At 44.8% G+C, this 72,089-nt stretch overlaps 1 protein-coding gene across 2 annotated transcripts; it reads left to right on the forward strand.

The window, feature by feature from the left end:
- The first annotated feature begins 5,150 nt into the window (after positions 1-5,150).
- On the forward strand, positions 5,151-53,343 carry BACH1 (BTB domain and CNC homolog 1). 2 transcript variants are annotated; one of them, XM_077293953.1, is made up of 5 exons: positions 5,151-5,240; positions 40,178-40,462; positions 42,792-44,129; positions 50,772-50,978; positions 52,895-53,343. In XM_077293953.1, exons 2-5 carry the CDS (start codon positions 40,223-40,225, stop codon positions 53,288-53,290), a joined length of 2,181 nt encoding a protein of 726 aa, XP_077150068.1. In that variant the 5' UTR covers positions 5,151-5,240; positions 40,178-40,222; the 3' UTR covers positions 53,291-53,343. The 2 variants fall into 2 exon arrangements, with proteins under 2 accessions (XP_077150068.1, XP_077150067.1); XM_077293952.1 differs by lacking the exon at positions 5,151-5,240 and adding an exon at positions 27,554-27,682.
- Positions 53,344-72,089: the final 18,746 nt, after the last annotated feature.

A 72,089-nucleotide genomic window follows, 5' to 3' on the forward strand; every position in this document is an offset into this window, starting at 1 on the left:
TCATAGAATATAATGTAGCCCTCTCATAGAATATAATGTAGCCCTCCTCATAGAATATAATGTAGCCCCCCCATAAAATATAATGCAGTCCCTTCATAGGTTATAATACAGCCCCCCATAGAATATAATGTAGCCCCCTCTTAGGGTAAAATGCAGCCCCCCACAGAATATAATGTAGCCCCCTCATAGAATTTAGTGCAGCCCCCATTTAATATAATGTATCCCCCCTCATAGAGTATAATGTAGCCTCCCTACAGAATATAATGCAGCCCCCTCACAGAATATAATGTAGCCCCCCACAGAATATAATGCAGCCCACCTCATGGAGTATAATGCAGCCCCCCTCATAGGGTATAATGCAGCCCCCTCCCACAAAATACAATGCACCCCCCTCATAGGGTATAATGCAGCCCCCTCATAGGTTATAATGCGGTCCACCTCATAAGGTATAAAGCAGCTTCCCACCACAGAATATAATGCAGACCCCCGCAGAACATAATGTAGACCCTCAGAGTATAATGCAGCACCACATGGAATATAATGTAGCCCCCCCCATAGAATATAATCCAGCCCTGCAGTCCTACAGTCTTATGGCCACCAGGACGCCCTCCCTCACATATATATATGGTTTGGACACACCTTCTCATTTAAAGATTTTTCTGTATTTTCATGACTATGAAATACAACTTTTTACAACAATTCACACTGAAGGCATCAAAACTATAAATTAACACATGTGGAATTATATACTTAACAAAAAAGTGTGAAACAACTGAAATTATGTCTTATATTCTAGGTTCTTCAAAGTAGCCACCTTTTGCTTTGATGACTGCTTTGCACACGCTTGGCATTCTCTTGATGGGCTTCAAGAGGTAGTCACCAGGAATGGTTTTCTCTTCACAGGTGTGCCCTGTCAGGTTTAGTCAGTGGGATTTCTTGCCTTATAAATGGGGTTGGGACCATCAGTTGTGATGAGAAGAAGTCTTGTGGATACACAGCTGATAGTCCTACTGAATAGACTGTTAGAATTTGTATTATGGCAAGAAAAAAGCAGCTAAGTAAAGAAAAACGAGTGGCCATCATTACTTTAAGAAATGAAGGTCAGTCAGACCGAAAAATTGGGAAATCTTCAAAAGTGTCCCCAAGTGCAGTTGCATAAACCATCAAGCGCTACAAAGAAACTGGCTCACATGAGGACCGCCCCAGGAAAGGAAGACCAAGAGTCACCTCTGCTTCTGAAGATAAGTTTATCCGAGTCACCAGCCTCAGAAATCGCAGGTTAACAGCAGCTCAGATTAGAGACCAGGTCAATGCCACACAGAGTTCTAGCAGCAGACACATCTCTACAACAACTGTTAAGAGGATACTTTGTGCAGCAGGCCTTCATGGTAAAATAGCTGCTAGGAAACCAATGCTAAGGACAGGCTACAAGCAGAAGAGACTTGTTTGGGCTAAAGAACACAAGGAATGGACATTAGACCAGTGTAAATCTGTGCTTTGGTCTGATGAGTCCAAATTTGAGATCTTTGGTTCCAACCACCGTGTCTTTGTGCAATGCAGAAAAGGTGAACGGATGGACTCTACATGCCTGGTTCCCACCGTGAAGCATGGAGGAGGAGGTGTGATGGTGTGGGGGTGCTTTGCTGGTGACACTGTTGGGAATTTATTCAAAATTGAAGGCATACTGAACCAGCATGGCTACCACAGCATCTTGCAGCGGCATGCTATTCCATCCGGTTTGCGTTTAGTTGGACCATCATTTATTTTTCAACAGGACAATGACCCCAAACACACCTCCAGGCTGTGTAAGGGCTATTTGACCAAGAAGGAGAGTGATGGGTGCTACACCAGATGACCTGGCCTCAAGTCACCAGACCTGAACCCAATCGAGATGGTTTGGGGTGAGCTGGACCGCAGAGTGAAGGCAAAAGGGCCAACAAGTGCTAAGCATCTCTGGGAACTCCTTCAAGATTGTTGGAAGACCATTCCCGGTGACTACCTCTTGAAGCTCATCAAGAGAATGCCAAGAGTGTGCCAAGCAGTCATCAAAGCAAAAGGTGGCTACTTTGAAGAACCTAGAATATAAGACACATTTTCAGTTTTTTCACACTTTTTTGTTAAGTATATAATTCCACATGTGTTAATTCATAGTTTTGATGCCTTCAGTGTGAATTTACAATTTTCATAGTCATGAAAATACAGAAAAATCTTTAAATGAGAATGTGTGTCCAAACTTTTGGTCTGTAGTGTATACAGTTAGGTCCAAATATATTTGGACAGAGACAACATTTTTCTAATTTTGGTTATAGACATTACCACAATGAATTTTAAGCAAAACAATTCAGATGCAGTTGAAGTTCAGACTTTCAGCTTTCATTTGAGGGTATCCACATTAAAATTGGATTAAGGGTTTAGGCGTTTCAGCTCTTTAACATGTGCCTCCCTGTTTTTAAAGGGACCAAAAGTAATTGGACAATTGACTCCAAGGCTATTTCATGGACAGGTGTGGGCAATCCCTTTGTTATGTAATTCTCAATTAAGCAGATAAAAGGTCTGGAGTTGATTTGAGGTGTGGTGTTTGCATTTGGAAGGTTTTGCTGTGAAGTAAACATGCGGTCAAAGGGGCTCTCCATGCAGGTGAAGCAAACCATCCTTAAGCTGCGAAAACAGAAAAAACCCATCCGAGAAATTGCTACAATATTAGGAGTGGCAAAATCTACAGTTTGGTACATCCTGATAAAGAAAGCAAGCACTGGTGAACTCATCAATGCAAAAAGACCTGGGCGCCCACGGAAGACAACAGCGGTGGATGATCGCAGAATAATCTCCATGCTGAAGAGAAACCCCTTCACAACAGCCAACCAAGTGACCAACACTCTCCAGGAGGTCGGCGTATCAATATCCAAATCTACCATAAAGAGAAGACTGCATGAAAGTAAATACAGAGGGTTCACTGCACGGTGCAAGCCACTCATAAGCATCAAGAATAAAAAGGCTAAAAAACATCTAAAAAAGCCAGCACAGTTCTGGAAGAACATTCTTTGGACAGATGAAACCAAGATCAACCTCTACCAGAATGATGGAAAGAGAAAAGTAAGGCGAAGGCGTGGTACAGCTCATGATCCAAAGCATACCACCTCATCTGTAAAACACGGCGGAGGCAGTGTGATGGCTTGGGCATGCATGGCTGCCAGTGGCACTGGGTCACTAGTGTTTATTGATGATGTGACACAGGACAGAAGCAGCCGAATGAATTCTGAGGTATTCAGAGCCGCCATACTGTGTGCTCAGATCCAGCCAAATGCAGCCAAACTGATTGGTCGTCGTTTCATACTACAGATGGACAATGACCCAAAACATAAAGCCAAAGCAACCCTGGAGTTTATTAAAGCAAAGAAGTGGAATATTCCTGAATGGCCAAGTCAGTCACCTGATCTCAACCCAATTGAGCAGCATTTCACTTGTTAAAGACTAAACTTCAGACAGAAAGGCCCACAAACAAACAGCAACTGAAAACCACCGCAGTGAAGGCCTGGCAGAGCATCAAAAAGGAGGAAACACAGCGTCTGGTGATGTCCATGAGTTCAAGACATCAGGCAGTCATTGCCAACAAAGGGTTTTCAACCAAGTACTAAAAATGAACATTTTATTTTTAATTATTGAATCTGTCCAATTACTTTTGGTCCCTTTAAAAACAGGGTGGCACATGTTAAGGAGTTGAAACTCCTAAACCCTTCATCCAGTTTTAATGTGGATACCCTCAAATGAAAGCTGAAAGTCTGAACTTCAACTGCATCTGAATTGTTTTGTTTAAAATTCATTGTGGTAATGGCTATAACCAAAATTAGAAAAATGTTGTCTCTGTCCAAATATATATGGACCTAACTGTATATATAACAATACTCACCTCTCCTCTTCGTTCCCCTGCTGCTCCCGGCTCTGCCCCGGTATTCGCAGCTGCACTTCCGTCTGCCTGGCACACAGCGGATACGCGATGAAGTGACGTCGTCACGCACCCGCTGTGTCAGAGGCAGAGGGGAATGATGGGAGAGGGAGTGTCATCTGACGCTCTCTCCTCCATTATTGCTTTCAACTGTATCGGCATCTATGATAGCAGACAGTGTTAGCCGCAGCCTGCAACTGCTAAGTAAAATGAATATTCACTCCTCTCCACACCAATTTATTTTTAGCAGCCGGGACAGGCTTTATCCACAGCAGCCGGCTTCTGCCTCCTGTCACCCGGAGCTGCTCCATTGGCACCGGGCGGGCCTCCTGACTCACGGGACCCAAAGCAGCTGCATGTTGTGCCGCTATTAGCGACACGCCACTGGCTGGGGGCTCCTGGAGCAGCAGGGGCCCTGTATGCCAGCAGGTGCCAGTGCCTGGGCCCACCGGTTCTCCGGTAGGCCAGATAGACCCTGAGCTGTACCCTCCAGCATCTGTCTGTATACCAGCTGTGTCTGCCAGTACATCAGCTGTACCCGCCTGCACCTGTCTGTATACCAGCCGTGTCTGCCAGTACTTGCCTGCCTGTGAATCAGCCATGTCAGGCAGTATACCTGCCGTTCCTGCCAGCACCTATCATTGCGGCTTCCTGTCCCTTTGGTGGTCAGCTGCTGTGTGTTCAAGGTCTGTCCAAGAGTAGCACCTGGCGTCTATCCAGAGCCGAGTCTAATGCCACCATCAGGGGCTCTAGGGAAGGGTGTTCGCGTAACCATGCCCCTCCAGGCTCTCCTCGGTCCACGGCACAGTGAGTCTACGATACAAATGTGTGTTTAATAGTTCTCACGGGTGCGTAACAAAGTGCAACTCATCAGGATATAGATCAATAAAGATCACTGAGACTTTCTGGATTGTAAATTGCCAGGTTAAAGGAATGTCTCTATATTTCATGGACTTTGGGATTTGGGTATAAACGCTCTTTGCTGTTCGTAGCGGAGTACAGTAATACTATGGGAAGAGTCTTTCTACAGAAGAGGGTTGGGGTGAATTCCTAGTATGATGCATCACTCATCATCAGCTGACTTCCACACGGCTGGGCCCGAGCAGATTAGCCGGCTGGTCTCTCGCTTTCAACTTTTTCATACTTCTTATCTCTCCTTCAAAATTTCACTAGAACATTTTTTCCTTCCCCATCGCTATATATTTGTGAGCGTTCGCAGGAGAGATAAGTCATAGTGCGCACAGCACCTCATCTACTGCAAGGAGAAGCTGCAGAAAAATGAAGGATATGTTCTAAGGTAAGCGCATCTATTACTAGCTGGCGATAAAAAGGATTAAAGGTCTGTACCATGGGAGAAAAATCCATTGTAAAATATGTAAAAAAATACTGTGGAAATTCTGAGGATTTGCTGAACATTTCATTGTTTGCATTGCAAATGTGCAGCTGATTTTCTTTTTTCAGCGCCCTGGACCCATTTTTGGATCCGTGTGTCAGTTTTTCACATACGAAAAAAAATATGATAGAGGTTTTTCAAAACTTCTCTCAATGGCTCAGTGAAGCACAGACAGATCCAGATGAAGCACGGATCGTATCCCAGAGATATCCGTTTTTTTTATAAGAACCTCATACAAATATCAAAATCAGACATGTCTCCATTTTTTTTTCAGTCTTCAAACAAAAAAAAAAGGGACATGTGAACAGACCCGTAGACTAAAATGTTTTCAATCCAGGAAAAACACGGATAATAATTACGGATGTCTGAATGAAGCCTGATACATTGTAGGGGTTTTTTTGCACCCAGAACACCTGCAGTTTATGCACCCCATGAAAATGTACTCTAAAGATCTATATGGTACCCCCATTCTCATGCTTTGTGATGAAGGTAGACCACAGTGCAATATTGCGCATTATCACTGCTAGTAAGAACAGATAAAAAGTGTGCCTGCTGATATTGTTGGATTTTTCTGAACCCCAAATCGCACTACCGTGAAGTCTGATAATCTTGACATGTTAAATCTGTAAGGACTCCGGGCTTTAAAAAAGCATTCCATGACTTGCTTAAAAATAAATGTTTTTTTAAGAGATCCTGAGCTTCCCTGATTCTGCCGCACTTATCTGTTTTGCGCTGCGTCACTCCATTCCTGAGATATTCACATTTGTTGCTTCTGGAGTGCTCTATGGGAAATCTCTGCTTGCAGACCAACTGGGCATTTCGTCAGAGTCTTCTCTGGCGACGTGTGCTTTTACTCCTCCTTTCTAGATGCTTACAGTCACAGCTCTACTACATCTGGATTGGCAGCATCTGCAAGGGAGGGGTGAAAGTCAACTCTGCTGAGAAGACTCTGAAAAAATGCCCAGTTGATCTGCAAGCAGAGATTTCACATATCATTTACCACATAGTTATGACTGTTTTAACCAAGCTAAGACACTCGTTGCACCCTTGTTGTGGACAAACAGGTTAGTTTACTGTCCAACCTAATTGTTTTTCATCTATCTCATCAAATATGTCAATCTAGGAAAAGAAGGGCAGAGATAGAAGCACTGAACTATTTGCGCTACGCCAATGTAGCATCGAGTGCCAGTGCCTAGTTTGAACAGTCACTTGGTTCTGACAAACTCCCTTTAAGGGCCCAGTCAGATGGCCGTATAAATTGGACCAAGATCGAAATGCAGGATATGGACTGGACAGGGGGTTCTCCTGACCCAAGTGTGACATCTACATAGAGATATATGCAGCTGTCACCCCCCATTTTGGGAGAGCCACCAGCCAGTCCATGCCCTGCCTTATGATCTTGGTCTTGTTTTTACCGTTTCTGACTACACCCTTGCAATGGCATCACTTTCCTGTTTGTTGCATTTATTGGAAGAAGTGCTCCTTCTGTGCTGAATCATGCCACTTGGATGATCTACAGAGGGTGGTGCCACAACTAACGCGCACACAAAGAAAATGGTTCACGAGATGGTTTCCACACTTCTAAAAGTCAGACAGCAGGAGCTGTCTTAATAGAGGGTATAACAATGTAATTCCTATTTTTTCAACAATTTGCACTTATTCTGATAAAATTCCGAGATTTAGATAAGGTTTAGCCATTGAATATGATACCTTATAACTAATATATAATTTATAAAACTTTTATCTGAACATAGTGCATTGTAATATAACCCCTTCTAAGCTAATAACTCTCTGTTATTTTAACTGAATCCTAAGTCCTGAAAGGAAATTAATCTGGTTTCTTCTTTGAATGACATCACCTTGAAATCCCCATACACCAAATTAAAGGTGATGATTGGCCGGCCCATCTGTCAATCTTGATGGAATGTATAAATATCCTGCGGATGGGGCTGACCGTGCCCTTAGAAAAAGCCTGTATACTGGTGAAACGCGCGTCAGGGACTTAGTCCTGATATTGATGTGATCTCAGAATAGTACTGGCACATTGTATCCTACTCATACTGATCACTCTTGACTCCTGCATGTTCTCTAACTGTAAGAGATGCAGGTGGGCACCTCAAGGGAGACTGTGTGCATGAGTGATCAGCACGCTGTCTCCCCCTCTGACCATGTGGTGGATTGTGTGGCAGGTGTCACACATTCAACTGCCCGCACAGTCTCTAAGCATATGTGAACATGATAAGTAACAGCTGCGGGTTGGATGCTGTGTACTTGCGCAGTGTCCAACCTGCAGGGTATTGATGTTACAGCATAGTGGATGGGATTGCAAGAAATCCCATGCCCACTATGCAGCTCACCCACGGAGACGAACATGCAGCGCGTGTTTCCAGACAGCAGCATGTCTATTTTTCTTGTGGAGACGCAATCCTCCGCAAGATAAATTTTACCCATACAATTTACTGGACTCAGTGAATCCGCACGGTTCAATGAACACATGGGGATTCACCAATATGCATTAGACGGCAGCGCTTTGGACGCAGCAGACATGTGCTGCGTCCAAAGTGCTGCCAATTCCTGAACGTGTGCACATACCCTTACTATATGAGACAAACGCAGGCTGTGACTCTCAGGGAAGACTGCGTGCTTGATCTGTCAGCACACTGTTTCTCCCTATGACCGCATGTGCAACCGAGCGGCAAGTGTATATTTAACCTAGCTGCTCCTGCTACAAGCCGCACGTAATATATAGCGGCGGAGGCTCAGTACTGAAACCCTCCCAGTGAATACCATAAGTGACAGCCTTGGAGATCACTGGCAATGCTGTCAGGTTTCCCAAATTTCAGATCAATAGTTTTATAATATATTGGAACATACATCGCAAGCTAACAGCAGCGCTGAAGAAAACCCTGCAGAGCACTCTAATATACCATCAGGGTATCTACTTTGTAATATACTACCGTGATTATCTACAATTTAATACACCAATGGTGTGTCCTTAATTATGCAATCTAATTTATAATGATGAACAATTCTCATATACCAACAGGGTGTCTATTTCTTTAGTACAAATAGTCTTAGTTACTTACCGGTAACAGTATTTTTAGGAGCACATGACAGCTCCACGAGAGAGGGGATCCGCCCTTCAAGGACAGGAAACCTACAGACATAAAAGAGCGGCACCTCTCGCACGCATCAGTTGGATTACAGAATTCGAGAGGACCTCCCATGGTTAATGGCAGAAAACATACAATACACCAAACACCAGATAATTTCACAACCATGAATACTTACAAGTGGAAGAAGTGCTCACCCACACGTGAAGGCAGGGAATATAAGGGTGCTGTCATGGGCTCTGAAAAATACAGTTACCGGTAAGTAACTAAGACTTTATTCGGTCTCCCATGACAGTACCACAAAAGAATTACAGGAAGGTAATAAATTTAGGGAGGGACTACAGCTTGGAGTACCCTTATTATTATTATTATTTATAATTATAGCGCCATTTATTCCATGGCGCTTTACATGTGAGGAGGAGTATACATAATAAAAACAGGTACAATAATCTTGAACAATACAAGTCATAACTGGTACAGGAGGAGAGAGGACCCTGCCCACGAGGGTTCACAATCTACAAGGGTTGGGTGAGGATACAGTAGTTGAGGATAGAGCTGGTCGTGCAGTGGTTTGGTCGATCGGTGGTTACTGCAGGTTGTAGGCTTGCCGGAAGAGGTGGGTCTTCAGGTTCTTTTTGAAGGTTTCGATGGTAGGTGAGAGTCTGATATGTTGTGGTAGAGAGTTCCAGAGTAGGGGTGATGCGCAAGAGAAATCTTGTATTCCAAATGTAAGATCGGAAAAAGCACCCATATCCAGCCTATAATGTTTATAAAAGGTGGAAGGAGAAAACCATGTAGCTGCCTTACATATCTGCTTGATCGAGACCTCTAATCTTTCCGCCCAGGAGGCTGCCATGACCCATGTGGAGTGAGCCCTCAGACCTTCTGACGTTGTCTTGCCACTTGACGTATAAGCTAATGAAATGGCCTCCCTGATCCATCTACCTAAAGTGCTTCTTGACACCCTAAGGCCCCTTGTAGCTCCCTGGAAGGACACAAATAAGGAATTATCCTTTTTCCAAGGATCAGTGACTGACAAATACTCTAACAGGCACCTCATGACATCAAGTGTATGAAGCTTCATTTCTTTCTGGTTCTTAGGATTGGGAAGTAAGGAAGGAAGGTAGAACCATTTCCTGCAACCTATTGAATTTGGAGGTTACCTTTGGTAAATAAGATGGATCTGGCTTTAGGATAATCCTATCCTCCAGGAACTGGGTATATGGTGGAAAGAGCTTGAATATCACTCACCCTTCGGGCAGATGTTAATGCTACCAGGATGGCTACTTTAAGGGAAAGCACCTTTATTGGGGCTGACTCACTGGGTTCAAACAGGGCACCTGTCATAGCTGTAAGGACCAGGTTTAGGTCCCACGGCATTATTCTCTCCTTAAGGATGGGTCTAGATCTAGTTAACGCCTTAATAAATCTAGGTGCTCCGGTAGCACCCTAGGCTCGGTGACCGACATGGTCCTCAGCCACAAAACCATGCCCTTCTGGGCCAAAAGGGGGCAATGGCAATAATTCTTGCCCTGTCTTCTCTGACCTTCCTCACTACTAGCTGCAACAGAGCTAATGGGGGGAAAGTATAAGCTAGCTTGAAGTTCCACCTGATCAGGAAGGCATCCACCGCCAGTGGCTTTTCCCTGGTGTTGAGATAACAGAACTGCTTCACCTTTCTGTTTATTTTGGTGGTGAAGAGGTCTATGTCCGGATGACCCCACATCCGCACAATCTGCTCGAAGATGGAATCATTCAGTATCCCTGCCTGAATAGGTTGTGGCTTAAAAAGTCTGCTCTGATGTTTTCTTTTTCTCATATGTTAAGAGCACACAGTAATAGAAAATGGTTTGACGCTACTTCAAACAATTGATCCGCCACTCCATTAAGGGTTTGAACCGGGTTCCCCCTTGGTGGTTGATGTAGCACACCGTCACTTGATTGTGAGAGGATCGTGAGGCAATGAGGGGGATCATATGCGAGGGTCGATATGTGTTCCTCAGGATGAGGACGGAGTCCTATTAAACCTGCTGGAGTCTATTCTGTTCACAGCAGGACGCCTGAGTCTCAAGGCAAAATGAAAGAAAGAATGGATTGGGTCCAAGTAGTGACTCAGTCAGATTTTTAGGAAAACCCATTAAGGCTTTTATTTTTAGAGGGATTTGCAGGTTTGGTAGTGGGGAGAATCCCTCTCTCCACTCCGGGTTTTGGAAGTGGCTCTATGGCCACGATTCCATATAAATCTGTCAGTTTTGCCTTCGGTGTGTCAGTGTTGGAGTTTGGAGGCTGCAGAGCAGGATGCTCTGTGCAACCCAGGTCTATGTGGAGCTAACACAGAACTGGGACTTTCAGGTGGCTGACGCACCCAAAAGACATGGCTGAGCCATTGTCCACGGCAACGGGTTCTGAGTTCTGGACTGTGTTTTGGAAACCCGGCTGCGATCTGGAGGACAACACTCCTATGTGTGAGTTATAAAAATAAAGACACCATTTATGATGAACTTTCTGTGGTCCCTGCCTATCTGTCACCCCGCTGCACTACAGGATCCTGACATTATGACCCTGTAGGGATATAAGGAGCCTTCTTATAGGTAGCTCCACCGCCATCAGTTCCTTCAGGTTAGGTGAGCTACCTAACTGCTCTTTTCTCCAAATTTCCTGGACCATTGCCTCACCCAGATGAGCCCCCCAGCCTGTCGGGCTAGCAGCTCTGTGACTACCCGAGATATCTGATTTACCCAGGGAACCTCTGTGGATAGATTAGCCAAGTCTAACCACCACATAAGAGTTTGCAAAGAAGATGGGGATAAAGTAATTAACCCATCCAGTTACCCCCTGAGGAATCTGTCATTAAGCAAGATGTCCCACTGTAAGGCTTTCGTATGAAATTGAGTCCACCGGACTGCTGGGATGCAGGAGGTTGGTGACCCCAAAAAAGACATTGCCTTTCTAAGGGACAGAGAGGGACTGTTTAACGCTCTCATCACCTGATGTTGAATGTTATCTAATTTTCCAGCTGGTAGTCGACATTCCTCATTCTCTGAGTCTAGAATTAGCCCTAGGAACTCCTGCACCTTTAGAGGTTCTAGGCGTGAATTCTTAATGTTCAATAGCCACCTCAAGTGTCCCAAGGTGGCCATTATTCCTTTTACTTATGTCGAGTAATAATCAGCTAACCTGCCCACAATAAAAAAAATCATCCAGATAGGGAATAATCAAGGAGTTGGTTTCACGTAGATGTGCCATGACTTCTGCCACCACCTTCGTGAAGACCTGAAGGGCAATGGTGAGACCAAAAGGGGAGAGCTTTAAATTAAAAATGTCTAATTGTGCCCTCTATGACCACCGCCACCCTGAGGAACCGCTGGTGCTCCGCAGGTACAGACACCTGACAGTATGCATCCTTAAGATCCAACACTGCCATGAAACCATTTTTAAAGATTAGTTTTATTGCAGATGTAATTGATTTCATTTTGATGGGCACACTTTCAAGAACTGATTTAGACCTTTTAGGTTTATTATAGTTCTAAAGCAGCCGTCTGGCTTCCGAGTCAGAAATAGGGGGAATAAAACTTCTTACCCCTTTCTGACAAGGGAACCTCCACCAGGACAGCCTTACGCAACTGCTCCAGGACCTCTGCTTCCAGGGGTTTGTTGTTCTGCGGAGGAATACCGGGAAGGGGTTACCATGAACCTGTCCAGTGGGATCGAAAGAATCTCAGTCTACGAACCCAGTCACTATTGGATTTTAATCCAGGCAGGGTAAAAGGCTGACAGCCTACTCCCCACCTGGGCGGGCAGTCATTGAGGTGGTTTCTTATGCTCCGGATGGGAGCTCCCAAACATGAGCCCCCTACCTTTCCTCCTTCTGTCATCCCACTTGGTTCGGTCCCTGAAAGGCTAGGCCCAAACAGGTACATCCCCTCGCATGGAATATCACAAAGATTAGACCTGGCCTGAATTTCCCCGAGCCAGCATTTCAGCCACAACACTCTCCGGGCTGCACTCGAGGGCCAACCTGATCGAGTCCGCTGAGGCATCTGATAAGAATGCTGCGGCACCCTGTATCATTGATAATGACTCCAGAATAGTCTCTCTAGAAGATCTCTCCTTCAGGTGAGTCTCTAGTCAGTCCAACCAGATCATAATAGACCTGGCCACACATGTAGACACTACCGCTGGCCTTAGAGTTCCTGCCGACATCTCCCAGGTTCTCTTAAGGAAGGTATCCGCCTTCTTATCCTTTGGGTCCTTTAAAGTCCACATGTCCTCAAAGGGCAAAGAGGATTTTTTTGACGCCTTGGCTACTGCCCCATCAAGTTTCGGGGCCTTATCCCAAGAACTCGGCATTGGATCATAAAAAGGATACCTCCTTTTAAACGCTGGGGAAGGGAACCTTTCCTCTTTGGTCTTTTCCACTCTCAGTATACGAGATAGTGGATCTCATCATTCAAGGGGAAGGACCTACGTTTCCTCTGGTCCAGTCATCCAAACAGGACATCCTGATCTGACTGCTCAGGCTCTGTCTCTACTATCCCCATAGTTTTCCTGACTGCCTTCACCAATTTATCCACCCAGTCTATGGGGAAACAGAACCGAAGAAGAAGATGCTGATGAAGATGACCCAGAAGAATCCTCGCCCCTGAGAAAGTCACTAGAAGTGTCCCATTTCGGGGACCTAGTCTTCCTCCTTTTTTCTTTCCCGTTATGGGCCTCTCCTTGGGACAGGGACATCATGGACTCTTTTACTTCAGTCCTAATAATTTCCCTTAGACTCGTAGCGAAATTAGGCAGCAAGGGGAACCTGCAAACTGCACACACCTTATGTCTTGATTTCCCTGCACACTTCTTTCCCTGGCAGGAATCAGGAGGAAAATAAGGTGAAGACTACATCACAGAGTAAAATTTCACGTAAATCACTTACAAGTTTGAATCAAATGAATAGGTACCAGATTACAAGGGTGATGCATCTCAGCCGAAGGATCTTCCCTCGAGACTGCTGAATCGTTCACTCTGCTGGAGCTCCCCTGACTGGAGCTCCCTGCAGAATCCAGACTGTCACTTACACGGCCACTTCCCGCACTGTCACTGTATCGTCGAGGCTTCTGACCAAGCTGCTGCTGTACAAGATGTACCTGCTCCTGCTGCTCACACAACTCCATCCTTTCAGAAAAGGATCAGGGCACACCCCCATCCTGTATCCGGGTCAGCAGGTCACCTGGTCTTCGGCGCCATTGCAGAGATCTCCTCCCCAGAGCCCATCAGCCGCGCCCCCTGTGATGCGGTCCCCAGTGTGTCCAGCCCCCCGCTGGCACGGAACACGTGACCACTGGCAAAGCACACCACACCGACATGACCCCTAAGCCTCGATGCTACTGCCTGCTCCGACGCCCCACTGGAGCACCCAGCTGTGTCAACAAGGCCCACCCCAGACACGTTACCAGGGCGCCCCCTGGCCATGTCATCAGGGCCTGCCCCAGAAGCGTCAAGCGTCACCAGGGCCGGAATGCATCACGCGGTCCCTCCTCGGACGTGCCCCTGGGTGGCCCGGACACGTTACCGGGAGTCCCTGACGCAGAACAAGGACCCGCCAGCACATCATCAGGGCCGGACACATGAAACTCCTAAACCCTTCATCCAATTTTAATGTGGATACCCTCAAATGAAAGCTGAAAGTCTGAACTTCAACTGCATCTGAATTGTTTTGTTTAAAATTCATTGCGGTAATGTCTATAACCAAAATTAGAAAAATGTTGACTCTGTCCAAATATATATGGAGGTAACTGTACCTCTCCTGGTATTTACCATTTTGATGGCGTTCACTCTCTTATTTACTCCGTTGAGACCCGATTTTCGCTAATTTATTACTCATCCCGTTCCAATTCTTCACCCCTTTTCCCTATATTCTTTGATTTAATGGTGGTGTACACCGATATGTTTTTTTTTCCATTGAGATTTGACAATAATAACCTATACTAACCAATGAGAAGCAAACTGCAAAAATGCTTGATACTTGTCGTGTCAAAGGTACCTTGCGGGTCACAATGCAACCCCATTCACATGAATTAGGCTGTGATGCAGCGGCATAGAGCGGTGTCGCGGTGCAAGTCCCGTTGTAGTCCCAGTCTAAAAGGTACGTTGACATGTAGTTGTAGTTGTTCATCTAAAGCAGGCTTGGACTGGCCCACTGGGAAACCGATGAATTCCCCGGTGGGCCCCTGTGAAGGAGTGTTAATGAGCAGTGCTAAAACACTTGATTCAATATTTACAGAGAAAGGTATCCTCTAATCATTCCTTACACAAACTACCCCTTTTAATATTATATTGAAGCAAATATAGAGATTATGTAGAAGTAAATTTGTGTCGTAGGATCAGGTTATTTTTGCCCCTAGATTCAATGCTACTGGCAAGCCCTTAACACCCTTGCCCAGAAATCAGAGGAAGGTGGCATATATTGCCACACACCAGCAACATGGCCACTAACTGCCAGCCAGTGCTGCAATATGTACCGATAAGTATGTGCAGTTTACTAAAGGATGAGTTGCAAGATACTCCGGTCACATGGGAGCGCACAGGACACAGATGAAAGGATTAAAAGTTTCTTTGTTTATTGAAATCCACAACGCGTTTCGACGGAACAGCTCCGTCTTCATCAGGTGGCAGTATACAGAGAGTGGGCCAGAGTGAGTATATAAAGGAGCACCAACCAATTCACAGCCAACTTATCTAGTAAAGCAAACCAATCTCTAGATTTATTGGTACATGTTGCCCCGCATGGTCACTTTTCAACATCCACGCATTTCAAAAGGGTAGACGTAAATAGCTATCTAAGTTTTAGCAGTGGCCACCTCCCTAATTGGATTTCAAATATCCCTTATGGGCAGTACTGGAGGATCAGGAAGAACTGCACTAAAGACAGTGATTTCTTCAAAGATGCCGATATCCTGAAACATCGTTTTAAGAGTAAAGGGTACCCTAAAAAATTGGTTTTTGATGCATTCACAAGAGCCAGAGCCTTCACACAAACAGAATGCATTGAGCAGATTAAAAATAAGAATAATAGGTCTGTTAAACCCTCTGATTTCACTAAATGGAGTTTTATAACGACCTTTAACCAATCACATGGGGTCGTACGAATCCTTTTGAAAAAATATTGGTTCATTTTGAAATGGGATCCAGTTTTATCAGCACATATTCCTGCGCAACCTAGAACCATCTTCAGAAAAAATCGCACCCTTTGTAACATCGTTGCTCCCAGCAACGTAACTTGTGAGTGTTCATCCACATCCAGTTGCCGGACACACCATAATCCGGGTTGCTTTGCTTGCAGGGCAGCTAAGTGTTTATGTTGTGGCTCCATCAGTAATGGAGCAAAATAATTTCGGTCATACACTACGGGCATCAGTTTTAATATTAACTGCCATGTAAATTGCCACTCTAGCTATGTAGTTTATCTGATCGAATGTGGTTGTGGGCTGCAATATGTCGGGCGGACGATACAAGCTATGCATGCAAGGATGAATAAACACCGTCAGAACATCCGGAATGGGTATTTAATGCATAGTCTGTCAAAACACTTTCTCGCAGTACATAATAGGAACCTAAGTTCACTAAATCTTACCATCATAGATCAGATACCAAATGATATGCCAGATCGCTCTACCAATTTAGTAAGAAGAGAAAGTTATTGGATTTTTAAACTCGGCACACTGGCACCTGAGGGGTTAAGTCTCAACATTGAAAAGGTCACATAATGGCTGCACTTTTGCCCCGTTTTCTTATTATTTGTATGCATTTTATTGTTTTTATTCTATTTGATTTTATATTATTATGCTATATCCTGTCTTTTTTACCTTTTTTGATATATATGTTTTTAAACTGCGTTTGCGACTTGTATCTTAATTAATCATGTGATCCCATCGGCAGTGAGACCACCATCAATCCTGGTCAAGTATCCAATGCCTTTTACTGTGAAACAGCCTCATATCATCAAGATTCCTCCACTGCACCTGACAGTGCCTTTGATTTCTCAATCCGTTAGCCCCCTTTTCCCATGTGTCTTCCAGACCCATTTGTACCCATCAGAGCTTAGTCTATTGACTTTCTTCTCATCGCTTCAAATCATCAGTTTCCAATCTTCTACTGTCCACTTTTCGTAATTTTTGCACACATGAGCCGATTCTTCTAATGATGATATAGAATTCAAGGCTCCTTCACCATTTTTCAGGCCACCATTCAAGACTTGTGTAAGGTGCATCACACGGTGCCTTCATGGACTTCTGTGATCTCACTATTACGAAGCATATGAGCCTCCTCCAAAGCCATGTTTGCCACACCAGAACTGATAGACCTTGTGATAAGCTGACTTATTGACTTCTATATTTTACCTGGACGTCCACCTCTTGGCTTTTGAATTAATCAATTGACTTCATTTCCTATTCTTCCAGCTGTGATGGCCTCACATGATGTAGTTTGGCAATTTTCTTGGCAGAGAGACTGCTATCGATGAGCTGGATGATGCTGTTTCTCCTTTCTTGGGAAATCGTCTTCATGGTGGCTCTTCAATTCGAACCAATGACCTTTCATTTGGAAATCAACCTAATAACACACTGAGCTCTTAGGGAATGTGAGAACAGGTTGTAATTTGTAGTATCCAGGAAGAAAAATATTTTCCATCACCAGGAGCAAAACAGTAACAATGCAGTGATGTGATAAGAATCTGCATAACTAACCATACGCTATATCGTTGCAAGTCAAATTTATATATGAGATATCCAAGATGATTGTCTATGAGATGATGGCAGTCTCACGATCAAAGCCATAGTGGAAGGTGAGATATGGAGCCCGAAAGTCAAAAGTTCAAAACATTGTCACCCTTTTGCTCGTCAGTGTAAAACTAGTTGCATTGTTAACCTGCCTAGGTGATTAATACAACCCAAAACTTCAGATCTTCACTTCAATGGAGAAAGCTGCGATCAACTGCAGTCATCTCTCCAGTCAAGTGTTTGTAGAATTGGGTCAGAAGTTTGACACCAGGTATTTCAATGTGCCAAATATGGCTAAAAAGAGAACTACCGTATATTTTCTGAGAAACCAAGGTCGGGGTAGGGCACCCAGCTAAATGTCTCCATACCTATTGTCCTATTGCACCTTTTTACTATTTTTGATAACCCGTCTAGTCTCCAGTTGGCTTTTCTTGGCTCTTCTCCTATATTTGCTGCATATGGGCCATGTACATGGCATTAAAAGAGTCGTCGGGAGGCCGATGTGCATAGATCTCAGCAGAGCACCACAGCCTCTTTGTTCTAGTGGTCAGTGGGGGCTTTCAGTGCCGGGACCCCATGGGCTTTACTTCTAAAATTTGTACATGACATGTCACTTCTTTATATTGACATTGGCTCCTCAATCAGACAATGACTAAGGAGGAACTGAGAATACTGCAAACATCCCTATAGTACTACAGCTAGGGAGGACTATGCCACGCTTACATTTTTCCTACTGACTTGACAAGATAGGAAATACACAATATGGGACACCACCACATCACCTACAGGAGCTTTCATGACCTCCCACTGTCAATCCATAGACATTAATATGGAGTCGGTTCCTCTGCAGATATATCGGCTCCTGCTCTTCTGGGAAGGATTTCTACAAGATTTTTGGAGGTGTCTGTGGGATTTCTTGCCTTTTTTTATTCAGAAGAGCACTTGTGAGGAGAGACCCTGATGTTGGGGAGAGGCCGGGCTTACATTCTTCAGTTTTGTTGTTGGATGGGGCTGAGGTCTGACCTCTGTGCGTCCACCAGTCATGATCTTCCCACCAAATTCCCCCAACCATCTCTTTATAGATCTTGTACACTAGGCGCAGTCATTAAGAGCAGAAAAGGGTCTTCCCCAAAATGTTCCCATAGAGTTGGAAGCTAAAATTGTCCTAGATGTCTGGTGGTGAAGCATTAAGCATTCATTTTCTGTCACTGAAACTAAGGGTCAGAGGTGCCAAACTGTACAGGGGGCACAATGCAGGCAGGTAACGTTTTCCTGGAATTCATCAAAGCACAGCAATAGCACTGTATGATAGTATGATAACACTGTATGGTGGTATTGCGGTTTTATATCACTGTATGATGGTATGGTGGTATTATAGCACTGTATGGTAGTATGGCAGTATTATATCACTGTATGATGGTTGTGGATGAACGGGGTCAGTGAGTGCTCTAGTCCGCCTTTAACAAGTCTGCCTTTAACAAGACTGCATGGACCAGGGCTCATACCACTGAACACCCGCTCTATCTCCCCGTGGGCAATACACTACACAGACAACACAGGGTGAGGGTAAAACAGTGTGACAATACTTTATTGAACCACAACACTCAATAGCAAACAGAACAATCTCAGCAATTACCCCAAGATGGTGCACATTACAGGGCCTCACCCTTCCGCTGACTCACTGGGATAATGGTAGATGTTATGTCCGAGCTCCCAGGGTCGCTATCCCACCTGTGATACACCCACAGAGAAGAGATATCGACAAGCATAGGAAGATGACAGAGAACAGTCCACAGAGTCCGTACAAGGTCCAAAGCCAGTTGACACGAGAATCACCACCTAGCTTATCCGACTGTCTCCATGGAACCAGGCGACCAGCGGGTCCCAACCCTGGCTTTCTCCAAACATATCCATGGTTCAGAGATGGTCACTGGATCAGATCTGTGTCCTTCCAACCGGAGCCGAAAACCCCTAGGTTGTTTCCTATAGAATCCTAGATCAGTGTCCCGCGTGATGGTGCCATGATGAATTGGCTGCAGTCCTGTCTCTCCTCCATTGCGTATCTTGCAGAATTTCCGTCTGGTAGCTCTGTGTTTTTCAGATCTGTTCTCTGAGCATTTTTATACCCGAGGCCTGTAAGCTACTTTTAGGGTACTGTCACACAGTGGCACTTTGATCGCTACGACTGTACGATCCGTGACGTTCCAGCGATATCCATACGATATCGCTGTGTCTGACACGCAGCAGCGATCAGGGACCCTGTTGAGAATCGTACGTCGTAGCAGATCGTTTGGAACTTTATTTCGTCGCTGGATCTCCTGCTGTCATCGCTGGATCGGTGTGTGTGACACCGATCCAACGATGCGTTCGATTGTAACCAGGGTAAACATCGGGTTACTAAGCGCAGGGCCGTTCTTAGTAACCCGATGTTTACCCTGGTTACCATCGTAAATGTAAAAAAAACAAACCGTACATACTCACCTTTCGGTGTCCGTCAGGTCCCTTGCCGTCTGCTTCCCGCTCTGACTGAGTGCCGCCGTAAAGTGAAAGCAGAGCACAGCAGTGACGTCACCGCTGTGCTGTGTGTTTACTTTCCGGCCGGCAGTCACAGTCAGAGCGGGAAGGAGACGGCAAGGGACCTGACGGACACCGAAAGGTGAGCATGTACGGTTTGTTTTTTTTACATTTACGACGGTAACCAGGGTAAACATCGGGTTACTAAGCGCGGCCCTGCGATTAGTAACCCGATGTTTACCCTGGTTACCCGGGGCCTTCGGCATCGTTGGTCGCTGGAGAGCTGTCTGTGTGACAGCTCCCCAGCGACCACACAACAACTTACCAACGATCACGGCCAGGTCGTATCGCTGGTCGTGATCGTTGGAAAGTTGCAGAGTGTGACAGTACCCTTAGAATTACCCAGTGTCCTTCAGTCCCCCTCACAGCCTTTTCCTATCTACCTTCAAAGTCAACAAACTGGTTGCAGAATACAATACGCAATTAGCATATCAGCACACAATAAACAAAGATAAACACACACTATGTACAAGTCACTATTACAGACTTAAGGTACCTTCACACGAAACGACTTTGTAACGATATCGCTAGCGATCTGTGACGTTGCAGCGTCCTCGCTAGCGATATCGTTTAGTTTGACACGCAGCAGCAATCAGGATCCTGCTGTGATGTCGCTGGTTGCTGAATAAAGTTCAGAACTTTATTTGGTCGTCCGATCGCCGTGTATCGTTGTGTTTGACAGCAAAAGCAACGATACCAGCGATATTTTACACTGGTAACCAGGGTAAACATCGGGTTACTAAGCGCAGGGCCGCGCTTAGTAACCCGATGTTTACCCTGGTTACCAGCGTAAAATGTAAAAAAAACAAACAGTACATACTTACATGCGTCCCCCCGGCGTCCGCTTCCCACACTGACTGAGCGCCGCAAAGTGAAAGTGAAAGCACAGCACAGCGGTGACGTCACCGCTGTGCCCTGCTACTGCCGGCGCTCACACAGTGCAGGAAGCGGACGCCGGGGGACGCATGTAAGTATGTACTGTTTGGTTTTTTTACATTTTACGCTGGTAACCAGGGTAAACATCGGGTTACTAAGCGCGGCCCTGTGCTTAGCAACCCGATGTTTACCCTGGTTACCCGGGGACCACGGCATCGTTGGTCGCTGGAGAGCGGTCTGTGTGACAGCTCTCCAGCGACCAAACAGCGATGCTGCAGCGATCGGCATCGTTGTCGCTAGCTGCAGCGTCGCTTCGTGTGAAGGTACCTTCACACTGAACAACTTAACAACGATATCGCTAGCGATCCGTGACGTTGCAGCGTCCTGGATAGCGATATCGTTGTGTTTGACATGCAGCAGCGATCAGGATCCTGCTGTGACATCGTTGGTCGGAGCTAGAAGGCCAGCACCTTATTTCGTCGCTGGATCTCCTGCAGACATCGCTGAGTCGGCGTGTGTGACGCTGATTCAGCGATGTCTTCACTGGTAACCAGGGTAAACATCGGGTTACTAAGCGCGGCCCTGCACTTAGTAACCCGATGTTTACCCTGGTTACCCGGGGACTTCGGCATCGTTGGTCACTGGAGAGCTGTCTGTGTGACAGCTCTCCAGCGACCACACAGCGATGCGGCAGCGATCGGCATCGTTGTCTAGATCGCTGCAGCGTCGCTAAATGTGATGGTACCTTTACACAGTATGTTAAATAGTATATCAGTTTGCAAGTCTGCCTTCTTGACCCACCAGACATAAACACTTAAATTCACAAGCTAATATACAGATAAAAAGTCAATTCTTCTTGGTTTGCAAAAACATATTAGTCTGGGTAATTAAGATATACTCTGGTTTCTTCACAATGGTATGGTGATATTATAGCACTGTATGATGGTATGGTGGTATCATAGCACTGTATTATGGTATTATAGCACTGTTTGGTGGTATGGTGGTATAGCACTTTATGGTGGTATATCACTGTATAATGGTATGGGGGTATTATAGCAGTGTATGGTGGTATTATAACATTGTATGATGGTATAATAGCACTGTATAGTGGTATACTGGTATTCTAGCACTGTATCGTGGTATTCTAGCACTGTACGGTGGCATGGTGGTATTATTGCACTGTATGGTGGTATGGCGGTATTATAGCACTGCATGGTGGTATGGCGGTATTATAGCACTGTATGATGGTATGGTGGTATTATAGCTCTGTGTGGCAGTATTATAGCACTGTATGGTGGTATTCTAGTACTGTATGGTGGCATTATAGCACTGTATGGTTGTATTCTAGCACTGTATGATGGTATGGCGGTATTATAGCACTGTGTGGTGGTATGGCGGTATTATAACACTGTATGATATTATGGTGATATTATAGTACTGTGTGGCGGTATGGCGGTATTATTTAACAACCATATGCCAATATTTGAGCATGATTGCTCTTTTCAGCTAAGACCAAGTTTATTTTGCTGTTAGGGTATGTGCAGACGATCAGGAAATGCTGCGGGTTGGACGCTGTCCACTATGCGTCCAGAGAAGCCCGCGGCTCACCCACAGAGACAGACATGTATCACGTCTCTCCAGACTGCAGCATGTCAATTTCACTAATAGAATGTATTGGACGCGGTGATTCCGCACGGTTCTGTGAACACATGTGGACTCATCTGCGTTCTATAGACGGCAGCGAACATGCGCTGCATCCAAAGTGCTGCCAGTTCCAGATGGTGGGCACATACCCTTACTGTATCACCCACCTTCCTAGGTTTTTATACTCTGTGTACGGGAATATGGCCCGTTAATATGAGGAGTCATATAAATATGGAATCACATGGTTCCTAGGGAATAAAACAGAACATTTGATCCGGTGTACTTCAGCAGAATCTCTTGTTTCGGTTGCATTTCTGGTAATTGTTGTGCTGTGATGAAATATTCAGTTACACAACAGCTTCAGTCGTGGAGTGAGGAAACGCTGATTCATCCCCTGTCAGCACGCCACAGTGAGTCAGCAGCCCGAGACCTCACACTAGTGTGCAAACTGGTGTCCACTGGGAATCCCGCCTCATCCCAGGAAACCCGCATTGAGGTTAATGTGATGCAATCCGACCCTCAGGCCCGACAAAGTGAAGAGAATAGACAGTTATGAGATTATAATGCACCATTATGTTATATTATGATGCTCCTTCTTCCTTATAATGTTTGGTCCAAGAACCTCACTGAATCAAATAAGAATTGCAGGGTTATTCTCTAACCATAAGAAGTTATTCTCAATCCATAGTATATGGGATTTCTTACTAATCACTGGTTATCCGACTGCTGGGACCCCCACTGATCCTGAAAAAGGCAGATACCGGTCTTGAATTGAATGGATTGAGCAAGCGCTGCCTCCACTCCATTCATTGTCTACTAGACTGATGCAAATTGCTGAGCGCTGCATTCCACAGTCTCATAGACAATGAATGGAGCATTGTATTTTTTGCTACATTAACATAGGTTTTGCATAGTCCAGTTCCAAGGATCCAGAGCCCCAATTTTGATGATGTGGTGGGCCAAGCGGTAGGACCCCCATTCATCAGTTACTGATTTTCTATTCTATGGAATGGGGATGATGTACTTTTTTTTAGGACTAACCCTTTCTGCTGCGGAAATACACATCAACTTGTCAGTATGCCCAGCCATTCAGTAGAATGGTGGTGGCCAATGACCCCTAAAAATGTCAGCCAAGGGTCAACCATAACAAACTCACTGCGGGCTCGGCAACTCCCGTAATTATCAAACATGTAATGGAAAATGCAGCACCAAGGGCAAATATGGCTTCCTCTCCATGGGGAACGCTGACTCCGTGAATCAGTAACGGGGGTCACAGGACCCCCGTATCCTGGTAGGACAGCACCTCATTAGGCATAGTTCCCAGCAGTGCCGAATTATCAGGAACTATTGGGCACAATTACCCCAATCTCAGCAAGTCTCAGTCCAAAACGAGGCAAGGTTTGTGTAAACCCTGCACAAATACAGAGAGTTTCTGCACATTGTTCGACATTCTGGGGTGCCTTTAATGTTCATTTTAAAGGGGTTATCTAAGTATATATCATAATGTGTAGAGTTCTGTGGGGTCCATCATACTGTGTGTGTGTGTGTGGGGGGGGGCTGTGGGTACATCATACTGGGTGAGAAGTACTGTGGGGGCATCATATTTTGTGTGGGGGCATCATACTATATGGAGGCTGTGGAGACATCATACTGTATATAAAGGGGCTTTGGAGACATCATACTGTGTGGGGGTATCAAGTTGTGTGGGAGGTAGTCTGTGTGGGTATTATACTGTGGGAGGAGCTGTGGGGACATTATACTGTGTGGGGTGTACTCTGCTGACTCATATGGTGTGCAATGGCATGGGGTATACTGTGGGGGCATCATATTGTGCATGGAGACATCATACTGTGTGTTGAGCAGGGCCGGACTGGGACTAAAATTCAGCCCTGGCATTTGAAGTCACACAGGCCCACTTGTCGCATGGTGACTGTATAATATCTTTGTACACTTGTAGGCTACAAGAAGTGAGGGGAGTGTAACACGACTATATAACATATAATTACAGCTGTATCCAGCATAACAGCTCAGTCCCCATAGAATGTAATACAGCACAGCCCCCATAGACTATAATACAGCACAGCCCCCATAGACTATAGTACAGCACAGCCCCCATAGAATGTAATACAGCACAGCCCCCATAGAATGTAATACAGCACAGCCCCCATATAATGTAATACAGCACAGCCCCCATAGAATGTAATGCAGAACAGCCCCATAGAATTTAATGCAGCACAGTCCCCATAGAATGTAATGCAGCACAGCCCCCATAGAATGTAATGCAGCCAGCCCCATAGAATGTAATGCAGCACAGCCTCCATAGAATGTAATGCAGCCAGCCCCATAGAATTAAATGCAGCACAGCCCCATAGAATGTAATACAGCACAGCCCCATAGAATATAATGCAGCACAGCCCCATAGAATATAATGCAGCACAGCCCCATACAATATAATGCAGCACAGCCACCATACAATGTAATGCAGCCAGCCCCATAGAATATAATGCAGCACAGGTCCATAGAATGGAATGCAGCCAGCCCCATAGAATATAATGCAGCACAGGCCCATGGAATGGAATGCAGCCAGCCCCATAGAATATAGTGCAGCACAGGCCGATGTAATGGAATGCAGCCAGCCCCATAGAATATAATGCAGCACAGGCCCATGGAATGGAATGCAGCCAGCCCCCATAGAATGTAATGCAGGCAGACACCATACAATATAATGCAGCACAGCCCCCATAGAATGTAATGCAGGCAGGCAGCCCCCATAGAATGTAATGCAGGCAGGCAGCCCCCATAGAATGTAATGCAGGCAGGCAGCCCCCATAGAATGTAATGCAGGCAGGCAGCCCCCATAGAATGTAATGCAGGCAGGCAGCCCCCCATAGAATGTAATGCAGGCAGGCAGCCCCCATAGAAAGTAATGCAGGCAGCCCCCATAGAAAGTAATGCAGGCAGGCAGCCCCCATAGAAAGTAATGCAGGCAGGCAGCCCCCATAGAATGTAATGCAGGCAGGCAGCCCCCATAGAAAGTAATGCAGGCAGGCAGCCCCCATAGAAAGTAATGCAGGCAGGCAGCCCCCATAGAAAGTAATGCAGGCAGGCAGCCCCCATAGAAAGTAATGCAGGCAGGCAGCCCCCATAGAGTGTAATGCAGGCAGGCAGCCCCCATAGAAAGTAATGCAGGCAGGCAGCCCCCATAGAAAGTAATGCAGGCAGGCAGCCCCCATAGAAAGTAATGCAGGCAGGCAGCCCCCATAGAAAGTAATGCAGGCAGGCAGTCCCCATAGAAAGTAATGCAGGCAGGCAGCCCCCATAGAATGTAATGCAGGCAGGCAGCCCCCATAGAAAGTAATGCAGGCAGGCAGCCCCCATAGAATGTAATGCAGGCAGGCAGCCCCCATAGAAAGTAATGCAGGCAGGCAGCCCCCATAGAAAGTAATGCAGGCAGGCAGCCCCCATAGAAAGTAATGCAGGCAGGCAGCCCCCATAGAATGTAATGCAGGCAGGCAGCCCCCATAGAAAGTAATGAGGCAGGCAGCCCCCATAGAAAGTAATGCAGGCAGGCAGCCCCCATAGAAAGTAATGCAGGCAGGCAGCCCCCATAGAATGTAATGCAGGCAGGCAGCCCCCATAGAATGTAATGCAGGCAGGCAGCCCCCATAGAAAGTAATGCAGGCAGGCCGCCCCCATAGAATGTAATGCAGGCAGGCAGCCCCCATAGAAAGTAATGCAGGCAGGCAGCCCCCATAGAAAGTAATGCAGGCAGGCAGCCCCCATAGAAAGTAATGCAGGCAGGCAGCCCCCATAGAAAGTAATGCAGGCAGGCAGCCCCCATAGAAAGTAATGCAGGCAGGCAGCCCCCATAGAATGTAATGCAGGCAGGCAGCCCCCATAGAAAGTAATGCAGGCAGGCAGCCCCCATAGAATGTAATGCAGGCAGGCAGCCCCCATAGAAAGTAATGCAGGCAGGCAGCCCCCATAGAATGTAATGCAGGCAGGCAGCCCCCATAGAATGTAATGCAGGCAGGCAGTCCCCATAGAATGTAATGCAGGCAGGCAGCCCCCATAGAAAGTAATGCAGGCAGGCAGCCCCCATAGAAAGTAATGCAGGCAGGCAGCCCCCATAGAAAGTAATGCAGGCGGTCAGCCCCCATAGAAAGTAATGCAGGCAGCCCCCATAGAAAGTAATGCAGGCAGGCAGCCCCCCCCCCCAATAGCTCCACAATCCAGTCATCACTCATTGATAAAAAAAAAACAAAACACACTAGTCACCTCTCTCCTCGTGTCCCGCGCTGCTCCTGGCTCCGGCCTCAGCAGTCGCAGTCTGCCCGCCCGGTCACACTGCAGGTGCGCAATGATATGACGTCATCGCGCACCCGCAGTGTCAGCGGCAGGCAGAGCGGGGAATGATGGGAGAGGGGGCGTCAGCAGACGCTCTCTCCTCCATCATTGCATTCAACTGTACCGGCGTCTATGACGCCGGTATAGTTGAATGCGGGGCCGGGAGTGTGCCGCGACAGCGTGGGGAGTGTGCCGACAGCGGCACATTCGAGCGGCCCACTACTGCCACCGGCCCTTCTGGCATTTGCCAGAACTGCCCTATGGCCAGTCCGGCCCTGGTGTTGAGTACTATGGGGGCATCATAGTTTGTGGGTAGCACTGTGGGGGGGCATCATAATCTGTGGGGTGCGCGGAGGCATCATACTGTGTGGTGAGTACTATGGGAACATCATATTTTGCGTGGGGGCATCATACTGTATGGGGTGTGCTCTGGGGGCATCATATTATGTGTGGGGCATCATATTATGTGCGGGGGCATCATACTGTGTAGGAGGTCCTGTAGGGGCATTGTACTGTGTGTTGAGTAGTATGGGGGCATCATACTGTGAGGGAGGCACTGTTGGAACATCATATTTTGTGCGGGGACATCATACTATATTACATGGGGTGTGCTGTCGGGGCATCTCACTGTGTAGGAGGTCCTGTGGGAGCATCAAATTTTGTGTGGTGAGTACTATGGGGCATCATTCTTTGTGGGAGGCAATGTGGGGGCATCATACTATAACCATTGTTGGGGCCTTCCCTTGTGCTGGGGCACTGCACCTATGTATGTGAGTGACGCCTCTATATTACACTGTTTGCACATTTTCGTCAGATGTTACACACTGAGGCTGTACGGTATGTGTTAGTCACAGCACACATTCCATTCCCCCTCACACACACTTTGCATACTGTCCGAATTTGACCCTCCTCAGCCTCTGTAGCCGGTGACGTCACACAGTTACGTCACTGCAGGAGACACAGGCAGTCCAGGAAGCTGGAAGAGAATAAGGAAGAGCAGAGCGAGGAGTCCGTGTCTCCGGCCGCGGTGAGTGCGGGGAGACTGAGGGGAGAGGGGCCGCCCGGCACTGCGGGGAGGAGAGGGCTGCCATATCTCAGGGGCGCCGACATCACCTCTTAAAGGGGACGCGTCCTATGTGATCAATGTGAGGGCTGTTGTGTGTATGGCAGTGGCTTGGCATTATGGCACTTTGCATCACACGCAATATGTGTGTTAGATTATATATATATATATATATATATATATATATATATATATATCTCAGCTGTGACGTCACAGGATCCAGTGTGAGGACGTCTTGGATCCATATAAATAGCCATTAAAAGGTATCAACCACTGAGGACTCTCAATCTAATATATAAAGCTGAATGTGTGTATGTGTGTATGTCCGGGATTGGCATCTGAACCGTCGCAGCTACAGCCACAAAATTTTGCACAGTCACACGTCTGGACCCCGAGAGCGTCATAGGCTATGCTGTGAGGTGAAATTTTAACCCCGCGCTTTCCATTTCACCAAACAATTTTGCCCCTATCTACATAATGGGGAAAAAGTGAAAGGAAAAGTGTTGGAGGCAAATTAACAGCTGCCAGATGTGAACAAGGGGGACTTAAAGAATGAGAGCGATAGCGCCAAAGAGTATATTCTGTACAGTTGCTAAGGTGGGGCCCCGACATGGGATAATCACCACACCACCACGGGGATATGAACACACACACAAAATGCGCCACACACTACCACGTGCTCGAACACATATACCACCCTCAGCACACATTTCACCACACATACACCAACCTCGCCACATAAAAGTCGAAACACAAAAGTCGCAGCTCAAAATTCGCCACGCGCAAAACTCGCCACGCGCAAAACTCTCCACATGCAAAACTCGCCACACGTGCAAAACTCACCTCATGGAAAACTCGCCACACGCAAAACTTGCACACGCGGAAAAATTGCCACATGCACAAAAGTTGCAACACATGCAAAAGTTGCCTCACACAAAACTTGCACATACTCAAAAGGCACCACACATAAAACTCGCCACGCGCAAAACTCGCCATGCGCATAACTTGCTGCACACAACTTGCTACACTAACCTGTCACATGCAACTCGACACACAAAATGTTGCTACACGCATGTCGCCACACAAAACTCATCTCACAAAAGTCGCTACATGCATGTCGCCACACGCAACTCAACACACACAACTTGACACACGAAACTCGCCCTAAAACACACACAAGTCTGGTATTATCCTTCAAAAATAAAAATCTGATTAATAAGCAGACAAACTACAAGAGCAACAAATGTACCATATAGGAATCCGGCAGCTGTCAGTCACATGACCAGTCTATTATGTGTATGTGTGAGCTAATATATACTGCCAGGGGGTGGGCTTACTGTTGGCTGGGGATTTATCAGGCTGCCAATTTAGCTTACAAATACTGAGGTAAAAATACTGACCAAATAACGTGTGAACGAGGGCTAATACAGGAGGAGATGACATACAGATATATACTATATACAGGAGGAGATGACACACAGGTATATACTATTTACAGGGGAGATGACACACAGGTATATACTATATGCAGGAGGAGATGACACACAGGTATATACTAGATACAGGGGAGATGACACACAGCAGGTATATACTATATACAGGCGAGATGACATACAGGTATATACTATATACAGGAGATGACATACAGGTATATACTATATACAGAAGGAGATGACACACAGGTATATACTATATTCAGGAGCAGATTACCTACAGGTATATAGTATATACAGGAGGAGATGACATACAGGTATATGCTATCTATAGGAGGAGATGACATACAGGTATATACTATATACAGGAGGAGATGACACACAGATATATACTATATATAGGTGAGATGACACAGGTATATACTATATACAGGAGGAGATTACATACAGGTATATACTATATATAGGAGGAGATGATATACACGTATATACTATATACAGGGGAGATGACACACAGCAGGTATATACTATATACAGGGGAGATGACATACAGGTATATACTATATACAGGAGATGACATACAGGTGTATACTATATATAAGGGAGATGACAAATGTATATACTGAGGTGAAAATGAAAAGGTGTGAGTGCAAAATGAGAGGAGTGAGGGAAAATAGTGGAGTGATCGGAAAATGACAGATGTGAGGTCGAAATGACAAGTGTTAGGGGGGAATGAGAGGAGTGAGGGGGAAAATAAGAGGAGTGAGGGGGAAAATGAGAGGTGTGAGGGAGAAAATGAGAGATGTGAGGGGGAAAATGAAAGATGTGATGGGGAAAATGAGAAGCGTGATGGGAAAATAAGAGAAGTGAGGTGCTATAACTAACCACAGATATTTACTATGCCCAGGCAACGCCGGGCTCTTCAGCTAGCTTAGATTTACAATCTCCATGCTTTTCTCATGGTCAACTTTATGTGGCCTGTTCAAGAGTTGGAACAGCCAAAAATCTGTTAGTTTTTCCTTCAGGTGCAAAGACAAAGAATGTCGTTTATCAAAAGGCTCTCGAATAAGTAGTAGAAGATTACTTCACATTACTTGGCCAATTTAGTTAAATCTGTGTGGAATATCTCTGGTGTTGAAATATATGTTGTAAAATGCTTCTATTAGCTTAGTTTTTGCCTTTTAATAATTACATTTCTATCTATTTGTTTTGTGGTTTTTTTGTGCAGAATAAATTTTTGTTAACACATTCTATTTTGCTAACAGCAGTTATTCCCCCGGGCGAAGCCGGGTAGTACAGCTAGTTCTAAATATTTTTCTATAAATAGGCTGGAGATGCAATACCATGCACAGCCTATGGGCAAGAGAGGCGCTGTTTCTATGAGGAGGGGGAAATAAAATGGGTGTAATCTGCATAAATGGTCTCAAGTGGTGCATAGTGAATTCTATATATTTATTGCAATTCACTGGTCAGCCAGAGGGGGAGCTGCTGCTGGGAGCTGACTCTCTATGTGGCTCCTATAGAGGACATCTGTCAGACGTATATCCAATGGCTGGGATGTGCGTGCCCCTTTAAAGGCTTAGTCCCATGACTATTTTGATATCTGGGGTATCACCTCTGGGGGGCGCCACTGTACATGAGAATGATGCGGTTGCAGCACAGTCTTCCTTGCACAGCGGCGCTCTCAGGGATCTGCGACCGGCCCCAGCAGGGTAATCGGGGGCTCCCTTGTACAGAGACGTGTCTGCAGCGGGGAAGACGCACTACAGCCACTGGTATCTTGGGATCGATGTGAGGATTCAGAGATTGGTTCCCAGCCATCATTGTCTCTTTCTAATAATTATACCACCATTGGCTCAGGGTATGCAAAAAAAAAAAAAAAAAAAAAAACACCACCAAAGATTTGGGGCTTGGTGCTGCCTCTCACCGCTGCTCCCATCTTTGTTCATCAGCTACAGCACTGCAGCCAGTCACTGACCTCTGCAGCTTGGGCTGTCTTATGTAGGAGTAACTGACTGCAGTGCTGCTGATGTGACATCACCACTGCAGCTGATCAACAAAGACCAGAGCCGTAGCAAGAGGCAGCTCTAGACCCCGGGAGGGGGAGAAAAAGGTCAGTTACTGAGTAGTTATGAGCGAATGTGCTCAGATAAGGTGTTATCTCATCATGCTCGGGTGCTGAGTGTCTACAGCATGCTCCAGTACTATGTTCGAGTCCCCGCGGCTGCATGTCTCATGGCTGCTCAACAGCTGCAGCATATGCATGGATTGCCTGTTTGTTATACAACCCCTCCGTGTGTTGCGGCTGTCAAACAGTCGTGAGACATGCAGCTGCGGGGACACAAACATATTATTAGAGCATTCTGTAGACACTCAGCACCCGAGCATGCTGAGATAACACCTTATCCCAGCACGTTTGCTCATCACTAGTGATGAGCGAATATACTCGTTGCTCGGGTTTTCCAGAGCACGCTCGGGTGACCTCCGAGTATTTATGACTGCTCGGAGATTTAGTTTTCATCGCCTCAGCTGAATGATTTACAGCTAGTCGCCAGGCTGAGTACATGTGGGGGTTGCCTGGTTGCTAGGGAATCCCCACATGTAATCAAGCTGGCTAGTAGCTGTAAATCATTCAGCTGCCGGGATGAAAACTAAATCTCCGAGCAGTCATAAATACTCGGAGGACACCCGAGCGTGCTCTGGAAAACCCGAGCAACGAGTATATTCGCTCATCACTATTCCTGAGTACTTCCGGGAATAATCTTTTGAAATGGTTCCACCCCCTTAAGCGATGGCATATCTCCCTTTAAGTCACAGCATCACAAGTTTCCAAGTAGAAGGTCTGGCTTTTTGACCACAATGTTTCCATGTAGCTGCGTCCCGCTGGTTGCTGCCAGCTCTGAACTGATGCCTCTGCTGGGCATCTTCTGATTTTACAGGATAGTAACATAATGTGTCTTTTACCTACTGCGATGTTTCCTTGGCCGACCACTTCATCTATGGTCCTTAAAGTTTCCCATTTCTCGGTGCCTCTTCAAAAGAACTTGTACCGCACATCTTGACATTTTTCTGGTGCACACTTTGCTGATGCAGTACAACTACCTTGTGTCTTCCCCTGTTGTTTGACGTGTGACATAAAACTGTCTTCCACAACCTCACCTTTTGCACCAGAGCTTGTGTGTTCCTCACCCAGTGTTAAGCCTCCTACACAGCTGATTGTTATGGTTTGTGTTTCACCCTACACATGACGCTGATGATCATTCTCACCGGTTTGGTATAATTAGTTATCCTACACCCGACCATAATCCTGTCTCTGTGCACGTGTACCTAGAAGAATTGATGCTGCAGTTTGGAATGTGACGAGCTCTCACCAAATATTGATTTGTCTTAGGATCTTTTATTTGTTCGCTCTGCATTTTGCTAATTGATAAACTGTACAATATTTATTTTTCATAGCTTCTTAACCTGCAGCATTTTTTTTTCTCACCTTCCTAAAACTTTTGCACAGTACTGGATAAACTTTGACTTTTCTCATTTCTAGATCAGTTAGTGTGATCATCACGATGATTCCGCGCCCCTGCAGAATGTCTGGGCTGCAGTTTTGGGGTCTGCGTGTTGCTTTTTCTTGTCCCGTCACCTTATATGCGTGTCTTTCTCGCCCCGTACACATGTGTTTCCAGGAACATGTGTACAATGCGTGTCTCTGTAAATCAGTAATTCACGTCATAAACCTCACCCCCTCCAATCACTAGAAAGTCGGAGCCTCGTCCGTCACGTTCACTTTTCTGACTTCTGGAAAGTCATTGTTTATAGAAATGGAAAATAAAACTCGGTCGGAATTGTGCGAAACATCGCAGGTGTCTGGGGCTCAGAGTGACGTAAGTGCTGTACACAAAGCTGCGGACATGCCATCATATATCTGTGTGTATAGGGCCAGGTGGAGAATCCGATTACACCACGGGGGGATAGCCCTTCTGTGACAGGAAGGGGCTGCTGGGACTATAGGGGCATTTTCATGTTAAGCTTTATTTGCTGGTACCATGTAAGGACACCTGTGAGAACTGAAGGTTTTCAGTCACCACTGGGTCTATTTGGGGCTGCCGTGACCACTGGGTCTATTTGGGGCTGCCGTGACCACTGGGTATATTTGGGGCTGCTGTGACCACTGGGTCTATTTGGGGCTGCCGTAACCACTGGGTCTATTTGGGGCTGCCGTAACCACTGGGTCTATTTGGGGCTGCCGTAACCACTGGGTATATTTGGGGCTGCTGTGACCACTGGGTCTATTTGGGGCTGCCGTAACCACTGGGTATATTTGGGGCTGCCGTAACCACTGGGTCTATTTGGGGCTGCCGTGACCACTGGGTATATTTGGGGCTGCCATGACCACTGGGTATATTTGGGGCTGCCGTGACCACTGGGTATATTTGGGGCTGCCGTGACCACTGGGTATATTTGGGGCTGCCGTGACCACTGGGTATATTTGGGGTTGCCGTGACCACTGGGTATATTTGGGGCTGCCGTGACCACTGGGTCTATTTGGGGCTGCCGTGACCACTGGGTCTATTTGGGGCTGCCGTGACCACTGGGTCTATTTGGGGCTGCCGTGACCACTGGGTATATTTGGGGCTGCCGTGACCACTGGGTCTATTTGGGGCTGCCGTGACCACTGGGTATATTTGGGGCTGCCGTGACCACTGGGTATATTTGGGGCTGCCGTGACCACTTTGTATATTTGGGGATGCCGTGACCACTGGGTCTATTTGGGGCTGCCGTGACCACTGGGTCTATTTGGGGCTGCCGTGACCACTGGGTCTATTTGGGGCTGCCGTGACCACTGGGTCTATTTGGGGCTGCCGTGACCACTGGGTATATTTGGGGCTGCCGTGACCACTTTGTATATTTGGGGCTGCCGTGACCACTGGGTCTATTTGGGGCTGCCGTGACCACTGGGTATATTTGGGGCTGCCGTGACCACTGGGTCTATTTGGGGCTGCCGTGACCACTGGGTGTATTTGGGGCTGCCGTGACCACTGGGTGTATTTGGGGCTGCCGTGACCACTGGGTATATTTGGGGCTGCCGTGACCACTGGGTATATTTGGGGCTGCCGTGACCACTGGGTATATTTGGGGAGGCCGTGACCACTGGGTATATTTGGGGCTGCCGTGACCACTGGGTGTATTTGGGGCTGCCGTGACCACTGGGTATATTTGGGGCTGCCGTGACCACTGGGTGTATTTGGGGCTGCCGTGACCACTGGGTGTATTTGGGGCTGCCGTGACCACTGGGTGTATTTGGGGCTGCCGTGACCACTGGGTGTATTTGGGGCTGCTGTGTCTCTGGCGAGGTTGAGGGGGGGCCGCCTGTGACTTGCAGGGCACTGATGAAACAGATAGATGACTTGTATGAGAAGCGGACATTTTTCTCCTCTTTTTCTTCTTCTGTGGGTGTGACTGCTAGGTTTTGCAGCCTTTTGCAAAGTCAGCAGAGGTGGAAATTTCCAGCAGCGGGATGTGAATATTCACACCTCACGTTACATTGACCTGTGAGCGGCGCGGGTTATTAGTCAAGGATGTCAGATTTGTTATATAATCCGAGCAAGCGATAATTGCAATGTGTGCAAACGTGCGGAGCCCAGGTATGTACACAGGGCGTCCTTCTGACCTAGCGATGACAGCCTCACGTCTACACAAGGTGAACAGTACATCATAGGAGCCACTTAAAATATTAACCAGAAAATACATTTTTTTCAGACTTAGCTTTTGGAGAAGCCTCTGTTTTCACCAAAACATACTAGAGTTAGGATGGGTACAGAAGCAGTGTGGTTTTGGAACAATGTGGTTTGGCGGTAATAATAATAATAATAATTATTAATTATTATTACTGTTCTCTGCAGCCCCATAGAGGTTGAATGGCGAATCACCTCCAATAATAATCTATCCCATGTCTTTCAGTTGTTTTCTAGCTTTAGTTGTTCATTGAGGAAGAACTAGGGCTCGGGAATTCGGTTCTAATGGTCAGTGTCCCATTGATTAGACGTTTATTGTATATTTTATGGATAGATGATTAAAGGGAGTCTGTCTGCCGAAAATGACTGTTCAAACCAAGCACTGGCAATCGGTGCACTCTTAGAGCGGTCGAGAAGTTTGGCCCGCCCTTTGGGTGGTTTAGTCGTTCGGCATATGTGCCCTTTGGGTTGTTGAGAGGTTCGTCGCGCACTTACTCTTGGGGTGGTCGAGAGGTTCAACAAGCACACGCCCTTGGGGTGATCGAGAGGTTCGACAAGCATGCGCCCTTGGGGTGATCGAGAGGTTCGACAAGCATGCGCCCTTGGATGGTCGAGAGGTTTGACAAGCATGCGCCCTTGGGATGGTCGAGTGGTTCGACGTGAACGCTCCCATTGGGTGGTCAAGAAGTTTGGCACACATGTACCCTTGGGGTGATTGAGAGGTTCAATGCAGGAATGATCTCTGAATTTGCGGAAATCTCCATCAGAAAACGTTTTACTGGATACATACAGGGGTTGGACAAAATAATGGAAACACCTGGAAACATCAACAAAAGTTAGTTTAATATGGTGTAGGTCCACCTTTTGTGGCGATTACAGCCTCAGTTCTCCGAGGTATGGATTCATACTGCAGTTAAAACACCCTCCAGTTCTTTGAGCGAAGATGGCGGCGGAAATCGACGTCTAACTTGAATCTCTAAAATTGACCATAAATGCTCAATAATGTTGAGGTCTGGGGATTGTGGGGGCCAGATGAGATGCTCAACTTCATTAGAATGTTCCTCGCGCCATGCTTTAACGATTCTAGCTGTATGAATTGGTGCATTATCATCCTGAAAGATGGCGTTCCCCTCCGGGAACAGTGCTTGAACCATTGGATGCACTTGGTCTCCCAAAATGCCTAAATAATCAAATCTGTTAATTCTTCCATGAAGGAAGATCATAGGCCCGGCAGATCTCCATGAAATAGCACCCCAGATCATCACAGAACCTCCGCCATGTTTTACGGTTGGGAGAAGGCAGTCTGGATGGAATGATTCTTTCGGCTGTCTCCAAGCGTACACTCGGCCGGAGGTTGAAAATAGGGTAAACGATGATTCGTCTGAGAATATCACATGTTTCCACTGCTCGAGGGACCAATTCTAGAGGTTTCTAGACCACTCTAAACGTTTGGAAACATTTGTCATTGAGAGCAGCGGTTTTCTAATTGCAGCTCTTCCGTGGAATCCAGATTTGTGCATCTCCCGACTAACAGTTTTCGTGGAAACTGGGTTCTGTAGGTGTTCATTGAGCTCAGCAGTGATTTTCGGAGCCGTGGTCTTGCGATCCTCTCTCACAATTCGCTTTAGAGTCCGACGGTCTCTCTCAGTCAACTTTGACTTTCGGCCGGACCTGTGCTTTGCTGCGGACGTTTTTCCTTCTTTTTCAAACGCAGTCATTACTTTGCAGACAGTACCTCTGGCACTTTCTGTTACACTAGCGCCTGCCATACGAGCACTAACAATTTGGCCTCTTTGAAAATCCGAGAGGTCTGCCATTGGTATCAGGTTCTCATCAATGTTCTTACAATTTTGCAAAACAGGTAATTTAAATACACATATCATATAACACAAATAATCAACTACAAAACATTACAATATGTCATGGTTTTAGTGTTTATCACATGTTTGAAGAGTATGATGCCAAAACGTTAGGTGTTTCCATTATTTTGTCCAACCCCTGTAGGTACAACAACAGATCACTGTCCCGTGGTTTCATGGTAACTGCCTTACCAAAGTACAGGCTTGATAGCCAGCCTTGCTCACACTGACAGCTGAGGGTTGCAGCGCCTAGCTGTGAGTTTTCCCTGGCTGGTTATTAAAAAATACAGGGGAACCCACGCCAGCTTTTTTTTTTTTATAAATTATTTATTTAAAGTGCAGGCGCCGGTTGATGACTACTCCCATTAGCCGCTCCTGATCTGTTATTAGCGGCATCAGACGTAGGCTGATTGGAGCTGTAGTCCCATCAGCTGACACCAGTGATCGGAGGTAAACTTTATACCTCCGATCACAGCTGTGGGCTCATGCTGCCATTTGACAGCGTGGGAACCGCGGCTATCTGACCGTTGATGATGGTTTTACCGCCGATCAGAAGCAGAGTTTGCCACGGTGGACGCCGAACTTTATTGTCCGGGTTTGCCCATTTCTAGTCACAAGTGGACATTACAGAAGCAGGACAGGCCGTGGCTGTTTAATGTAACTGGCTGTCATTACCCAGGTACCTGTATGCATGGACCCTAGGAAAGGACAGCGCTGCACTGTGCACACAGTCTGTATTTACTTCATTGCAAAGATATTCAAGGGTTAAAAAGTCAAAAGCAAATAAACCAGTAGTCCCAGCTGGGAATTTCCATGTGTGTATCACGTACCTGACATGCAGGTAGACCGTTGTAGTAGATGCACGTGTAGCTCTGTGTGTAATCGCTTATTGCTACGTGGTTGGCCTCGGGGGATATGCTAGACACTTGTAGACATGTGCCGGGTTCCCATGGTCCAGGTCACCTCTGCTGTTTGAGAAGCTGCTTAGATATGTGCTCTGTGGTCATGGTGGAGCAGGCGTCAGCCCTGGCAGTGCCAGTCATCAGCCGTCAGAGCCAGCTGGGAGCTGTACCCCCATGAAATGAGGAATTAAGCTTTAAAGGTGTCGACCACCCCTCCAAATAGTTATAGAATCCGTGTACTCTCCTTACTGATGCCCAGGTTCCCCGCCGGTCTCTTTGATTTCCTTATCCGACAAACAAACATGAGACCAAAAGGATCTGCCATTGATGGTCCAAGAAAATCCTGTACATCCGTCTGGCGGGGAAGAATCACATCAGATTTTCGGGTGGGCTTTGTCGATTTTCATATGATGCTTAAGGGGCAGTGAGACAATTTCTGACTAAATATTCCCTTGTTGTGCAAGGCTGATGAAACAGTCTAAAACACGTTATAAATGTTGCAGGGCAAGTGCAACAGTATTTTGGCACAGAATTCTGGCGCATTCAGCTTGGCAAATGTTCATTATTGTGTATTGGCCGTGAATGGCACTACAAGTTTATGGAAGGAAGCTGCAGTACTACTCATGGCCACTACACAATGTACGGCGCTGTGACGCTCCCAGTGCAGGGCGCCTGCCTCGATCAGCTGATCAGTGGGGGCGCTAGGAGTCCAGACACTTACCAGTTCCATATGGATAACTTAACCTAAGGGCTCTTTTACACGTCAGTGTTTCCGGTACGTGTGGTAACAGTTTTCACACGTACCGGAGACACTTACACATTCAAGTGAAGTGGTCTGCGCACATGCCGGTGTGTTTCCACGGACTGTGTGTTTATGAGCAAAACACACTGACATGTCCAGTTTTCTTTTTAACAGAAGCACAGTCCGCAAAGTGTCCCTCACATGTGCACACTGACACACAGAGGACATCCGTGTGTCATCGATATCACACGAACCGGCGCCTGGGAATCAGCGGTACTGTTAGCGCTTTTCCCCGGCGCCAGGTGTTGTAGACAGCTCTCACCATTCTCCTCTGCTCGCGCTGCGATCAGTGCTAGCAGGGGACACGCAGCACAATATACACATCTGTCTGTAAAGGTGACATAAGTAAGTACACCTGCACCAGAAGGTTCACTAGTAATCAAACTCTCCTTGAATGGAGTTGACCTGAAATAACATGGCATCTGTCAGGTTATTAATCATGTAAGAAACGGCGGCCCATCGGCTTGGCCTTCGTTGGTCGTTTGTGCTGCTGCGTCCCTTGTAGCCCAATTAGACAGTCTGGGTAATGGGCAGATTTGAATAAATCTCTATATAAATGTATAACCAGTCTCTGCCATCTTGTGCCAGCGCAAGAAAGAGCTGCCAATGTGGCCTACATACTGCCAATGTGTTTACTTGGCATTTCATTACAACCATTTTTTTTTTCCTTTTTTTGCAATTGCCTGTCAGGAATTTAGATAAAATTAATATACAGATCACATAGATGTTTGCCATTTAATTGCTATTAAAAAAAATAAATTGTGAATTGCTTTGACTTTTTTTTTTTTTTTTTTTTTTTTTACCCAGTATGGCACCACCTTGTGTTTGCAATCATAGCAATGTGCACGTCCATCTAATGAGCTGAGTGCTGGTGGACACCTTCTCCGTCACTATGTGCAATAGGAATAGCTTTTTGCCTGCTTGTCAGTAAAGGAGCGAAGTCGGCTGTCAGAGAGGAAAGTAGAAAGACTAGTTGGATGCCAGAGGGGGAGGTACACTGATTATGTCCACCGCCAGCAAAAAAAAAAAAAAAAAGATTCTGGGGTGAAACGTTAACATATTCTCCTACCGGACTACTGCTGGAGTTTAGGCAAGGTTACCGTATATGGTCCAAGTTTGGAGCGCAATGTGCAGATTTGCTGCAAGTGTCCTGAAATCCATTTAAAAAAAATAAAATAATTTATTTTGTAATATAATGGTACACATAAGACAATGCAAGTTTATTTATGTTTTTTTATGTTTGAGAAATCTGCTCCTTCCTCCTCCTGGACTGATTTTTTTCACTGGTAAAATCTATAATCAGTGAAGGCAGATTTTCCCATTACTGAGATAGGAGACGACCGTTGGTGCTTGTAAAATTCTATGGAAGGAGGAGCCGGAGGCAGAAATGACAGATAAAGTTCTCCATAGAACTTTACGAGCACCAACTGTCATCTCCTCTCTGTCATTGGAACATCTGCATGCAGTGATGGCCCCTTTTTACCCATAAATTGAGACTTTTGAGAATGAATGATCAGTCCAGGAGGAGAAAGAAGCAGATTTATCTGATAAGATTACAAAGTTTATTATTACAGACTTTTTTACTATTTATGAAAAAAACAACCATTACTCTTTAAAGCCAGATAAAGATGCAGAAAGTGTCACAATGCTCTGCACGTATGGGAACACTCGTACTTCACCGGGCACGTTGTGTCGGAGGCCTCTGTAGTAACCCTGTGTGTGTTTCTCTTGCAGTGGTGGAGATACAGGGAAGCATGGTAGCCGAGACCCCGTTGCACGATGTCTTGTAGTGAGAAGAAGGACGCTGATTTCGCTTACGAGTCTTCAGTTCACAGCGCAAACCTTCTGCTTCGCCTGAACAGCCATCGGGAGCAGGGCCTGCTCTGTGATGTGACCGTGGTGGTGGAAGAGCAGAGGTTCAGGGCTCATCGCTCGGTGCTCGCCGCTTCCAGCGATTACTTCCTATCACGGGTTGTGCAACCAAGCAATGGCGAGTGTGTTGTAACCCTGCCCGAAGAGGTGAGGACGGCCGAGGAGTCACATCTACAGTGGGTATGAAAAGTATTCAGACCCCTTTACAATTTTCACTCTGTTTCATTGCAGCCATATGGTAAATTCAAAAAAGGTCATTTTTCTCATTAATGTACACTCTGCGCCCCATCTTGACTGAAAAAAACAGAAATGTAGAAATTTTTGCAAATTTATTAAAAAAGGGAAACTGAAATATCACATGTTCACAAGTCTTCAGACCCTTTGCTCAGTATTGAGTAGAAGCACCTTTTGAGCTAATACAGCCATGAGTCTTCTTGGGAATGATGCAACAAGTTTTTCACCCCTGGATTTGGGGCTCCTCTGCCATTCTTCCTTGCGGATCCTCTCCAGTTCCATCAGGTTGGATGGTGAACGTTGGTGGACGCCAGTTTCAGGTCTCTCCAGAGATACACAATTGGGTTCAGGTCAGGGCTCTGGCTGGGCCAGTCAAGAATGGTTACAGAGTTGTTCTGAAGCCACTCCTTTGTTATTTTAGCTGTGTGCTTAGGGTCATTGTCTTGTTGGAAGGTGAACCTTCGGCCAAGTCTGAGGTCCAGAGCACTCTGGAAGAGGTTTTCATCCAGGATATCCCTGTACTTAGCAGCATTCATGTTTCCTTCAATGGCAACCAGTCATCCTGTCCCTGCAGCTGAAAAACACCCCCATAGCATGATGCTGCCACCACCATGTTTCACTGTTGGGATTGTATTGGGCAGGTGATGAGCAGTGCCTGGTTTTCTCCACACATACCGCTTAGAATTATCGCCAAAAAGGTCTATCTTATCTCGTCAGACCAGATAATCTTATTTCTCATAGTCTGGGAGTACTGTGTGGTTTCTGTTTTTTCTGTTTGTTTTTTAGCAAACTCTATGCAGGCTTTCATATGTCTTGAACTGAGCAGAGGCTTCCGTCCGGCCACTCTGAGCAAAGGGTCTCAATACTTATGACCATGTGATATTTCAGTTTTTCTTTGTTGATAAATTTGCGAAACGTTCTACATTTCTGTTTTTTTCTGTCAAGATGGGGTGCAGAGTGTACATTTATAAGAAAAAATGAACTTTTTTGAATTTACCAAATGGCTGCACTGAAACACAGAGTGAAAAATTTAAAAGGGCCTGAATACTTTCCGTACCCACTGTATGACTTGCTGTCTATTTCTATTAACTTACCAACATCATTAATGATCTACACAACACCAAAGCACAGAATCACTGTCATGTATTTATCCCCTTTGGTCACATCAGCCCCTCCTTGTACTCTGGTGGTCACAGCAGCCCCTCCTTGTACTCTGGTGGTCACAGCAGCCCCTCCTTGCACTTTGGTGGTCACAGCCGCCCCTCCTTGCGCTCTGGTGGTCACAGCCGCCCCTCCTTGCGCTCTGGTGGTCACAGCCGCCCCTCCTTGCGCTCTGGTGGTCACAGCCGCCCCTCCTTGCGCTCTGGTGGTCACAGCCGCCCCTCCTTGCGCTCTGGTGGTCACAGCCGCCCCTCCTTGCGCTCTGGTGGTCACAGCCGCCCCTCCTTGCGCTCTGGTGGTCACAGCCGCCCCTCCTTGCGCTCTGGTGGTCACAGCCGCCCCTCCTTGCGCTCTGGTGGTCACAGCCGCCCCTCCTTGCGCTCTGGTGGTCACAGCCGCCCCTCCTTGCGCTCTGGTGGTCACAGCCGCCCCTCCTTGCCCTCTGGTGGTCACAGCCGCCCCTCCTTGCGCTCTGGTGGTCACAGCCGCCCCTCCTTGCGCTCTGGTGGTCACAGCCGCCCCTCCTTGCGCTCTGGTGGTCACAGCCGCCCCTCCTTGCGCTCTGGTGGTCACAGCCGCCCCTCCTTGCACTCTGGTGGTCACAGCCGCCCCTCCTTGCGCTCTGGTGGTCACAGCCGCCCCTCCTTGCGCTCTGGTGGTCACAGCCGCCCCTCCTTGCGCTCTGGTGGTCACAGCCGCCCCTCCTTGCGCTCTGGTGGTCACAGCCGCCCCTCCTTGCGCTCTGGTGGTCACAGCCGCCCCTCCTTGCGCTCTGGTGGTCACAGCCGCCCCTCCTTGCGCTCTGGTGGTCACAGCCGCCCCTCCTTGCGCTCTGGTGGTCACAGCCGCCCCTCCTTGCGCTCTGGTGGTCACAGCCGCCCCTCCTTGCGCTCTGGTGGTCACAGCCGCCCCTCCTTGCGCTCTGGTGGTCACAGCCGCCCCTCCTTGTGCCCTGGTGATTACAGCAGGCTCTTTTTGCTGTTGTGTGGTGGTTGTTTTTTTGTATGTTTTTGTTTTTTTTGTTTGTATTTTTTACACGTCCTTGGGGTAATTTTTATTCTTTCTCATCTTGTTTTCTCAGGTGACTGTGAAGGGCTTTCTTCCACTCCTCCATTTTTCTTACACTTCGAAACTTCTCGTCAACAAAGACAACTTACTGGAAATCAAAAAATGTGCAAAGTTCCTGGAGGTCCATGACATCGAGGAGGCCTGCTTCCAGTTCCTCTCCCTAAAATTCTCCGACCATAAATGCGAAACCTCAGAATGTCCCCGAAAAAAATGCTGCAAGTCCTTCTGCCCGAAGGCGAGCATCCAGCGCCAACCCGACGAGACTTTGAGAGCAGTGGTACACGAGGTGGAAGATATCTGGAAGGAGGACTTCTCCCAGAACCTCAAGTGTCCAACGGAGATTGCAAACTTATCCCCATCCCCAGAAAGTCCAAAACAGCCATGTGAAACTTTTTGCTTTGCCAGAGAGAATGCTTCCAACTTTTCCTCTCTTTGCCCAAAGTACAGGAAGTTTCAGAAAGCTTGCGGACGGGGTAGAGTCCGATCCGTCAGCACGTGCTCCAGCAACCAAGAAGCTCAGAGTTTGTCACCAGCTCCATCCAGTGAGATGTCCGAAGGTACCAGTCAGCCAAAATCTCAGGTGGAGGACCTACAGTTATCCAAGGCTGACGTAAATCTGAGCTCTCTACCTCTGCAGGGCACGGATGTGATATATTATGACAACCTGTGCAACGAGGACAAAATCGCCAGCCCAGCCGTCTACCCTCCATGTTTTCCTATAAGAGCCGGACTTCCAGACTTCAGTTCTGTGCCTTTTCCGTGCGTGTACCAGCCGTATCGGAACGTTAACTACATGGACCCCCTGAATGGCTCCAATCCAGCTGTGCTTCCTGATAAGGGCGGCAACGAAACAAGCAGCAGCCGGGCACCTGATCTACCAAGACAGGAATATGTGGCCGACCCGGACATGTCTTCTGCCATGGAACCGATCCAAGAACGTAGTAATGTGGAGAGAGAAGTAGCCGAACATCTCGCGAAAGGTTTTTGGTCCGATGTGTACCCCAGCCAATTTTCAGGTCAGGAAGAAACAGAAATGTCAACTCCAAAGCAACTACAGGACCTGAACAGTGCGGATAAAAGATCGGAATGCCCATGGCTTTCCATTTCTATTTCCAATGAGACCCCGGAACGGACCTTTACTACCCTTAATTCTGTGTCGTGCCCGTTTATGAGTAACATTTCCAATGAGGCTTGCGACACTAATCCGGATGTGAACAGTGAAAATGTGGATAGAGGAACGATGCCGGACAAGTGCCCGTATGTGTGTCCTATTAACTTGGAGGAGGATTCGGAAACGGACAGCGAGGAAGATAGCGGCGGATCTTGTTCTGCCAAAGAACAGGAGTGTGAGGTAGGATGCACCCATAAAGGTGTGTGTGTATATATATATTTTATATCATTGTTACACTTGTTCCTTGCCCAACGGCAACCTATCCACCTGGCTCTGCAGGGTACTCTAAGCAATTTTTGTTGCAAATGTCGGTACTAAGCAAAATGGTATAGGAATGCCCCTTTGTCTTATGCTGTTCTCGTAAAAGTAGATACAGGTGCTTCTTACAATATTAGAATATCATCAAAAAGTTAATTTATTTCAGTTCTTCAATACAAAAAGTGAAACTCATCTATTATATAGAGTCATTACACACAGAGTGATATGTTTCATGTGTTTATCTCTGTTAATGTTGATGATTATGGCTTACAGCCAATAAAAGCCCAAAAGTCATTATCTCAGTAAATTAGAATAATTACCAAAAAACACCTGCAAAGGCTTCCTAAGTGTTTAAAAAGATCCCTTAGTCTGTTTTTGTAGGCTCCACAATCATGGGGAAGACTGCTGACTTGACAGATGTCCAGAAGGCCGTCACTGGCACACTCCACAAGGAGGGGAAGCCACAAAAGGTCATTGCTAAAGACGCTGGCTGTTCACAGAGCGCTGTGTCCAAGCATATTAATGGAAAGTTGACTGGAAGGAAAAAGTGTGGTAGAAAAAGGTGCACAAGCAACTGGGATAACTGCAGCCTTGAAAGGATTGTTAAGAAAAGGCCATTCAAAGATTTGGTGGAGATTCACAAGGAGTTGACTGCTGCTGGAGTCATTGCTTCAAGAGCCACCACACAGACGTGTCCAGGACATGGGCTATAAGTGTCGCATTCCTTGTGTCAGGCCTCTCATGACCGATAGACAACGCCAGAAGCGTCTTACGTGGGCCAAGGAGAAAAAGAACCGGACTGTTCTCAGTGGTCCAAGGTGTTGTTTTCAGATTAAAGTAAATTTTGCATTTCATTTGGAAATCAAGGTCCCAGAGTCTGGAGGAAGAGTGGAGAGGCCACAATCCAAGCTGCTGGAGGTCTAGTGTGACTTTCCCACAATCAGTGATGGTTTGGGGAGCCATGTCATGTGCTGGTGTAGGTCCTCTGTGTTTTATCAAGACCAAAGTCAGCGCAGTCGTCTACCAGGAAATTTTAGAACACTTCATGCTTCCCTCTGCCGACAAGCTTTTTGGAAATGGAAATGTCATTCTCCAGCAGGACTTGGCACCTGTCCACACTGTCAAAAGTGCCAATACCTGGTTTACAAACAACAGTATCACTGGGCTTGATTGGCAGCAAACTCACCTGACCTTAACCCCATAGAGAATCTATGGAGTATTGTCAAGAGGAAGATGAGAGACACCAGACCCAACAATGCAGACGAGCTGAAGGCTGCTATCAAAGCAACCTGGGCTTTCATAACCCCTCAGCAGTGCCACAGGCTGATCGCCTCCATGCCACGCTGCACTAATGCAGTAATTGATGCCAAAGGAGCCCCGGCCAAGTATTGAGTGCATTTACTGAACATACATTTCACTAGGCCAACGTTTCGGATTTTAACCCCTTCCCGACCTGTGACACAGCGTATGCGTCATGAAAGTCGGTGCCAATCCGACCTGTGACGCATATGCTGCGTCGCAGAATGATCGTGCTCCTGCAGGTCGGTTGAAAGGGTTAACTCAAAATTCACCCGACCTGCAGGGACAGGGGGAGTGGTACTTGAGCCCAGGGGGGGTGGCTTCGCCTCCCCATAGCTACGATCGCTCTGATTGGCTGTTGTAAGTGACTTTTACTTTCAATCAGAGCAATCGTAATATTTCACCAATGAAAATTGGTGAAATATTACAATCCAGCCATGGTCGATGCTGCGATCTCCTCCCCTCCGTCCTGTCCTCCGTTCCCCTCCGTCCTCACGTCCAGTCTCCCTTCAGTCCGATCTCGCCCCCCTGTGGTCCGATCTCACCCCCCCTTACCTACCGAGCTCCGGTGTCCCTCCCGGTGTCCGTCCGTCTTCTCCATGGGCGCCGCCATCTTTCAAATGGCCGGCCGGCAGATTCATTCCAAGTACATTTTGATCACTGTGATAGAACCCACAGTGATGGAAATAAAAAAATTGGTCAATAACCCCCCCCCCCTTTATCACCCCCATAGGTAGGGAAAATAATGAATTAAAGAAAATATATTTACATTTATTTTTCCACTAGGGTTAGAATTAGGGTTAGGGTTGCAATTAGGGTTAGGGTTGCAATTAGGGTTAGGGTTGCAATTAGGGTTAGAATTAGGGTTAGGGTTGCAATTAGGGTTAGAATTAGGGTTAGGGTTGCAATTAGGGTTGCGGTTAGGGTTGCAATTAAGGTTAGAGTTGCAATTAGGGTTAGGGTTGCAATTAGGGTTAGGGTTGCAATTAGGGTTAGGGTTGCAATTAGGGTTAGGGTTGCAACTAGGGTTAGGGTTGCAATTAGGGTTAGGGTTGCAATTAGGGTTAGAATTAGGGTTAGGGTTGCAATTAGGGTTAGGGTTGCAATTAGGGTTAGAATTAGGGTTAGGGTTGCAATTAGGGTTAGGGTTGCAATTAGGGTGAAGGTTGCAATTAGGGTTAGGGTTAGAATTAGGTTTAGGGTTGCAATTAGGGTTAGCGTTGCAGTTAGGGTTAGAATTAGGGTTGCAATTAGGGTTACAGTTAGAATTAAGGTTAGAATTAGGCTATGTGCACACGATGCGGATTTGGCTGCGGATCCGCTGCGGATTGGCCGCTGCGGATTCGTAGCAGTTTTACATCACGTTTACAGTACCATGTAAACCTATGGAAAACCAAATCCACTGTGCCCATGGTGCGGAAAATACCGCGCGGAAACGCTGCATTGTATTTTCCGCAGAATGCCAATTCTTTGTGCGGATTCTGCAGCTTTTTACACCTGTTCCTCAAAAGGAATCCGCAGGTGAAATCCGCACAAAAAACACTGGAAATCCACGGTAAATCCGCAGGTAAAATGCAGGGCGTTTTACCTGCAGATTTTTCAAAAACGATGCTGAAAAATCCTCACACGAATCTGCAATGTGGGCACATAGCCTTAGGGTTAGGGTTGGAAATAAGGTTAAGATTTGGGTTAGGGGTGTGTTGGGGTTAGGGTTAGGCTTGTAGTTAGGGTTGGGATTAGGGTTAGGGGTGTGTTGGGGTTAGGGTTGTGGTTAGGGTTAGGGTTGGGATTAGGGTTAGGGGTGTGTTGGGGTTAGGGTTGTGGTTAGGGGTGTGTTGGGGTTAGGGTTATGATTAGGGTTATGGCTAGAGTTGGGATTAGGGTTAGGGGTGTGTTGGGGTTAGTGTTGGAGTTAGAATTGAGGGGTTTCCACTGTTTAGGCACATCAGGGGTCTCCAAACGTGACACGGCGCCACCATTGCGTTCAAAAAGTCAAATGGTGCTCCCTCCCTTCTGAGCCCTTACGTGTGCCCAAACAGTGGTTCCCCCCACATATGGGGTATCAGCATACTCAGGACAAACTGGACAACAACTTTTGGCGTCCAATTTCTCCTGTTACCCTTGGGAAAATAAAAAAATTGCGGGCTAAAAAATAATTTTTGAGGAAAGAAAAATGATTTTTTATTTTCACGGCTCTGCATTATAAACTTCTGTGAATCACTTGGGGGTTCAAAGTGCTCACTATACATCTAGATAAGTTCCTTGGGGGGTCTAGTTTCCAAAATGAGGTCACTTGTGGGGGGTTTCTACTGTTTAGGCACATCAGTGTCTCTGTAAACGTAACATGATGCCCGCAGACCATTCCATCAAAGTCTGCATTCCAAAACGTCACTACTTCCCTTCCGAGTCCCGACGTGTGCCCAAACAGTGGTTCCTCCCCACATATGGGGTATCGGCGTACTCGGGACAAACTGGACAACAACTTTTGGGGTCCAATTTCTCCTGTTACCCTTGGGAAAATAAAAAATTGCGGGCTAAAAAATAATTTTTGAGGAAAGAAAAATGATTTTTTATTTTCACGGCTCTGCGTTATAAACTTCTGTGATGCACTTGGGGGTTCAAAGTGCTCACTTCACATGTAGATTAGTTCCTTGGGGGTCTAGTTTCCAAAATGGGGTCACTTGTGGGGGAGCTCCAATGTTTAGGCACACGGGGGTTCTCCAAACGCGACATGGTGTCCGCTAAAGATTGGAGCCAATTTTTCATTCAAAAAGCCAAATGGCGCTCCTTCCCTTCCGAGCCCTGTACTGCGCCCAAACAGTGGTTTACCTCCACATATGAGGTATCAGCGTACTCAGGACAAATTGTACAATAACTTTCGGGGTCCAGTTTCTCCTTTTACCCTTGGGGAAAAAAAATGGTTGCTAAAAGATCATTTTTGTGACTAAAAAGTTAAATGTTCATTTTTTCCTTCCATGTTGCTTCTGCTGCTGTGAAGCACCTGAAGGGTTAATAAACTTCTTGAATGTGGTTTTGAGCACCTTGAGGGGTGCAGTTTTTAGAATGGTGTCACTTTTGGGTATTTTCAGCCATATAGACCCCTCAAACTGACTTCAAATGTGAGGTGGTCCCTAAAAAAAAAATGGTTTTGTAAATTTTGTTGTAAAAATGAGAAATCACTGGTCAAATTTTAACCCTTATAACTTCCTAGCAAAAAAAAATTGTTGTTTCCAAAATTGTGTTGATGTAAAGTAGACATGTGGGAAATGTTATTTATTAATTATTTTGTGTCACATAACTCTGGTTTAACAGAATAAAAATTAAAAATTTGAAAATTGCAAAATTTTCGCCAAATTTCCATTTTTTTCACAAATAAACGCAAAAATTATCGACCTAAATTTACCACTAACATGAAGCCCAATATGTCACGAAAAAACAATCTCAGAACCGCTAGGATCCATTGAAGCGTTCCTGAGTTATTACCTCATAAAGGGACACTGGTCAGAATTGCAAAAAATGGCCAGGTCAGTAAGGTCAAAATAGGCTGGGTCATGAAGGGGTTAAAATAACTTTTCAGGCTGGTTTTATAAAGTATTCTAATTTACTGAGATAATGACTTTTAAAGTTTTCATTGGCTGTAAGCCATAATCATCAACATTAACAGAAATAAATACTTGAAATAGATCACTCTGTGTGTAATGACTCTATATAATATGAGTTTCTCTTTTTACATTGAAGAACTGAAATAAATTAACTTTTTGATGATATTTTAACTTTGTGAGAAGCACCTGTATATGGGATTGGTGACTTCAAGGGGTTATGACTGTAGATGAGAGAATCGATTTGCGGTACCCTGATCCAGCGGCCACGTCAGAGCCCTGCGAACCACCTTCTTCCTACCCACATCCCAGCAGTTCCTGTACTGATTAGTCGACCTGACGATGGCAGCACACAAGGCCGGCTAACCACAAGAGGAGCCTGCGGATACAAGCAGCTAGAAAGGGTATAGCAGGGCTCCAGTTCAGCAGCAATGAACTACTGATGTGGCCTCTCGTCTGGAGTCCTGCAAATTTATTCGCTCATCTCTAGTCGTGTCCTTCAAATTTTTTCACAATTTTCTTGTACTAAAAAATTGAAAATTGTAAAAAAAAATAATTTTTTTTAATGCAAATCTAGATTGAAATCTGCTCTAAAAATTCATTAATTGATATTTTGTATGCACAACGCAGGTCGTTTTCCTCTGCATTCTGTAAGTGGCTCGGGCTGCGGGCGGTGGGGCTCGGGGTGCGGGAGGTGGGGCTCGGGGTGCGGGAGGTGGGGCTCGGGGTGCGGCTCGTGCTGCGGGCGGTGGGGCTTGTACTGCGGGTGGTGGGGCTCGTGCAATGGGGCTCGGGCTGCGGGCGGTGGGGCTTGGGCTGCGGGCGGTGGGGCTTGGGCTGCGGGTGGTGGGGCTTGGGCTGCGGGCGGTGGGGGTTGGGCTGCGGGCGGTGGGGCTTGGGCTGCGGGCGGCGGGGCTCGGGCTGCGGGCGGTGGGGCTCGGGCTGCGGGCGGTGGGGCTCGGGCTGCGGGCAGTGGGGCTCGGGCTGCGGGCGGTGGGGCTCGGGCTGCGGGCAGTGGGGCTTGTACTGCGGGTGGTGGGGCTCGTGCAATGGGGCTCGGGCTGCGGGCGGTATGGCTCGGGCTGCGGATGGTGGGGCTGCGGCGGTGAGGCTCGGGCTGCGGGCGGTGGGGCTCGGGCTGCGGCGGTGGGGCTCGTGCTGCGGGAGGTGGGGCTTGGGCTGCGGATGGTGGGGTGGTGGGGTTCGGGCTGCGGGAGGTGCGGTCATGCTGCGGGCGGTGGGGCTCGGGCTGCGGATGGTGGGGTGGTGGGGTTCGGGCTGCGGGAGGTGCGATCATGCTGCGGGCGGTGGGGCTCGGGCTGCGGGGGGGGGGCGGGGCGGTGGGGCTTGGGCTGCGGCAGGCGGCTCAGGCTGCTCGTCCAGTTTTCTGCCTATTTTCCCCATCCTGTCGGATCTGAATGTAAGAAGTAAAGTAGACGGAGCTGTATTTCTTCTTATAAATTATACTTCTCCGTAGCGTCTGCAGGACGTACCCGCAAGGACAACGCGCAGCCTCAGTAATGACCCGTGCCGTCGGATCAGATGCCGTGGGCTGGGATTTGCATGAAATAGTATTGGCAATCACAGTAATCCTTTTATCGTCACTGCCCAGCCTGCAGATTTGTGCTTTTCTTCTAAATTTATTGATATTTTTTCCTTGTTCTAGAAAAATCTGCCATTCAACTCTCAGAAAATAATTTCACTTTCACGATACGACTTCCAGTCTTTGGTAAAAATGCACAAGCTCAGTCCCGAGCAGCTGGACTGTGTCCACGACATACGCCGGCGGAGTAAGAACAGGATTGCTGCTCAGCGCTGCCGGAAAAGAAAGCTGGACTGCATCCAAAACCTGGAGACGGAGATACGGAAGCTGGTGAGTTCTGCCGTCCAGGTGCGAAGCGGAATATGACTTGTGTGGACATTGGCCGGCGTTCTTGCCCTTTGAGAGCAAACGGACTCGGCGGTTTTCGAAACATTTCAAACAAGTGAATGAGATCGGCCCATACACAACCACTGTGCCAACCCCGGCGATGCCAGAAGATGGGTGGAGGTCCCAGAGGTGGGCCACGGTTCTCAGACACTTATGGCGTATCCTGGGCTTCAGATGTCAGTGATTGCAGTTAAAAAATTCCCCCCCCCCCCCCGTCATGTAGAAGATCATTTGTGAGGTCGGGTACTGATGTTGGGGAGACGTCAGGCTCACAATGGTTTAGTTTATCCTATGGCGTTTCATGAGGCTGAGGTCCATTCTTCCATGATAAACTCCTGTCTGTATGGACCTTACGCACGGGGAACAGAGAGGGGTCTTCCCCAAACTGTTCTCACAAAGCTGGAAGCTACAATTGTCCACAATGTCTTGCGCTGAACCATTCAGATTTTCCTTAAACAAGTCCACAGCATTATGGTCCTTCACCATCTGTACAGTGAGCACAATGCAATCCGGGGGTAATGTCCTCCTGACATTCACCAAATCTCTTCCATCAGATATCAGACAGAAGCGTGAACACATTTCCTCCAGAGTCCAGTGGTAGCGGCTTTACACCACTCCATCCGACGCTTGGCATTGTGCTTGGTAATGTACGGCTCCATGCAGCTTCTCGGCCGTGAAGCTCTCAGCGGGGGTGCAGTGTTTGTGCTGCAGTTATGGGGTCAGCAGAGTGGTGGCGACTTTTCTGCCCTTTGCTCCTCAGCACTCGGCCCCCGGCTCTATAACGTTACGGGGTCTCCTCTTCGTTCCTGAGCTGCTGCGGTTCCTTCCACTTCCCAAAAATATCACTCACAGGTGATGGGGGAAAGATTTAGGGGAGAAGAAATGTCATGGACGGACTGGTTACCCCGGTGGCTCCAATTACAGGTCCGCGCTGGTATCAGTGAGCTCAGCACCGCAGGCAGCATGGCGGGGGCCGGAGATTATACCCCGGGGGGCAGAGGTTATTGCGCTGGGGCAATGGGACTGAATGAAAAACTGGAATTCGGTGATTGAGGATTGTCCCGATACTTTTCTCCATATAGTGGATCTTTTCGCCTGGACAAGAAATAGATTTTTCTAAACTCCCAACTTTTTCCACTCTATTGTTCCAATGCAGATCTGTATCTTCTGTTTTAGAGGAGAACCCTTTTACTAGTATGAAGCAGAACACCAGGGGTTAACACTTGGAGAGGCCTGTAACGCACCAGGTCCCCTGTATGTTATCTAGCGTGTGTCCATGTGCTGACGCCAGATAACGCGCGCGGATGATGATACGGCATGACTGGCACGCTGCTAGAATTCCCACTCGCACGGCGAAATTCCTGGCGCATTCACACACACCAAAAAAAAAATAATAATAATTTCTCTCTTCGATTAAGGCTTGTTCACACGCTATGTTTTTTTCACGGCAGATTTCAACCATCAGAATTTTTTTTTTTTTTTCAAATCTGCAGTGTCCATTCCTTCATCGTTATTTGCGCATTCAAATGAAAGGGAAAAAAAATGCATCAAAAATGTGTATTTTATGCAACTTTTTACTTACCAGCAGGGCTGTGGAGCCGGTAAGCCAAACCTCTGACTCTTGCTTAGTTTTTCATCCTTGTTTTTTTTTAATTTTTTTTTATTCAATTTTAATCATAATATATGGTGTGTTGTAATAAAAAAAAAAAATTGCAAAAAATACCCATTTTGCAGTGATTTACACTTGGGGGGGAGGGGCACATCAAAGAATTTACATTCTGCTTTCTAAAATAAGAAAATAAATAAAATAAAAAATTGTGTTTATTATTCATAGATATTTTTTATTTATTTTTTTCTAGCAAAATGAAAAGCACCATTTATTAAAGGAACGGGACCAAATTTTATCCACATTGGGAGAAACCAAGCAGAACCTGTCCGGTCTGTGCCACCAGGTGTGCCAGGAAGCATCGCTGAGCCACGAGCAGATACAAGTCCTAGCCAAATATTCCAGCTCGGAGTGTCCCTTGTCCTTCCTGGCTCCGGAAAGGGGGAAAATGCTCCTCCAGTGTGAAGCCATATTACAGGAATTCGCAGGAGGGCTACTAAACAACGTGGAGGCTTCGCACCGCAGTACCGGCGACGGCGGCGTGCAGAACACCGGCCACGTCCTAACCTCCGAAGCAGCTGGACCCAGGCAGTCCAGCACTGACCGACATCACGTGACTGCTCAATGCACTACTGATGAACACAACTAGGACACACTCCTACACGGGGGAGTTTATAGGTTAATACAAAGCAATAGATTTTATTTTTCTGTTTTTTTGTTTTTTTTTCTATACATCATCCATAAAGAAATCCGATATTGCAACAATTGAATTTATTAGATTTTTCAGTAATTATTCAGAGGGAGGGTCTTCTGAATACATCCTCATTTTATATAATATTATGCTGGAGATCCCGTTTTGTCCACCAGTTTACCTCTATCCGGATCAATAGCATTCCAAAAAAATAAAATAACTAAATATATATATATATATATATATATATATATATATATATATATATATATATATTTATATTATTATATTGCTACTATATATCCCCCAAGTAAGGTTTTTTGGGTTTTTTTTTTTTACTTCGTCTATACATTTATTTTCTGTTACTGATTTATAGCCGTAACAAAAAATAAATGCATAGACGAAGTTAAAAAAAAAAAAAAACTTGCTTGGGGAATATATAGCGGTAATCTAATATTATAATTATTATTTTTTATTTTTTAAATCCTATCACTAGAGTTGAGCAAACTGTTTTGCAAGACCCTGGTCCCGTGGCCTCGTCAGTAGTGCCACAGCCACCGGACGAGAACCCTGCGAACCTTCTACTTTGCTCTGGCAGTCAGACTGTCGAATTGTTTTTGCCCAATTTTGCCTATTACTTCTCTATGTAGGAACGACTTATTGATGTCATACAAAAAAGAGGAAAGAAAAAGCTATAGCCTTCTCACACCCACCAGCTGCGCCAGACTAGGGGCCGACCATGCACTTCAGCCTGGATTGTGTATGCGCTAAGCTCCTTTGCTCCCTCTAGTGGCGACCGTAGGTAAACAAAAAGGGACCCGTCACCTCCTGATAAGTCCCTTTTAGTTTAAATATAGGCAAAAATTGTTTTGTGTTTTTGTTTGTTTGTTGTTGTTTTTGACCCCCTTTGGTTTGAAATAATTATCACCCAAAAAGTTATTATAACTTTCATTATACAAATGTTTATATGCTTATAATATTATAATAGTATTATATAATAGTATTATAGAATTCCGACTTCTAAATTACTGATTACTTAGAGACACTAACTTGTTTCCTTTTTTTTTTTTTTTTTTAATTTATTTATTTTAGCCCTGCTAGAAGTTAGATATCTTTCTTTTCAGATCCCATTATTCTTCTCCTTACTTCTCAGCAAAATTGGAGTAAAAGTAAATTTATTCCATCCGGGTTCATCATTTGTCCATTTTCTCCATTTGATTGCATTTTTGCTGTGTGGTTTTTTGTTTTTTTTTTAACTACAAAGTCTTCAAAATTTTGCACCACGTTAATGAGTATATATAGGTACAAATTAAAATAATAATTTGGTGCAAATGAAAAAAGCTGGCTAAAGACACCAAAAACTGGACAAAAATGGCCCAAATGCAATATTGAAATTATCCCATTTCACTTTGTCTTTACATTGAAAGTCCGGCTTGTGATTACGTAATAAAATAATGTATTAGATATATGTTCTAAGATGTATGTTCGTGTTCGAAGCATAAAATGCATAAAAGATAAAAAAAAATATATATATATATATATATATATATATATTTATTTTTTTAAATTTTTTGCATTTTATGCTTCAAACTTAGATCTGCAGCGTTAGGTTTATTCTCTGCACTACAGCAAAAAAAAAAAAAAAAAAAGAAGTACATTCACTCAACAGCAGGAGCACCTCATGCCTCTGCTATGGCCTATAGGGAGGGTCACAATCAGAGGACCACCTCCCCTTCTAGGGCAGTCACATGCTTTAGGGTTTTCGGGGGTCTTTATAAAGTAATGAATACATTTCTCTTTAGCTGTTTAATTTTCTCTCTGGGACTTCAAATGAACAAGATTGAGCTGCAATACCAGGCGCGTCCACTGCTAAATGTATGGCGCTGTGATCCCGTAAGTCGGCTGATCGGTAGAGAATCGGCCTTCCACTCATCTGATTTTTGTAATTCCAGAGAATTCCTTTAAAAAAAAAAAAAGAACCTGTAAGTTTGGGTTTATGTCACTAAATCTACACCACCGTCAGTTACTTTACCTTAAGGTTCCTTTAAATTCTCGATATGCTGCAAAGCACAATAAGTTTTTAATGCCTGTATAAAAATTGCCAGGAAAATTAAAATAATAAGCATTGTCATGTAAATAGGCTTGTTGCACGAATATAAATCTTTTCTAATTATTTAAAACCCTGCTTTTTTGTGCTAATTTCCAGCACTTAAAATAATGACTTTTGCCTATTAATTGTTGGCATGATTCCGTGATTTTTATTTTTTAGAACTCTCACTCTCATTTTACAGAAATTAATTATATTTTATGTAGAAAAAAAATTCTGTGCGTGTGTGTATATGTATGTGTGTGTGTGTGTGTGTGTGTGTGTGTATATATATATATATATATATATATATATATATATATATATATATATTAATATACCTATGCCGTGTATTTTTTTTTTTTGCTTTGGAAAGAAAAAAGAAACAAAAAAAATCTAATTTAAAAAAAAAAAAAGTGAAATAAAAAACCATTTTACTTCATATTGAATTAAAAAAAAAAAAAAAAAAATTACCATAGCTACCTCAAAATTGGAAATGTATCGCTAACATTGAAAACTTTTCTCTTAAACATCAGCGAGCTGCCAGTATGGAGGGATATTTGTTTAAGGCATTTTTTTTCTTTTTGTTCTCTGTAGTTATAATGCTGCCTCTGATAATAATGAGACTGCTGAAAAAGTCTTTTGTAAAGAACAGCAAGTTGGAATCTAAAATAGCCCCAGTGGCCAGAGTGAAAATTGCAAGATTCGATTTTTATTTTTTTTATTTTATTTTTTTTAATACAAATTATGATAAAGGGGAAAAAAATTGCCAAAATTTAATTAAAAAATTATTTAAGACAGTCATATTCATTTTCATTGAGTTAATTTTTTTTATGCACTTTTTTTTTTATAAGCTTAACTATGTTAATAACATTGTGATTTTTTTTTTTTTTTTTTTTTTTAAAGCTACGCAATATAATCCACTGGAATCTTGCACTGGTTTATCTTTTGCCAGAGTATTGCAAGGGTTTGTCTAGGGGAAAATATTGTTGCCTCCTTTTAAAAAAAAACAAAAAAAAAAAACAGTGCCACACCTGTCTGTATTTGGTATTGCACCCTCAGCCTCATTTTCAGTGGGGCTAAACTGCAATACAAGAAGCCACCTTTGACAAAGGGTGGCGCTATTTAAAAAAAAAAAAAAACAAACATTTTTTTTCTAATTTTGGACAACCAAAAAAAAAAAATCTCATTAACTACTTATAATCTTGTAAAAAAAATTGTATATCTTCCTGTGGTCGAAAAATAATGCTAAATATCATGGACAAATGCATATACATACACTACCTCATTTCCAGATGATTTCAGGGTGCATTATACCTAAGCATTAAATGTATATTGATGTTTTTTGTGTTTTTTTTCTTTGGCATTTTACTTGTACAGTTCTCCAAGGTGGATGCTTGTTCGGCATCCGATATTATGCAATCTTTCTTTACTGTGTATACGCCGGAGGCATAAGTATACTTCTGGGGAGGTTTGTTGTGATTTATTCTTTTACAGAATTTTTGTGTGGATATTTTTGTTAATTTTATTGTATTTTTTAAATTTACAGTGAAAATATATATATATATATATATATATATATATATATATATATATATATATATAGTACAAAATTCAGTCTGAACTAAGTGGTTAAAGAGGAGGACTTTGACGTTTATGTTTTAATAAATCCTTAAGTACTTGGCTTCCCTTAAAAAAAAATAATAATAATCTGGGAATAATTGGCGTTCCTCTGATACTCCTCCTGGAACTGGATGCCGTATACACACTGTCAGCACGGATCGCCCAGCGTCAGGAGGACGCGCATCGATGACAAAGTTTAATGGCAACGTCCAAATTCCATTATTTATTTATTTAAATTTTTTTCATAAACAAGGGAATCAAGTAGTTTCCTAAAACATATGAATTAGAAGAATGGACACGTCCTCTATAAATGTACATCATCCCCTCATTGTGACCTTGCTGATTGAACCAATGAAACACTGGTAATATATCACATGATCGTAACATTTGGGCCAATCACTGGTTACACTGTTCCAATGCCAAGATTAGCGTATATCTCAACAAATAATATTAATTTTTTTTTTTTGCTGCCCATTGTTATTTTTCAGACCCTGTTCATATTGGTGTTGACACTTCATTTGTTTTCAAAGGGGTCATGACTAGAGATGGGCAAATGCGTAAAAAAAAAAAATATATTGTATATATTTTTTTTTACACATTTACCCATCTCTGGTCATGACCCCTTTGAAAACAAATGAAGTGTCAACACCAATAAATATATATATATATATATATATATATATATATATATATATATATATATTCTCCTCTCACCGTCACTCTTCGGTCATGACCGGTTTGCCGTATCCATTTTTTTTTTTAATTCGTTTTTTTTTTTTTTTTTTTTTAAAGATCCCATCAACCTATACATCAGGATTCTATTTCTCTGGCACTAGTAGTGCACCAGAGGGCCATATTTTTTTCAGCTAAAAACCCATTTGAAAGCCAACAGAACAGAGAGTAGCGGCAGTGTGAACAGGGTATTGGCCTGAAAATCTCCTTTTTCTCCTGCTTTTATTCGTCACTGATTTATTTACAATCCGCGGCAACAAAATGACTTAAGGCTAAACCGTCTTATTAAGGAAGTTTATTAGACATGCACTGAATATTATAGAGCCGCCATACACCTGCATCATGTTCAGGGATAAAGGTACACGATTCGCTGATGGTGTGACGTGTGTAACGATTGGAACAGCTAGATTAATAAGGTCATTAACTTGCTCAACATAACAAAAGCCTAACTGACGACTCCATCTATTCACTGGCGTCTTTCATCCATCCAATCTCTCGGCCATCCATCCGATCTCTCGATCATCCATCCGATCTCTCGATCATCCATACGATCTCTCGATCATCCATACGATCTCTCGATCATCCATACGATCTCTCGATCATCCATACGATCTCTCGATCATCCATACAATCTCTCGATCATCCATACGATCTCTCGATCATCCATACGATCTCTCGATCATCCATACGATCTCTCGATCATCCATCCGATCTCTCAATCATCCAATCACTCAATCATCTAATCACTCGATCATCCATACGATCTCTCGATCATTTATCCGATCTCTCGATCAACCATCCGATCTCTCGATTATCCATCCGATCTCTCGATTATCCGATCTCTCGATTATCCATCCGATCACTCAATCATCCGCTCACTGGATAATCCATCCGATCACTCGATCATCTATCCGATCTCTCGATCATCCATATGATCCCTCGATCATCCATCTGATCACTCGATCATCCATCTGATCACTCGATCAACCATCCGATCTCTCGATCATCCATCCGATCTCTCAATCACTCGATCATCCATCCGATCTCTCGATCATCCATCCGATCTCTCGATCATCCATCCGATCTCTCGATCATCCATATGATCCTTCGATCATCCATCCGATCACTCGATCATCCACCCACTAACAGTGATAGATGAAGGATTCCATTGAATACCTGCAGTCAGCTGTTACCATGATCTCTCTTAACAACTTCTATCTCCCCCTTTAACTATGTTTTAATCCCATTTGTAAACTTTTTACCCATAGGGTCAGAGAGTTTTAAAAAAAGCAAACAAAAGAACCTGATGCTTCACTTGCTTTCCTCGAGTGCAGAGCTGTGTCTCCATCGCTGCCCCGGTCTCTGTTGTTTGGCTACAGATCTCTCGACATGACTTCACCACTGCAGCCAAACATTACAGATGGAGACACAGCTCTGTACCCAGGGAGGATGAATAAAGTACAGTTTTGTTTTTTTTGTTTTTTTTTAAATATGAAAGTTTTTCTAAAGGGGACAACTCCTTTAATACCATAAAGTTTTATGACTTCTGTGAGGACAATAAAGTTTCAGTATTGTAATAAGATAGCGCCATATTTGCAGGTATCTTTCACTGTACTTTAGATGCACAGATAAATGCAATAAAGATTGTATGAAAGCTTGGAACTCGTTATTTTAGTTATTTACCACATCAATTGCACTTTTTTAGATTGTTTTTCTTTTTTTTCATAATCCTTATGATCTATCACTTCCCAAGACTTTTCTTTTTTAGTAAATATTTGCATTCACAACAGGTGGTGTCACAGCTCACCTCCTCCGCCTCCTGTAAAATGACTGATAACTCCTCTATATACAGTAGATAAAACAGGATCCACCATTCCCAATAGGTGAGATCACAGCTCACCTCCTCCTCCTCCTGTACAATGACTGATAACACCTCTATATAGAGTAGATAACACAGGATCCACCATTCACAATAGGTGATGTCACAGCTCACCTCCTCCTCCTGTACAATGACTGATAACACCTCTATATACAGCAGATAACACAGGATCCACCATTCACAATAGGTGATGTCACAGCTCACCTTCCCCTCCTGTACAATGACTGATAACACCTCTATATACAGTAGATAACACAGGATCCACCATTCACAATAGGTGATATCACAGCTCACCTCCTCCTCCGGTACAATGACTGATAACACCTCTATATACAGTAGATAACACAGGATCCACCATTCACAATAGGTGATGTCACAGCTCACCTCCTCCTCCTGTACAATGACTGATAACACCTCTATAAACAGTAGATAACACAGGATCCACCATTCACAATAGGTGATGTCACAGCTCTCCTTCCCCTCCTGTACAATGACTGATAACACCTCTATATACAGCAGATAACACAGGATCCACCATTCACAATAGGTGATGTCACAGCTCACCTCCTCCTGTACAATGACTGATAACACCTCTATATACAGCAGATAACACAGGATCCACCATTCACAATAGGTGAGATCACAGCTCACCTCCTCCTCCTGTACAATGACTGATAACACCTCTATATACAGTAGATAACACAGGATCTACCATTCACAATAGGTGATGTCACAGCTCACCCCCTCCTCCTGTATAATGAGGTTCATATATATATAATTTTGTTTTGTTCAGTGATGGAGGGAAAACACAATCATAAATGTTAATAGCCCCAGGTTTCGCCTCCCGGGTATAAAATTGTCACTGAATTGATTTCTTTGTACCCGTTAAGTTTTCTATTATTGTTACACTACATTAACTCCTGTTTGATAAGAAGTCGCCATTGTTTCCAGCCACAAACAAACCTTGGAGCCGGTCCTCTGTCCTGGTTCTGTCGGTTCTCCGACAAAGCCGTGAAATCCAATGATCTTTCCACAGCGATAATTAACATCCCCGTGCTGCATGCGGCCACATAAACTCCTATAATGCTGCGTTTGGCGACTGTCCAGCAATCTAATTACATCCAAATCACCCAGGCATTATGCAACTGTTTTTTGGACTCGGCAGGACATTTGTTTGGCCGTGTAATTGGTTCTCATTTTGTGGAACATCTGTTGTGATTTGGAAATGCTATAGAGGGCAGCACGTTCCTATTGTCGGAAACGCTCTCACAATGAATTTTTCATTCGGCAATTAAATAGCGCAACAAAGCTGGAAATAAAAGTCAGAATGTGCAGCTGCAACACGACTTGTCGATATATTCTTCACTGACAACTAGGTACAGATTTAATGTGGTTAATTACATTTTATTTTCACCTTGCCAAGCCCCCCAGGTGCAGGTGTGGGTTTACAGAATAGCAGAAGTGGCGCTATATATATATATATATATATATATATATATATATATATATATATATATATATATATATATATATATATATATCTCAAAAAAATAAAGTTAACACTTAAACAACAGAATATAACTCCAGTAAATCAAACTTCTGTGAAATCAAACTGTCCACTTAGGAAGCAACACTGTTTGACAATCAATTTCACATGCTGTTGTGCAAATGGAATAGACAACAGATAGAAATTATTGGCAATTATCAAGACACCCTCAATAAAGGAGTGGTTCTGCAGGTGGGGACCACAGACCACATCTCAGTACCAATGCTTTCTGGCTGATGTATTGGTCACTTTTGAATGTTGGTTGTACGTTCACACTCGTGGTAGCATGAGACGGACTGTACAACACACATAAGTGGCTCAGGTAGTGCAGCTCATCCAGGATGGCACATCAATGCGAGCTGTGGCAAGAAGGTTTGCTGTGTCTGTTAGCGTAGTGTCCAGAGGCTGGAGGCGCTACCAGGAGACAGGCCAGTACACCAGGAGACGTGGAGGGGGCCAAGATGAGATTCTCAGACCCCTTGTGAGACCATATGCTGGTGCGGTTGGCCTTGGATTCCTCCTAATGCAGGACAATGCCAGACCTCATGTGGCTGGAGTGTGTCAGCAGTTCCTGCAAGATGAAGGCATTGAAGCTATGGACTGGCCAGCCCGTTCCCCAGACCTGAATTTGATTGAACACATCTGGGACATCATGTCTCGCACCATCCACCAATGTCACGTTGCACCACAGACTGTCAGGAATTGACGGATGCTTTAGTCCAGGTCTGGGAGGAGATCCCTCAGGAGACCATCCGCCACCTCATCAGGAGCATGCCCGGGCATTGTAGGGAGGTCATTCAGGCACGTGGAGGCCAAACACTACTGAGCATTAGTGATGAGCGAGTACACTCGTTGCTCGGGTTTTCCCGAGCACGCTCTGGTGGTCTCCGAGTATTTATGACTGCTTGGAGATTTAGTTTTCATCGTGGCAGCTGAACAATTTACAGCTACTAGTGAGCTTGATTACATGTGGGGATTCCCTAGCAACCAGGCAACCCCCACATGTACTTAGGCTGGCTACAAGCTGTAAATCATTCAGCTGCCGCGATGAAAACTAAATCTCCGAATACTAACAAATACACTTTGGTTTTGAGCATCATTCCAACTCCAGACCTCTGTGGGATATTAGTTGTGATTTACGTTGATCATTTTTGGGTTTTATTGCTCTCAACACATTCCACTATGTAATGAATAAAGAATTACAACTGGAATATTTCATTCAGTGATATATATATAGTCATAAAAAAAAGTTTTAAAAAATGCAAAAATTAAAAACAATAATTGCAATAACCTCCCTTTTCTCATTCTGATTTCAAGGAAACAAAAAATTATATTTCAGTTATCAAAATATAAAGGTAACCACTACGGTATATGCTGTAAAGATAAAAATACCAAAATGATTAATTACATCCAGATGAATTACATCCTAGTCCCAGATGATTGAAGAAGGGCAAAAAAAATCTATCTTCAAAAAAGGAAAGACGGAGCCAGGAAATTACAGGTCAGTGAGCCTTACTTCTATACCAGGAAAGATATTTCAACAAATTATTAAACAGCATGTAAGTACTTCGATAAGAATACAGTAATTAACCAGAGCCAGCACGGGTTTGTAGCAAACAAGTCATTCCAGACTAATTTCCCTCTATGATGGAATCACTGACTGGGTGGATCAGAGAAATGCAGTATATATAGTATATCTCAACTTAAACCAAGCATTTGATAAGGTATCTCATATCCTTATTGAAAAAAAATGACCAAGTATGGGATTGACAAGGCAATGGTTAGGCGGATTCATAACTCTCAGTGATCGTACTCGGAGTGGTGATAAATGGTTTCCACATCCAATTGGAAAAGTGTTTCAAGTGGGTTACCACAAGGTTCTGTCCAGGAAGAAATGCAAGATTCTACACCTGGGCAGGAAAAATGAAAATTACATCTATAGAATGGGAGGAATAGAACTAAGCAACAGCTCGTGTGAAAAAGACTTGGGTATACTAATGGATCACAGACTGCACATGAGTCAACAGTGTGACGCACAGCAAAAAAGGCAAACGTAGTTCTAGGATGTATTAAGAGAAGCATAGAGTCTAGATCACGTGAAGTTATTATCCCCCTCTACTCCTCCTTGGTCAGACCTCGTCTGCAATACTGTGTTCACTTCTGGGCACCACATTTTAAAAAAGATTGAAAAACTGGAGCAGTTTCAGAGAAGAGCGACCATGATGGTGAGTGGACTGCAAAGTATGTCCTACAAAGAATTGTTAAAGGATCTGGGAATGTTTATCTTGCAATAAAGAAGGCTAAGGGTACTGTCACACAGTGGCACTTTGATCGCTACGACGGTACGATCCGTGACGTTCCAGCGATATCCATATGATATCGCTGTGTCTGACACGCAGCAGCGATCAGGGACCCTGCTGAGAATCGTACGTCATAGCAGATCGTTTGGAACTTTATTTCGTCGCTGGATCTCCCGCTGTCATCGTTGGATCATTGTGTGTGACAGCGATCCAGCGATGCGTTCGCTTGTAACCAGGGTAAACATCGGGTTACTAAGCGCAGGGCCGCGCTTAGTAACCCGATGTTTACCGTGGTTACCAGCGTAAAAGTAAAAAAAAGCAAACCGTACATACTCACATTCCGGTGTCCTTCAGGTCCCTTGCCGTCTGCTTCCCGCACTGACTGACTGCCGGCCGTAAGGCAGTGGCACAGCACAGCAGTGACGTCACCGCTGTGCTCTGCTTTCACTTTACGGCGGCACTCAGTCAGAGCGGGAAGCAGACGGCTAGGGACCTGAAGGACACCGGAATGTGAGTATGTACTGTTTGGTTTTTTTTACTTTTACGCTGGTAACCAGGGTAAACATCGGGTTACTAAGTGCGGCCCTGTGCTTAGTAACCCGATGTTTACCCTGGTTACCCGGGACCTCGGCATCGTTGGTCGCTGGAGAGCGGTCTGTGTGACAGCTCCCCAGCGACCACACAACGACTTTCCAACGATCACGGCCAGGTCGTATCGCTGGTCGTGATCGTTGGAAAGTTGCAGAGTGTGACAGTACCCTAAGAGGAGACTTAAAAACTGTTTACATATTTCTCAGGGGCTGTCCCAGTGTAGAGGGATCATTGTTATTCTGATTTGCACATGGAAACACGAGAAGCAATGTAATGAAACTGAAAGGGAGAAGGTACAGAGTAGATATTAGAAAATCTTTTTGATAGTGAGCGTGATCAATGAGTGGAACAGGCTGCCACGAGAGGTGGTGAGTTCTCCTTCAATGGAAGTCTTCCCAGAGGATGGACAGACATCTGTCTGAGATGGTTTAGTGAATCCTGCATTGAGCAGGGGGTTGGACATGATGACTCTGGAGGTGTCTTCCAACTCTAGCATTCTATGAATTTTATTTTTTTTTGCCGCAGCTACCTAATATGGTATTATCAAAACATCAGCTCACCCAGCAAAAAAAAGCCCAATCACCCCTCCCATCGATGGAAAAAATACAATAGTTAAGGGTCAATTGGTGAGACCAACTAATTTTTTCTTTCTTACAAATTTTTAATTTTTTTTTTCCACCAATAACCAAAAAAGTATAGGGGTTTTTTTTAATCGCCATAATCATACTGACCTGGAAAATAATTTCCTAGTCATGAAGGGGTTAATTCTCCACAATGTGGCAGAGTAGGGTGCTTCTGCCCCGATTCTCTCTAGGGTTCAGAACCAAAGCCATGAGTAGTTGGATGAATGGAGAGGCTTGTCAAGCATGTGCTCTGCTTTCTAAGCCTATGGCTCTTAATGATAGATAACAGAGCACATGGAGGGGAGAAAGGGGGGACACAAGTTCCCCATTCTGGTGATTGGCATGGGTTGCAGTGGTGGAGACCATGGGACAGCCCTCCAATCACTCCGTCTCCCAAGAATTAATAGGTCCCGTGTCTCCTAATAAAAAAAATTCAACTAGTTTTCCCTTACTTAGTTGTCCCTATATCACAATTAATGGTTTAATTCTCTGCAGATGGGTCATGTGATCACACGGAGAACCCTGGGAATTACATGGCGTAATATTCTCTGAATGTGATCACCATCTCAGTTATTGGTACTTTATATACTGTATGATGAAACTGCATTGATTGTATCTAACATTTTCCATAAGGGAAGGACACAAACAATTATCACAATTACTGATGATGACTACACAGCTCTTGCCACACAGTTATAATGTAGCAGATTGCAGTTCAGCCTCCTGACTGTATACTTAGGATACATTAGTTTTAGAAGAACAGAGAGGGAAGGCTAAGCACAATGTCCCCCCCCCCCCCCCATCTCAAATGCAATGTTGTGTTGATGCATCATGGGAAGGATAAAATATACGGTGAAATCTGGGAAATACAGTTACATGAAAAAGTTTGGGCACCCCTATTAATCTTAAGCTTAATGTTTTATAAAAATTGTTTTTTTTTGCAACTGCTATTTTAGTTTTCTATATCTAATAACTGTTGGACACAGTAATGTTTCTGCCTTGAAATTAGGTATATTGTACTAACAGAAAATGTGCAATCTGCATTCAAACAAAATTTGACAGGTGCATAAGTATGGCACCTCACCAGAAAAGTGACATTAATATTTAGTAGATCCTCCTTTTGCAAAAATAACAGCCTCTAGTCGCTTCCTGTAGCTTTTAATGAGTTCCTGGATCCTGGATGAAGGTATTTTTGACCATTCATCTTTACAAAACAATTCCAGTTCAGTTAAGTTTGATGGTCGCCGAGCATGGACAGCCCTCTTCAAATGATGCCACAGATGTTCAATGATATTCAGGTCTGGGGATTGGGATGGCCATTCCAGAACAGTGTAATTGTTCCTCTGCATGAATGCCTGAGTAGATTTGGAGCAGTGTTTTGGATCATTGTCTTGCTGAAAGATCCATCCCCTGCGTAATTTCAACTTTGTCACTGATTCATGAACATTATTGTCAAGAATCTGCTGATACTGAGAGGAATCCATGCATCCCTCAACTTTAACAAGATTCCCGGTGCTGGCATTGGCCACACAGCCATAAAGCATGATGGAACCTCCACCAAATTTTACTGTGGGTAGCAAGTGTTTTTCTTGGAAGGCTGTGTTTTTTTGTCGCCATGCATAACGCCTTTTTGTATGACCAAACAACTCAGTCTTGGTTTCATCAGTCCACAGGTCCTTCTTCCAAAAAGAAATTGGCTTCTCCAAATGTGCTTTTGCATACCTCAGCCGACTCTGTTTGTGGCGTGCTTGAAGAAACTGCTTCTTTCACATCACTCTCCCATACAGCTTCTCCTTGTGCAAAGTGCGTTGTATAGTTGACCGACGCACAGTGACACCATCTGCAGCAAGTTGATGCTGCAGCTCTCTGGAGGTGGTCTGAGGATTGTCCTTGACTGATCTCACCATTCTTCTTCTCTGCTTTTCTGATGTTTTTCTTGGCCTGCCACTTCTGGCCTTAACAAGAACTGTACCTGTGTTCTTCCATTTCCTTACTATGTTCCTCACAGTGGAAATTGACAGGTTAAATCTCTGAGACAGCTTTTTGTATCCTTCCCCTGAACAACTATGTTGAATAATCTTTGTTTTCAGATCATTTGACAGTTGTTTTGAGGAGCCCATGATGCCACTCTTCAGAGGAGGTTCAAACAGGAGAACAACTTGCAAGTGGCGACTTTAAGTAGCTTTTCTCATGATTGCATACACCTGGCTATGAAGTTCAAAGCTCAATGAGGTTACAAAACCAAAAAAAGTGCTTTAGTAAGTCAGTAAAAAGTAGGTAGGAGTATTTAAAACAAGAAAATGATAAGGGTGCCCATACTTATGCACCTGTCAAATTTTGTTTGAATGCAGATTGCACATTTTCTGTTCGTACAATAAACCTCATTTCAAGGCAGAAACATTACTGTGTCCAACAGTTATTAGATATATGAAACTGAAATAGCTGTTGCAAATAAAAACAATTTTTATAAAACATTAAGCTTAAGATTAATAGGGGTGCCCAAACTTTTTCATATAATTGTAAGTTTGAAGCAAAGTGGAGGCAGAACTCCAGGGCAGTGATTACATTATTGCACCGATTCATAACCACTGATGTTCACGCCAGTCAATATGGAAGATCTACACCTCTTCTACTCCAGTCTTTGGTGTAAGATACCACTGCTTACCATGAATTAGATGCCACCGTTCTGCCCCAGCTATGCCCACTTTGGTGGAATTGGACAAAACTAGCGTGAACAAGTTAAAATTTGAAAAAAAAAAAAAAAAAGTTTGTTCAACAATTGTTGTGCAAAAATTTTGCAACTTTTCAAAGTTTTTTTTTTTTTTTACTCCCGAATCCTTGTGTAATTGCTTTCATGAATCAAGGCCTATGTCTATTACAATCTGTACTCCTTTTATTTAATCAGATGGGGAGGCAGGGATAGAAAAAAAATCACTGGACTGTTTCTTTAAAGTTTTTTTTTATTTTGTTTATTCCACTGCAGCAAAACATTCTCCTATTTTTCATCCCTTTTACCGCTTAACTTATATCCATTGCCCTAAGGTGATTATATTTAATCACTTTCCTTTCCAGCTCTTGCACCCGAAGCTTCGGCATATTCGGCTTTATTTTATGCGCCTCTGCTTATCTTATTCCTACATAGTCAAAATTTGACTGAAGAGCCAATCGGATGCATCATGTATAATGGTAGCACAGCACTTGAGGGCCCCTGTGCAACCAAGGGGGAAGGGGCCCATTGTCCTTCCTCCTTTGACTTGACACCTCCTTCACCTTCACGGGCTCCTAAATGACGCAGGAATATTGGTGGTAAGAGGAAGCCTCTGAAGGAGAATATTGTCCTTTTTATTTGCATCTTTACAGCCCCGTGGAAGGGCAGTGTAGAGTAGCCATGAGTCCAAACTCCTAGTAGTTAAAGCTGCACAAAAAAGGTTGTGTAGGCTGAACGCTACCTGTCCTCGAAACAAAATATGCTGCACACACAGTTGTGTGGTGTGTTGTGCTGTATAAAAGTGCCCAGAAGAGCAATGATTGCTCCTCTCATGAATACGCAGGACTCGTTAACTGTGTGTCCAGTGCTTTCTTTCAAGTCCCGACACTCCTTGCAGCCAAGTTGCACGATGTGTTTATGTGCCATTCTGGCTACTTAGAGTTGGACCTGTAGATGTGACGTGCTGTCCTCACATACTAACAAGCAATGCATCTTTTCTGACCTAGAGGGATCACGATGAGATTGCATCTCCTTAGTATGGTTTTCATCAACATGTCCATACCTAGCACAGACCATCACTGGTGACTAGTACCCCACAGGGGAGATGTGTTACCTGTCCTGGCTCCAGTGCTAGGTTTTGTTTCCTCCTTGCCCGGTGGCTGGCGCCCTCTGTTACTGCATGTTGATGTGTTACCTGTCCTGGCTCCAGTGCTAGGTTTTGTTTCCTTCTTGCCTGGTGGCTGGCTCCCTCTGTTACTGCATGTTGGGTTAAAGGGAATCTGTCACCTCAAATTGGCAGGCTATGTAAATGCCCTGTGTCCAGTCAGATGGGCGGTGTTTCGTCTTCTTTCCTCCACCCCATCCTTCCCAGCTGTCCGCAATATTTTCAGGAATTTGAGTAGGTGTCCTTCATAGTTCGCGTGTGCACAATGCAATCTTGCCTCGCGCACGCGCAGTATGCTTTGCCCAACTGCAGGCAAAGCCGAAAACCATTACTGCGCATGCGCCGGCGCACTAATGTCCCGGAAGTATTTAGCTGTGCAGTGTAACATTCAGTGTGTGTCATTTATATTTAACAATGACAGTGAAGATGAGGATGCAAAAGGCTCATCCATCTTTTAGTCATCTCCTTAAACAAATCTCATTATCTGCAGCACATCGCCCCGTGTACACAGGATATGTGCTGTCGACAACAGGATCTTGTACAAGGACAAAATAATCTGTGATCTTTCTACCCCCATCATTCTTTATCAGCCTGTGCACAAAAGGCCGGTAACCATGCGCCAAACGGCTTGACTATAGATGACCGGCTCCTGTAAATGCTCCTTACATACCTCTGTGTGATGGTGAAATGTGTGATATATTAGCAGTTTGGGCCCGACTCCTAATATTTGCCCAGGGTCACACTTTTTCTAAAACCAGCTCTGCCCAGAGACGAAGGGCAAAATGGAGGCAACTGCAGGATCAGACCGTGTAGTGGGTTTGTTCATTGTCTCGATCTGTGGAAACTCATAAGTCACAATGGAAGATGTATCCACAGAACTGGAAGAGATTTTTAACCAAACCTATACATTGGGTGGAATTTTGTGTAATATCGTGTCTCTGTGCTACACATGGCCCTATTGGGGGTCTGTATGAGGATAAAGACTAGTAGGAGGACCAAGTCTCCCTTACACAATGTCTTTGAGCACAAAGTCAAATTTTACTTAATGAGGCAGAAGGAAATGTAGGTTTTTCAAGAAAAATAATGACCTGCGTTGTTCGACTGCCAATGTGTCTAATGCAGAAGGGTCCACAGGAAGGACACACAATAATCCCTAGAAATGGACTTATGGATTTGATGGGTTCCCTTGTGAACGGAGACCATGTACGTCCATCAATGTTGATGGAAGCAAGTAATCGTGGAAGCTTTTTGCTCTTTTACAACGTATTGACTGTTGTCTTAGCCGAGCGTATCCTTAAAGCATATCCATGTTTATGGCATATCTAGCTGTCTCTGACCCCATCCCGCTAAGTAATTTGGCCCCCATTCAGCACGAACTGGATGGAGATCTGGCCGCCAAGCAAATGTTGGAATCTGATTTATCGATTATTTGTGAAATATCCTACAGAATTGCTCTTTTTAAGACATATTTGATGAAACAAACCCCTTCCAATATTGGCTATTCCCACTCCATAATTCTCTTCCCTTTGATGAGAAGCAGCCGGTAATCACAGCGCAGCAGTCCATCCTCGCTCACCGCGACTCCGCTTGATTTGTTGACTAGTCAACGTTCTTCTGGGAAAACAACATTTTATGTCCTGGGTTTATTGCGGTCTTGACTCACCATGCTCTTCACGATGACATTTACGGCGCACACTCTTCATGAATTCTATGATGCTCCTAAATCCTACAAATAAAAATATATACAAAAAAAGGGCAAAAGAAAAAGACCAGCAATCTTCGCTCATTAGTATAACAAACCAGTGACTGAGACGGAAGTCGTAAACATTTTGTCAAATTTTAGCTCAAAAATATTTTTTTTACACTTAAGAATTTTAAGGGAATCGCCTCCAATGTAACTCGGAAGTAACTATTAAAAAGTTTTTTTGACAAATTTACAACAGCAGGGAAGTCAATAAACGCCACATACTTCAGTGATTGCAGAGCGATACTGTGCACCGGCTCATAGCAGGATTATGGCGAAGTTCTGAATTCTTTCCTGCGTGCAGAAAAATTGATTAAATGTCATGAATAGACTAGTAAAATTAACAGTTTTTAGGTGCTTAAAGGAAAAGTATTATCAGAAATCTGCATAATATTGAAATGGTTACTATAGTTTCAACAAACTTTGCATATGCAAATTATCTCTTCGAAGAAGACGACGGATAGAACTCTAGCGCCACCTATTAGAAGCAGCGGTCCTAAAAATCAATATCAACCATTTAACGAGTCTTGCTGTATGACTTAAGATAAAACCTAAACCAGAGTGTTAATTTGCAGACTCTGTGTTTCAGAGTATTGCCCCTCCTCAGTGCAAAGTATGAGTTCAGATTTGGCTAAGTGAGAAGCTCTGGACTAGGGTTTAAGGGCTTTGGCTTTTATCCTAAGTCTTCACAAGGAGAAACGTTACCTCTTAGACCCCAGTCCAGAGCCTCTCACCTAGCCAAATCAGATCTCATGCTTTGCACTGATGAGGAGCAACACCCCGAAATATCATGTCCGCAAATGGAGATTCTGGTTTGTTTTTCTTTAAAGGGTCGATATTGAGTTTTAGAATTGCTACTTTCAATAGGTGGCGCTAGAGTTCTAGTCCTCTTCCTATCTGAAGAGACAATTTGCACAATTTCCTAGAGGAGTATGCATTGCGTGTAAGTTTCCTCACTTTGATATGACAGGCCTGGCTTGTCACTCTCCATATTGAGAAACATTACAGCTTAGACAACAAACTTTCCAGAAATCCATACTACGAATAAATATAAGACCCCTTTTAACATATGTTAACAGAGAAATCAGCTTCCTGTACATATGGGAAACTTTTCCTCCTCCCGCATGCCAACTGAGCTCTTTATTCACTGTAAAAAAAATAAAAAGCTAAAGTCACACAGACCCCTGCTGTTGCTTTCTAGTAAATGTTCATGTGCTGGATTCACAGCTACTCTGTTCAGTTCTGCTGTGAAATGTTCCACATGCGGCTGCTGCTTCTAAGCATGTGCGATGTAGAGACAGGAGAGCAGGAATCCCTCATATATTTGTGTTGCTGTTCATGGGAAACATCATAGCAGTTAGTCACCACCCACTAGCTCAGAAACGACTGAAAATTAGAGCCTGCCGAGGGGAAAACTGGTGAAAATGCAGCATTTATTGGTCCAGAAATAATGTTATTCCTCCTGTACACATTCTAGAGCCTTTTGTGAACATCAAAGTGAAATAGCGCTTTAAATCTGTTTTCTATTATATATTTTTTATTATAAATATATTAATAATTTGTATTTCTATAGCGCCAACTACTGGTGAGGATAAGGTGTTATCAAAGCAGGCTCGTGTGCTCACTGAGTGTCTTCAGCGTGCTCAAAAAATATTAGAGTCCCCATGGCTGTCGAACAGCTACGAGACATGCAGGGACTCGAACATATTCGAGCATGCCGAAGACACGCGGTGAGCACCAGAGCAGTGGACCGAAACATTG

The sequence above is a fragment of the Ranitomeya variabilis genome, chromosome 3 (assembly GCF_051348905.1).
Source record: "Ranitomeya variabilis isolate aRanVar5 chromosome 3, aRanVar5.hap1, whole genome shotgun sequence".
Classification (NCBI taxonomy): Eukaryota; Metazoa; Chordata; class Amphibia; order Anura; family Dendrobatidae; genus Ranitomeya; species Ranitomeya variabilis.

Bases quoted from the DNA above. Each gene is read 5' to 3' on its own strand.
- BACH1 (XM_077293953.1), top strand. From the start codon at position 40,223: ATGTCTTGTAGTGAGAAGAAGGACGCTGATTTCGCTTACGAGTCTTCA. The intron at 40,463-42,791 runs GTGAGGACGGCC...TTGTTTTCTCAG, and splicing joins TTGTAACCCTGCCCGAAGAG to GTGACTGTGAAGGGCTTTCT. The intron at 50,979-52,894 runs GTGAGTTCTGCC...ATTTTTTTCTAG, and splicing joins AGACGGAGATACGGAAGCTG to CAAAATGAAAAGCACCATTT.